The 72,089-nt window shown below is 43.1% G+C and overlaps 1 protein-coding gene and 2 long non-coding RNA genes across 6 annotated transcripts; 2 read left to right on the top strand and 1 right to left on the bottom strand.

The window, feature by feature from the left end:
- Positions 1-27,889: 27,889 nt before the first annotated feature.
- Positions 27,890-56,138, bottom strand: LOC128402425 (uncharacterized). 3 transcript variants are annotated; one of them, XR_008327685.1, is made up of 4 exons: positions 56,006-56,138; positions 53,032-53,137; positions 28,857-29,630; positions 27,890-28,253 (listed from the first exon to the last, which is right to left on the bottom strand). It is a non-coding gene; the product is annotated as an uncharacterized LOC128402425 (long non-coding RNA). The 3 variants fall into 3 exon arrangements; XR_008327687.1 differs by lacking the exon at positions 53,032-53,137; XR_008327686.1 differs by lacking the exons at positions 53,032-53,137; positions 56,006-56,138 and adding an exon at positions 47,015-47,111.
- On the top strand, positions 32,190-34,792 carry LOC128402424 (uncharacterized). Of its 2 annotated transcripts, none has more exons than XR_008327682.1 (3): positions 32,190-32,215; positions 32,435-34,024; positions 34,266-34,792. It is a non-coding gene; the product is annotated as an uncharacterized LOC128402424 (long non-coding RNA). The 2 variants fall into 2 exon arrangements; XR_008327683.1 differs by having other exon boundaries at positions 32,197-32,215; positions 32,435-34,335; positions 34,530-34,792.
- Positions 56,139-56,348: 210 nt separating the features above from the next.
- NEFM (neurofilament medium chain) lies at positions 56,349-67,068 on the top strand. The gene is made up of 3 exons (XM_053366508.1): positions 56,349-57,429; positions 62,218-62,342; positions 64,897-67,068. Exons 1-3 carry the CDS (start codon positions 56,353-56,355, stop codon positions 66,500-66,502), a joined length of 2,808 nt encoding a protein of 935 aa, XP_053222483.1. The 5' UTR covers positions 56,349-56,352; the 3' UTR covers positions 66,503-67,068.
- The last annotated feature ends 5,021 nt before the right edge of the window (positions 67,069-72,089 follow it).

Raw genomic sequence — 72,089 nt, 5'->3', positions numbered from 1 at the left:
TTACAACATAATTGGGTCACCAGAGAAACACTGAATAAATGAAAGTTCTATGATCAGTTTGAGTATTTGTGGGTGTACATTTTAAAATAATTTTCTTGTGCAATGGGGAGAAATAGGGATGCGAGAGAAATTTGGTTTGGTTTGCTTTTTAATACGAACCTGCCAAATTTTCATTTCCCAAACTAATGTGCAGACTGAAATCCAGCCAATCCTTCAAAATTTGCATTTCTCCAAGTGTTGTGATGCAGTCCTTCAACCAATAATAATTCTTACAAAAATGTTTATATTCAAGAAAATAGCATACAAAAATGAATAGTAGGGAAAATTTGCTTGCAAAAATGTGTATACTAGGCAAACCTTCGGGCAAATATGTGGAAAAAATAAATGAACACTGTAGTTAATTAAAATTCATATGCATTTTCCTAATATTCATGCATGCTTGTAAAAATGCAGACAAACTTCAATTTTTAAAACAAAAATGCAAATGGATATGGAAATAGGGTTGATGAAACATAAGAGTGGAAGCATGAGAAGCTGAGAAAAAAACTATCAAAGTTGACAGGTTTGCCCTGCCATCGGTGGAGCATGGGGAACAAGAATCTCAGGTGATGGTGGGCAAAGGAGATTTCTCCTTGCATAAGCTGATTTTCATTTCTTTCCCAGAAAGCTGCACTCCCGCCTCCCTTTCAGCCCTGACAGAGAGGAGTCTCTGCTTCCACCCACCAGTCCCAGGGATGATCTATACAAAATCAATAATCTGACTCCCCTTACATTAAAGCATCTCCCCCTCCTCTGCTTTGATTCTGTTGGGAGGAACAGCCAACGCTTGTCAAGAAGAGCCACTTTGGCTAATTGGACTTCTGCCCTAAAAGCATCTGAGGACTGAGATGCATTCAGACCTAATGGGAGGGCAAAGGTTAATGCATGATTAGATGAGAAATGCTCCATCTTTGAAAAGGGGGTGGGGAATGATTTCCCCTTCCCTTAACAGGGAAGAAATTGCCTCCAGGAGTGAACGGCACTAAATTAAGGAAGAGACACTCCTGATTCCAAGGCTCCTGCTTTATGGCTCTAAGCATATGCCTTTGTCCTTCCTGCAGTGTCCTTGGTGGAGTGCCATTAGGTTTGCTGTTGCTGACTCAGCCTGCCGGCAGCCCCAGCCTGCCGCTGTTCTGCCTTATATCCTATTCAAAGCATGCCAAGCAGCCCACGACCAAGCAGGTCTCTTAAGACTGGAGGATGATAATACAATTGCCTTGGGGAGGAAGATGCGGGAGAAGGCAAACAAAGCAAAGGATGATTAGTTCCCCCACCCACTGACCCCACCATCCTGTCTACAGGAGAAAAGGATACTGAATGGCATTGATTAATAGCAGTTGAACTGCACACAGCTCTTTTTCCCTGCTGAGTGAGGCACAAGCAAGAAAACACCCAGCCACTGACATATTAATGCAGGAGAGAGGGAGAGAGATGCATCAAATCAGCACCAGGATCAGGAAAAAGGGACCTGAAGTGAAAGCTGGTTAAGAGAGTCACAATTTGGGCATGCCCAAAAGTTCAAAACTCTGCATCAAGGAAAAGAATTCCGTGAAATGTGTTTTGCAAATTTGCACACAGTCCTTGATTGTGCATTCATCAGCATTTGCTTTTCGGCATGACAAATTGGGGCCCTGCAACTAAATACTGCAGTGTGAGGAAAGATTGTAGAACAGATAATTAAACAATATGTGAGCACTTGGAGTTGGAAGAGACACCCAAGGCTCATCTAGTCCACATCCCTTCTACGCAGGAATCTCAACCAAAGCATCCATGGCAGGTGACTATCCAACTTCTGCTTTAAAACCTACAATGAAGGAGAACCCACCACCTCCCGAGGGAGACCATCCCACTGTCAAACAGCTCTTATTGTCAGAAAGTTCTTTCTGAAGTTTAGTCAGAATCTCCTTTCTTGTAACTTGAAGAATTTACCAACTTAATTAATTATATAAACAGTTTCTCAGTGTGAACCAGGAAGTGACTTATCCTTGTTTGAAAATTATGAGAAATTAATTTCTGAAATGTATAGATTGCTGTTAGTATGGGAAACAAAGGATGAAATGGTTAAAACAACTATGGTTAAATGGACAAAGGATGTTGGGCGTAGTATAGATATTGCTGCAAATTCTCTCCACTTCCCAGTGGGGAGGACTTGCGGTGGACCACGTGGTCACCCACTCCCCTCCGGGGGCAGGGGACTGAGTCCCCCATTGCCTGGGGTATCCCGGCCATGTCAGAGCCTGGCCAGCCAATCTGCTGGCTGGGGTGTGTGGCCGGGTCCGTTTAAGCAGAGGTGTGAGTCGGAGGGCTTCCTCTTTGGCTCGCTTCTTCAATCACCCGCCCTCCCTCCCTATTTTGCAGGTTTTTAGGCACTCGCCTTGCTATGGACCTCGGTTGGTCACCGTTGAGGGGCCTGGTAGGAATTTTTCCACTTGGCAAATTGGCACTGGCCATTTGGTTTTTGCCTACCTCGTAGCAATCGTCACAATTTTGTTAGGGTTGCAGTTAGGCATTGTTTGACCTTGTGATGGGGGAGGGGAGGTGTGGCCATCACCTGCCCCTCCAAGCTTAAGGGTATTCCGTTAAAGGAATCCGGGGGTGTTGATCTTGTCCGAAGCCCGGGTCGGGGGCTAGGGCCATGACACGACCCCAATGGGAACACCAGGGGGAGCTCAAGTTGGTATGCATTGACAGGGCTCCCCCTTCCGGTGGTTTACCCTTACCGGACTTCCTGCACATCGGGCAGGAGTCAGATATAGTCGGGTCCAATCAATGCCTAAGCCAATACCGCTCACATTCTGTAATCAATAAAGTTGTGGCCAAATTTGCCCAGTAACATTAACCTAATATCCGTGTCCTTGTGTGAGTTATTTCCCAACGAGGGGTGGCTACGGAGTCTTGACATGCAAACCTCTGCCTTCTAGCTGACCTTCAAATGGGCATCAGCCACCACTGCCTGCAGCCCTTCCCAACCTCTCACTTGTTGGGGGATACTTTCCAGTACAGGGATACATTTATATTCATGAAGACCTAACTTGATTTCCTACCTGAAGACAAAGTATAAGGAAGAATTTTTGTGAGTTAGTAGGATTTGACACAGAGAATTCTCAAGATACTGTGGAAATCACAAGTCAGAGTTTTTAAAAAGAATTAGAAGAAAGGAAACTGAGGCACAGAGAATACACAAACCATACACAAATTTGGAGGTGAAAATAAAGAAAGAAACAGAAAAGTTCTTTCAGAACTGAGGGAGGAAACAATAGTATGGTAAAAGCCAGTAGGAAACCCTCAAGAAACAGAGAGGTCTGGACACTCCCTCCCACTTTCAGGAAAAAGGCTGGCATTAAAAACATAGTAATAAGAGGCATAAAGTGGACATTTTCCAGATGCAAACTTCCTACAGGTATATAAGAACATAGGAACTCTGCTTGATCAGGCCAGTGGCCCCTCTAGTCCCGCCAGATGCCTGTGGGAAACCAGCAAGCAGAACACAATCACAAGAGCCCTCTCCCCTCTGGAAGTTTCCTGTTCAGAATACCTCCAATGGTGGAAGCAGACAGAGCCATCACTGATAACCTTATCCTTCCTGAAAGGTACCATTTAAACTTCTCCCACTTGGTTTCTCTGTAAAAGACAGGAGAACAAGAATACTTGATCATTCTAGGACTATCCCCTAACTAAATATAAGCTTTAGGTAGGCAATATAAACTGCAATCCTTATTATTCTTGTCTCTGTAGTTTAATATATATTTTTGGTAAACTGGATAGTGTGAAACATTGTAGTCAATGGTTTTTCTTTTTTCAGAGAGGGTAAAGGACAGCTGGTCTGACTCAATAGAAGGCAGTTTCCTACATTCCTGCCTCTGCCAAACTGCTAAAGATGCAGTTTTGTGTAACATGCACTAAACATGTTTATTTCAAAGTAGTTTCCACTGAGTTCAGGGAGGCAGCCAGCTTGTTTCCTTGGAAATAAGTCCCAGGGAGTTCAATAAAACTTTCTCCTAAGTAAGTCTGGCAAAGATTGCAGCCTTCCGCTGCAAAATGCAATAGATGGGCTTTGTAAATGTTGCTGAAGGCACTCAGCTATATTCAAAGAGTAACCTCCAGTCTTACTGGTGTGTGTGTGTGTGTGTGTGTGTGTGTGTGTGTTGTTTTATAGCTAAAAGGCTTGAGGTCAAATCATCCTTGAAGGTCCTGGAAAGCCTCTTTCATTAGCACAGAAATATTTCTTTATGGTCCCCCTCCCCCGCTCCCTTTTCATTCTGGATACTCTGATCATTATTGCTGCCCTCTATTGATTATGCTGCAGGCAGAGGGCAGATGACCAGCTGCACTGATCTTCCCGTATGTAAGGCCACCTTCATTTTATTAGGATGCTGATAAGATACCATGGCCTTTGCTGACACACCATGTCATCAATAATATTGCATTATCAGCACAGCCAGGCTGCAGCTTGCAGTGCTGAACAAATTTTAGACACTTCTGGCACTGATGTACATTCAGAAAGGACAACAGAACTGCTAGCTGCTTTGTTACACTATCTGGGATATAATTAGAATCATTGGGATGATTCAGCTGCTAACACCTTCAGTCTCTGGATTTCGAGAAGGTCACAAATATGTATGTGTGTCAGGACTAGTGATGAGGGACAAATATGATTTTCTTTTCATTTTAATGAGAAACTACATAATTCACAAACCAATAGGTGAACCAAAACGCAGGCAACCTTCCAAACTTGCACTTCTCTGAATTTTGATATGCAGTTCTCTAACCAAACTACGAGAGGGGACAATCATTAAAGATTTCCCCTGATGTACTTCCCATGCACTGAGACAAATGAAACTGGGCACAGATATTAGTCCTTCTCTACATAGCTACCAGCAAGAATCAAACACTTTCCCCATTGCTTTATGTAGCTGTGGAAACCTTGTCTGTAGAAGTCAGCAGTTTGCGTCAGAAGCCACAACTTGACCTCAGAAATCAGCATTTCATCATCTGGAAAAATCTTGCCCTTCAAAAATAACTTCATCATTGGAAAAAGGTGGAAATCCGATGGTGCAAGGTCAGGACAATAAGGGGGCTGAGGAAGGATTTCATGGCCACAGGACCGTGCTTCTGTCTGAGCAACATGCGAGTTGTGAACTGGGGCATTATCCTGCAGGAGGCAGGCACCTTTGGTCAGCATACCACGCCTCTTGATTCTGATGGCCTTCTGCAATTTCTGCAGCAGTGAAGCATAGTATGTCCCGGTAATTGTGGTGTCCTTTGCCAGGAAATCCATCATCACTACTCCATGCTGGTCCCAAAAGACCATGAGCATGACCTTGCCCACTGACAGTTGGGCACGTGCCTACTTTGGAGGTGGTGAGGCAGAGATAGCAAAAATGAGAGGGCCATTTCAGACATTTGGGGGGTGCACAGAATGGGGCAAATATTTTTGGAACCTCGGTGCTGGCAACAGTTTCTCAGAAACCGCTAGATCATGGCTACCAATAGCATCTACCACTGTGCACTCTCAAACACAAGCCATTGGCTCCTGGGAACAAATGCTGTAGTGACACATAGTGTTGCTCATGTCTTAGGTGGTATTCTAAGAGGAACCACAAAATGTTTGGCAGTGTTGAAAACAGAGAAACTGATGAAAACATTGGGCTGCTTTCACCTCCCAAATTCAAGTTGAAAGTTCTCCTCACTAACTTTCAGACTAAGCTGTGCTTCATTCAGAGCAAACATTATTCAGATGTCTGCCTGGCGTCACCTCACCAGGATTTCAGACAGGGATCCATCCCAACCTTAGATGGAGAAGCCATTGGGGACTGAACCTGGGACCTTCTGCATGCAAAGCATGGGGCACAACCCCTGAGTTCTGGCCCTTCCCCCTAAGTTTCCTTTTCCTCAAAGTTTCTTTAATGCACAAATCCAATTCCTGCAGCACTGGAATCAAGTAAAACACCAAGCATTGCTATTAGGAAGGCAGAAATCTGCTTTATACCAAGGAAAACCACAGGTCTTTCTTCCAGGTTAGTATTATCCACTGGAACTGCTCTCTCCAGGATTTTAGGAAGGAGCCTTTTGAAACCTTCCTTGGAAATTCTGGGGGCTGAACTTCAAACCATCTGTATGCAATGCTTTCTCACTGATCTATTCTTTTCCTTGGGTAGCACTGCCCATAAAGGAGGCTACCTAATGCGAATATTTTTGCATCACTGCTAAAAGGTCTGGAATCAATCAATCCAATTAGCAATCTCTTGCCTACCCTCAAGCACAAAGGGTTAACTTACAAAGATAGCCTAGATCCTAAACCAGAAACCTAAAAGCTCTGCCCTTCCTTCTCCCAATACTGATCTCTGAAAGGAAAGCACATTTTTCTTTGGAGGAGACCAAGCAGGGTGACCTTTTTCTGGGGTCTATTTTTAGAAGAGAGATGGTGCCAAGTCAAGATGTAGGTTACTATAACATATGAATCACCCTGCTCTTTGGGAAGGAGCAGGAAGGAGGACATGGCCACACACAAAAGAAGCCTTGCCAACAGTCTTACAGATTGTAGTGAGGAGAGGAGAGCAGGCTCAGCATTAGTATTTAATAGCTGAAAAAGGATAAAGATTAACTACAAAGGCCACATTAGGCTGGAATTCTAAGGAACACAAGACTTTGATCCTTTTCTGTTACGAAGTCAAATAACATTGTCTCACTCTGCTTTAATATTGAACTAATACTTTCTATTCAGGAGATGGTGGCTATTCTCTGCAAATATTGTCTGGCTGGGCAAGTACTGGGTGGAGAGTCAATAAAGATTTGGTACCCTGTATTGAGATTGGATGGTCATCACAAGGAGAGCTCTGCTGGCTTGCACAAATGGCCCAAAAGAAAGAAACCTTTTCCAGCATTTCCCAAAGACCCCAATCCGGTGGTGGGTGTGGCCTTGAGCTGGTAGTAGGAAGGCCCTCAACACATTCTTATGGTGCACAATGCACACAATACACACAATACACAAGCATACACATAAACATACTGTTACAGGCCACCCCAGTGTCTGCCAAGTGGTAGCAAGATTCCAGGGGTCTTGCATTCCCCGGGAATGAGGCACAGTGGAAACTGTTAATGACTGCAATTGGACTTACAGGAAAAAGCTATCATGTATAATGTGATAAGAATCCAATATCCAGTTCAGAGCAGGTCTCTCCGTGGTTTTAAGTTTGGTAATAAGTTGCAATTCAGCAGATAGGTTTACCACACCTATCAGCCAATCACCCATTCCCACCACCCTTCTGAGTAATACCCCTCCCCACCTTCTCACTATATATAAGGGTCTGGTGACTTCTTTTTCAGTGTATCTGAAGAAGTGTGGATGCACATGAAAGCTCATGCCAATAACAAACTTAGTTGGCCTCTAAAGTGCTACTGGAAGGAATTTTTTATTTTGTTTCGACTATGGCAGACCAACACGGCTACCTACCTGTAATGGAAACTGTTGTGTCTTTATGAAATATGGTTCATTTTACACGTATTTACAACCTAAGGTTTGTTGGAGAGAGTGCAGAACATTACACCCCAAGGGCATCTCTCATAAATTATTATTACATTATAAATTATTATTACTGTATTACATTAATTATTGGTGTTGTTGTTGTTGTTGTTGTTGTTGTTGTTGCTGCTGCTGCTTATCTCATAACCTCAGCAAGCTTGGATCCAAAGCAACAGCCTACCAGGCCCCCTGGTTTATTGTGTGCAGCCTCCTTCACGCAGCACCGCTTGTCCTAAGCCCCTCTCTTCTTCTTCCCCAAACCCCCTGTTCCAAAACCTATGTTTTAAAAGGAGACATTTTTGCTGTAGTGATGTCACACCCTCTGTTACCCCTGGCAACCTCCCCCTCTCAATTCTTCTGTTTCTGTCCACTTCTCAGCCGGGGCTTGGACAGCATCTGCACGGTCAATTATTCTTAATGGACTGGCACTTGGCTCTTTTGTGTTCTTAATGGCATTACACCAAGCTGCAGAAGGCTAATCTAGTCCACCATCCCATTTTCAACAGTAACCAACCAGGTGCTTCCAGGAAGCCCCAAAAGCAGGGCCTAACTGGTACTTGGGAGGCCTACTGCTAATAGGCATCAATAGATATTTACATCGCCATAAATTTGTCTAATCCAGGGGTGGTGAACTTTTCTCTGCCTGAGGACCACATTGTCTCCTGGGCAACCTTCCAAGGACCACCTGCCAGTGGTTTGTGTGGTCGGGGGCAAATTACTGTAAGTGAAGCAATGAATATCATTTTACTTTTGTACAATAGGCTAGTTTCCACACACACACACACACACACACACACACACACACACACACCCTCCCTATCCTACATCTATTCAAGTAAGAGGCCATCAGTGGAGCCAGAATTCCTCTTTGGATCACATTTTAATTGAAGCCTGAGAGGAACTGAAGCTCATCACTCCTTTGAAGCATGTTTCCATGAGCACCTGAAGTTCATTCCCAGACCTAAGCTCAGAAAACTTCACTGTCAGCCTGATTACAAAAACAATCATCTTTCCTACTGCTTGCTGGTGTAATGCTTAGGTCAGGGCTGTGGAATTTTTGGTCCTCCAGATATTGTTGGACTACAACTCCCATCTTCCCTGACCATGGTAGCTGGGGCTGAATGGAGTTTGAGTCCAACAATCCCTGCAGTGTTTCCCATCTCAGAACTAGGTAATTGCTCCCTAAATGGTCACAACTAGTTTGTCATGCATTCAGCTTCCCTGTGTTCTTCTCCTAAACGTTTTATTTTCATGAAGTGATTTAGTGTTCTGAGAGTGACAAGAATGTTTGTTGTCTTATTAATTAGGCTGGAAGCTGGAACAGAAGAAGCCATTTCAGCAATATAGTCACAAAGTGCTTTTGAAGTGTTTCAAGGGTGGAATAAAGAAGCAGCATACTGAACAAAAGTGTTAATACTCAAAGGAATAAAAAAAGATTCAAACTGGGCATCATAAACCACATCCTCTGCAGTATTCTGAGAGTCTGGGTTAAGTGTACATAACTATGTCCTGTCTCCTCTAGTCCTCAAGATAAACCATTTCATATGATATTAGTAATAATGGCATTTGTATCCCACCCTTCCTCCCAAGTTACCGAGGACAACAAATGTGGAAGTGATGAAACAATGCCATTAAAAAATAAAATAAAAACATATTTAAAGCATCTAAAAACAATTAATTTAATTTTAAAAAATAAAATAAAAACATATTTAAAGCATCTAAAAACAATTAATTTAATTTTAAATAGGTTTAGGCTGTCTGCTGGGGAAAGGTCCTCCTGAGGCAGCTTAAAACAGATAGACCACCACATTGTGTTCTTCCATTTTGTTTTTTTGTTTTTTAAATAATATTTTATTAAGTTTAACAATAGAAAAATAGAACAATAAAAACACAGTAAAAATATAAAACACCACAGTACATAAAATACAAACATTCAACAAGGGAAAAAAAGAACAATCGACACACAAAGAATAAAATAGGAAAAACACATATCACTCTTTTCTAGTTATTCATCTTCAATTAACTTATTTTCCTGACTTCCTCACGCCTCCCTTTTTTATATCCCTTTTTAACAATTAGTTCAGCAAATTCATATCCTACTACTTTGTCCTTATATATTTTACTTCCCAAATTTATAATTTATAATTTTTATCTCTTATTACTAGAACCCCTTCATTTTATTTCAATGTCATCAGCATTCGTACATTTTACAATACTTCTGTAAATAAATTTTAAATTTCCTCCAATCTTCTTCCACCAACTCTTCTCCCTGGTCTCGGATTCTGCCAGTCATCTCAGCCATTTCCATACAGTCGATTACTTGCATCTGCCATTCTTCCAAGGTGGGTAATTCTTGTGTCTTCCAATGCTTTGCAATGAGTATTCTTGCTGCTGCTGTAGCGTACATAAAGAAAGTTCTATCCTTCTTTAACACCAATTGGCCAACTATGCCCAGGAGAAAGGCCTCTGGTTTCTTCACAAAAGTGTATTTAAATACCTTTTTTATTTTATTATAGATCATTTCCCAGAAAGCCTTAATCCTCGGGCACGTCCACCAAAGGTGAAAGAATGTACCTTCAATTTCTTTACATTTCCAACATTTATTATCGGGCAAATGGTATATTTTTGCAAGCTTGACTGGGGTCATGTACCACCCATACATCATTTTCATAATATTCTCTCTTAGGGCATTGCATGCCGTAAATTTAATCCCAGTGGTCCACAACTGCTCCCAGTCAGCAAACCTAATATTATGACCAATATCTTGTGCCCATTTAATCATAGCAGATTTTACCGTTTCTTCCTCAGTACTCCATTTCAACAGCAAATTATACATTCTTGATAATATCTTAGCATTGGGTTCTAACAATTCTGTTTCCAACTTTGATTTTTCCACCTGAAAACCAATTTTTTATCTTGATTATAAACCTCTCTTATTTGGAAATAATGTAACCAGTCCCGCACCTTCCCTTTAAGCTTCTCATAACTCTGCAATTTCAGCTTGTCACCTTCCTGTTCCAAAATTTCACAATACTTTGGCCATTTTGCCTCCATGTTAAGTTTTTTCATAGCTTTCGCTTCCATAGGTGATAACCACCTTGGGGTTTTATTCTCCAAAAAATCTTTATATCTTGTCCAAACATTAAATAGTGCTTTCCTGACAATATGGTTTTTGAATGCTTTATGCGCTTTAACCTTGCCATACCACAAATAAGCATGCCACCCAAATACATTATCATAACCTTCAAGATCTAGGATGTCAGTGTTTTCAAGAAGTAGCCATTCCTTCAACCAGCAAAAAGCTGCTGATTCATAATAAAGTTTAAAGTCCGGCAGGGCAAACCCCCCTCTGTCTTTAGCATCAGTAAGTATTTTAAATTTTATTCTGGGCTTTTTGCCCTGCCAGACAAATCTAGAGATATCTCTTTGCCACTTCTTGAAACAGTCCATCTTGTCAATGACTTGTAATGATTGAAACAAAAACAACATTCTCGGCAGCACATTCATCTTAATAACAGCAATCCGACCCAGCAAGGAAAGCTTCAAATTCGACCAAATCTCTAAATCCTTCTTCACTTCTGACCAACATTTTTCATAATTATCTTTAAATAAATTTACATTCTTAGCAGTCATATTCACCCCCAAGTATTTTACCTTCTTTACTAATGTCAGATCTGTCTCTTTCTGAAACCTCTCTCTCTCCATCGGCGTCAAGTTTTTCTCCGAAACCTTAGTTTTTAACTTGTTTAACTTAAAGCCTGCCACATGACCAAACTCCTGGATTAATTCTAAAGCCCTCTTGGTACTAGGTACTGGCTCTTGTAATGTCAATACAAGATCATCTGCGAAGGCTTTAAGTTTATATTGTTTTGCTCCGACCTGAATACCATGGATCAGCTGGTCCCTTCTTATCATGTTTAGCAAAACCTCCAGGACCGAAATAAAAAGCAGTGGGGAAATTGGGCAGCCTTGTCGTGTCCCTTTCTCAATTTTAAATTCTTCTGTCACTATGTTATTAACTATAAGTTTAGCCTTTTGTTCAGAATAAATCGCACCTATACCATTTTCAAAATTTTGTCCAACCCCCATCCCCTGCAGATTTTTCTTCATAAAAATCCAAGAGATGTTGTCAAAGGCTTTCTCCGCATCTACAAATATCAAAACCGCTTTTGTATTAATATTCACTTGTAACTTTTCCAAAGTGTTAATTACATTTCTCATGTTATCAGACAAATGCCTACCAGGGAGAAAGCCAGCCTGGTCTTTATGTATCATTTCTGCTAAAACTTTTTAAAGTCTTTTAGCCAAAATATCCGCAAAAATTTTGTAATCCACATTAAGCAGGGATATGGGGCGGTAGTTCTTGAGTTGTGTCTTCTCAGACTCAGTTTTAGGTATAAGTGTGATGAAGGCTTCTTTCCACGACTCCGGCGCCTTTTTCCCCTCCATAATTTCGTTGCAGTGTTCTTCCATTTTGGAAGGGTTTTAGGTGTTTCTAAATTTTAATTATTTTTATCTGTTTTAAAAAATGTATTTTCTGTTGAATGTAATCTACCATACGTCAAATGGTGAAGAATGGAAAATATGCATTAACAAATAATTATATATATAAGAACATAAGAGGATCCTGCTGGTTCAGGCCAAGGGACCATCCAGTCCAGCATCTAGTCCAGCTCCTGTTCTCACAGTGGCCAAGCAGATGCCTGTGGGAAACTAGCAAGAAGGATTCAAGCACAAGAGCCCTCTTCTCCCCTCCTGCGGTTTCCAGCGACTGGGATTCAGAATCATTGCTGCCTCCAGCTGCGGCAGCAGAGCACAGCCCTCATGGCTCGTAACCCTGGATAGCCCTCTCTTTCATGAATTGGTCTCTTCATCTTTTAAAGCCATCCAAGTTGGTGGATGAATCCCTAGCCGGAATTAAGATTGCCGGAAGAAATATCAACAACCTCAGATATGCAGATGACACAACCTTGATGGCAGAAAGTGAGGAGGAATTAAAGAACCTTTTAATGAGGGTGAAATAGGAGGGTGAAATAGGAGAGTGCAAAATATGGTCTGAAGCTCAAAAAAACGAAGATCATGGCCACTGGGCCCATCACCTCCTGGCAAATAGAAGGGGAAGAAATGGAGGCAGTGAGAGATTTTACCTTCTTGGGCTCCATGATCACTGCAGATGGTGACAGCAGTCACGAAATTAAAAGACGCCTGCTTCTTGGGAGAAAAGCAATGACAAACCTAGACAGCATCTTAAAAAGCAGAGACATCACCTTGCCAACAAAGGTCCGTATAGTAAAAGCTATGGTTTTCCCAGTAGTGATGTATGGAAGTGAGAGCTGGACCATAAAGAAGGCTGATCGCCGAAGAATTGATGCTTTTGAATTATGGTGCTGGAGGAGACTCTTGAGAGTCCCATGGACTGCAAGAAGATCAAACCTCTCCATTCTTACGGAAATCAGCCCTGAGTGCTCACTGGAAGGACAGGTCCTGAAGCTGAGGCTCCAATACTTTGGCGACCTTATGAGAAGAGAATACTCCCTGGAAAAGACCCTGATGTTGGGAAAGATGGAGGGCACAAGGAGAAGGGGACGACAGAGGACGAGCAGTGGAAGACAGAAGTGCCTGGCGTGCTCTGGTCCATGGGGTCACGAAGAGTCAGGCACGACTAAACGACTAAACAACAACAAAGTTGATGGCCATTACGGCCTCCTGTGAAAGTGAGTTCTATAGTGTAACTATGCGCTGTGTAAAAAAGGACTTTCTTTTCCATCCCAAATCTTTAGCTTCCTTGGGTGTTCTAGTGTTTTGAGAGATGGAGAAAAAGTTTTCTCTATCCACGTTCTCCATGCCATGCATAATTTTATAAACGTCTGTCATGTCACCTCTTACTCAACTTTTTGCTAAACTGAAAAGTCCCAAACATTGCTACATTTCTTCAAAGGGGAGGCTGCCCTTCTCTGAATTTTCCCCAACTCTACAACATTCTTTTTGAGGTGAGGCAACCGGAACTGCACACAATATTCAAAGTGTGGTTGCACCATAGATTTGCATAATGACATTATGATACAGTGGACGTTCGGGTTGCGAACGTGATCTGTACGGGAGGCACATTCACAACCCACAGCAGCACGTCTGTGAATGCGCGGGTTGCAATTCAGTGCTTCTGCGCATGCGCAAAGTGCAATTTAGCACTTCTGCACATGCTTGACCGCCAAAACCCAGAAGTAACCCGTTCCAGTACTTCCGGGTTTTGGCAAGTCCGTAACCTGAAAAAACGCAACCTGAAGCGTCTGTAAACCGAGGTATGACTGTACTGGCAATCTTATTTTAAATTTCTTCTGAAATAGTGGTGGTGGTGATAATTGTTGTTCTTGTTCTTGTGTTTATATGCTGCCCAACTGGCTGGGTTGCAAATTCTATATCAGGGTTGCCATATTTCAAAATAATCCAGGACAAAGTGCCACCTTTCGGAAATTCCTCCCAGACACCAATTCCACCTTTGAAATCCTGGTAATGTCCAGGTAAATCCAAACGTATGGCAGCCCTACCTATATCTACTTCAGATAGATGTCAATGCCACATCAGATATCTATCTATATCTACCATATATCTATATCTATATCATCTATATCTATCTGGAATGCACAGCTCAGTGAACATTCTAAATATTAACTGCCATTCTGAGGTCATTTTGAGATCTAATCACAAGAAGGCAGTGATAGAAGGCCTAGTCCCGGAACCATTAAGTCCCTGGCTTTAAATTTTATGATCATGATTATTCACAGTGCATGCTTCTGCTGGGTTCCTCTGCCCATATATTATCTGCTTTGTGAACAAGTCACCATGCATATTAACAGCAGCTCCCAGAATTAGTTTGACCTTCCTATTTGGAGATTTTTGATGAGTCAGCAGATCACATTAAATAAGCCACATCAGTTTATATATAAAGATGAAACGTGATCTCATGCTTTGTGGTGCTCCAAAATATAAGCAGGCCTTTCCAAAAGCAGCATATCAGTAGCTAGCTATTATTATGTTTTAACATCACAGCTTCTCAAGGATAGAGACAAGATCAATGGGTTCATTAAAGGACAAATGGTGGAAAGGTTGCATTTTGCATGCTCTGTGTATCATTTGCCAAAAACTAATAATAATGAAAAATCTGTGCAGAAATTCCAAATGTAGGGTATTTAAAGGTTTCCCTTCCTTTTAATTAACTAATTAACAGCCCTGCCCTGCTCACAGTGGTGCAGTTATTTCCACAGTTTCCCATCCAATGCAGTGGCAGGTTAGAGAAACATATCAGGCAAGTCAGTTGCAGATCAGGACAATGCTGGAAACAGAACTATGATTGAACCCAGGTCTGCAATAAAGAAATGTATACCATTTTAACTGCAGGGCAGTTTCCCCACCTATTACAACTTCATCATCTCAGAACTGCATCAACATTTTGGTTTTGTTTCTTTGCTGAAATGTTTAAATAAAACTGTTGCAAGGTCAGATACCAAAATGGATGAAAAGCCAGCTAAATATCCCAGGGAAGGCCAGGCTGATACTAGTTCACTCACTCATAAGACAGAAGCCACATCCCAAAGAGAAAGGTCACAGCAAAGCAAATCTGGTCAAATCCAGTAGGCACAGCCATACCCCAAAGAGAGCAAAAAGGCAGCTTTTCAGCACCCTGGAGAGTTCATGGCAGCCAGTAGTTGCTACTAAGACTCACTAGCTGGTTACTTAGAGCAACAGCTTTTTCAGCCCAAGAGCCACATTCCAATGGTGGGTGGGGACAGAAGCAAAAGTACCTGAGGGGCAGGTAGAGGGGCTTGGAGCCCGAGGTTCCCCACCTCTGCCTTAGAACAAGCTGCAACTTTCTGAAGGCTGACTGGCCAGAACCTCCTCTTAGCCCCACCTCCTCCTGAGCAGCTGTCTGCTCTTGTAGAGACTATTCTGTATCTGCCAGCTTCCATGGCATGGAGCCTGTGAGCATGAATGGGAGGAGAGTCCAGAGCTGGAGGGGTCCTGTAAGGCCGTATTTTCTGGCCTGGATGCTCTGTGTGTGTCATGAAGTGTTCTCTAAATTAGTCTGCTCCCCTCATGTGCATTGTCCTATATCCAGTGTTGAAAAGAACTTAAGAAGAGTCAGCTGGATCATGTCCAGCATCCCGTTCTGACTGTGACCAACCAAATGCCTATGGGCAACGTGAAGGTAGGAACTGCACACAAGAGCACTATCTCCTCCTGTGGTTCATAGCAACTGGAATTCAGAAGCATAATGCCTCCAACAGGAGAGGGAGAACATTGCCATAATAGCTAGCTGCCAAGTTTTTGTCTAAACCCCTAAAGTTGGCGGCTAACACTGCCTCTTGTGAGAGCAAAGTTCACAGTTTAACGATGCTCTGTCTGAAGTTCTTACTTTTGTCTGTCCTGAATCTTCTAATATTCAGCTTCATCGAATGTCTCTGAGTGTTATTGGGGGGGGGGGCTCTTCTCTATCCACTTTCCCCCTACCACTTCGTTTTTCCTAGAAACTTTAATATTGTTTTTGAGAAAGATAATGTGAACAGTTATAGACTTTAAACTCAGGCTCCTATGTTTTTCTTCAGCAATCATTAACCAGCAGGGTTCTACTGCTTCTGTGTATCCATCACTGAAAAATTGCAGACTTTTGATCAAAGCAAATGCAGCAGTGTAGACAAATCAAAGTTTTGTCTTTGCATGTGTTTCAGAAGGCTACAAAAATGAATTATTTTGAGATGGTAGTTGGATGCCAATGAATACTTCAAGCTCCGTTATTTTCTTTATTCATCAAAAGATGTTGGCGTTTTATGACAGCAGAGGCACAGCGCTCATCTTGCTGATTCATTCTCTTGCACAGACCTAGATGAAGTCCTTAGGGTAGCAACTGCACAGGCAAAACAGGAGAGGTTAGTTTTGCTGGCACAGACACAAACCAGCAGTGCTATGCTGAAATTTTCTTCCATTCTCTCCCCTCCCCACCCACACCCTGGCAGTCATTCTCTATCTATTCATGAGGGGGGAAATGCAATTGAGAGCTTGAATTTGAGAGTTATCAAAGTGAAGAAAACACTTTTAATGAAATTCTCATGGGCAGGGATCAGGAGTTTTGTCATTCTTGCTTTATGTTTGAGGTAGCCAAGAATTTCATTCTGAAATTCATCTCACCTCGGTGGGCTGCATTCTGCAGCCTTCCCAGATGCTGCTACTTCAATCAAACCCCACATCCTGATTTGGTTTGGGATCCAGGATTTGGCACAGCCCAAGTGCACAATTGTTACAAAGGGAAAGCAGAAGGCAAGAGGCTGATTTTCCCAAGACCATGCTGTCTTTCAGGGACTTAAACTACCCATGTCCATGACAAATTTGCCCTCTGCTGTGTTGGCTTTTTGCAGTTTAGTAGCGCAGAGAGCTTGCTGGGGAGACCATGCATTAAAAAGGGACTCAAAAATAACTTAAACAAGCTTTTAATTACAAAAACAAAAACTCCTTTTACACTAAATACATCAACAAACAAACATGACCCAACCACCAACCCATCCCCCAGGGTAATGGGAGAGCTAGGTGCTGCTCCTTATATACTACACCCAATTGCTCACACAACCCAATCAATACAACTCAGCAGCACCTGCTATGTTTCACAGCTGTAAATCTGGGTCTCGTTATTTTGCTCTGGCCCTTGCTCTGGCCCCTTAAAGACATACACATCGAGTGGAACAATGATGAACCTTTACATTTAAAGAAACCATTCAACATGCTGAACCTCACTGACTTTTATGACATTTCGCCTTCATCAGTTTGGGAGGGGGTGTTGTATTCTCTCTTTTGTCTGCTTGAGTGCCTGAAGGGAACTTCTGATAGCCCCAGTGAAACCCCACTGAAATGAAAGGTGGTCTTTCAGCTGCAGACCCCATTGACTTTCTTCCCTAATCAATTATCTCTTAAACTATGAGTTGCACAGATAACCCAATACAGTATAATATCTTGTGTAAAAAGCAAAATAATTATTTTCTCTGAATTTTTCAGGAAGGAGTTATAAGCCCAGGAGACTTTCAGGCGTGATGCAGTACCAGGGAAGCAGAATAACAGAACAGCAGATTTGCCAAGCTAGCTTGCAGCTACCAAGAAGAAAAAGAAAACCCTATTCTTTAAAAAGAATGATAAGATGGTTCTTCCATCTTGGGTCTATGGAAACTTCAGGGGAGGATTGCACAATGATGTTATAAAAATGCAAAGCAGAACAATGGGAAAAGGCCAAAAAAAATTTTTAATTTTGGAAGTGTAGTTAACTGATCCTGGCACAGGCAAACAAAGATTTCTTTTCCCTTTTCCCAACAGAAAGTTCATGCAATTCTTTTGTCAGCCAAGTTTCCTTTGGCAAGTTATTTTTTAAAGTGGTGATATACAAATGTATTGGTTGGAAAAGAAATGATGAGGAACAGTGATGGGTTAGTGTGTGCGTGGAATCGATTCAGTTCATATTTAAAGGTCAATCTAACACTTCTCCAAATTTAACAGGGCAGTTCTCCAGCCAAGCAATGTGTTCAGAAACACATATGCTAATGTAAATTGTGCACAGAAATGCAAATGTTAGGGAAAAAATCACACACCAAATGCATTGTATTGGGAGAAAAATAAATATTAGGGAAAATATGTTTTGCAAATATTTGTATATTAGGCAAAACTGCATGCAAAAATGTGTATGTTAGGAGAAATGCACACTTATCTACATTTTTAGCAGTTCTTACTTGTATCTGTCGTGGGTGGCACTGTGAGTTACACCACAGAGCCTTGGACTTGCTGATCAGAAGGTCGGCGGTTCGAATCCCCACAATGGGGTGAGCTCCTGTTGCTCGGTCCCTGCTTCTGCCAACCTAGCAGTTTGAAAGTGCAAGTAGATAAATATGTACCACTCCGGCGGGAAGGTAAACGGCATTTCTGTGCGCTGCTCTGGTTCGCCAGAAGCGGCTTAGTCATGCTGGCCACATGACCCGGAAACTGTACACTGGCTCCCTCAGCCAATAAAGCGAGATGAGCATCACAACCCCAGAGTCAGCCATGACTGGATCTAATGGTCAGGGGTCCCTGTACCTTTACTTGTATCTGTAAGCCACCTTGAGTCATATCAGGGAAAAAGACATTGTATTTTGCATGTGTGTGTGTAATAATTATTTTAAAATGCTGGTGGATTTTCATGAGGACTTTTTAAAAACAATCATAGCTAATGTGGAAATGTGGATAAATGAACTTTAGATTCAAAAATATGAGAAACTGAGAGAAACCTAAATCAATAGATTAGGTGTGGTGTAGTGGTTAAGAGCAGAGGACTTGTAATCTCGGGAACCGGGTTCGCTTCCCTGCTCCTCCACATGCAGGGTGGAGTGGACCTTGGGCCAGTCACACTTCTCTGAAGTCTCTCAGCCCCACTCACCTCACAGAGTGTTTGTTGTGGGGGAGGAAGGGAAAGGAGAATGTTAGCCACTTTGAGACTCCTTCGGGAAGTGATAAAGCGGGATATCAAATCCAAACTCTTCTTCTTCTCCCTGTTGGGGAAGCAGATGCTTGAGGTGTGGCAGCTGGTGTGTTGGAGGGCAAAGTAACTGACAGCAGACGGAGCCAGGGATCAAGACAGCTGGAGCCAACTAATTCTGGTTATCTCCCCATCCCCAGGAAAGATTCTAAAGATACCTTACTTAAGCAATACAGTGAAACCAGCCTGCGCCAGAGGCATAGGCCAGGAGGAGCACAAAAATCACTATTGGAGATTGACTGGTAGAGATAGTGGCAATAGACCCCTTTTGGATCCTGCAGCACCTCGCAGGACAGGGGAGAGAAGAGATTGCTGGGAGGCTGGAAGTGCCATTGCTCTCTTCCCATCCCTCCCTCCCCAGAGAGAGAGGGGGCAGGGGCAGGTGGGGGGCACCCTCACTTACAGCCCACACCATTGGAGGCTGGCACTCTCAATGCAAGAAGCACAGAGCCCGGCAGACAGGAAGCAAGCAAGAACAGAAGCCCCCAAGAGGGCTTCCCTCTGCCTGCTCAGATAAGAGGATCTCCTTCCCGCCATGTTTGTTAAATGATCATTTAAACCACTAATTACATTACAGCAACATTTTTTGTTAAATTATATTTCCCAGGCAATATATCCCTGTATATCTATCTATAGTGAAAGAGCTAATTGGGAGATCTTGCACATTTCCTAAGGCGCTCTGAGGCTGTAACCCTGTGCACACTTTGGCATGAGTAAAGGCCACAGAGTGCAACCAGGACTTCCTAAATCAAGGCTCAGAGACAGCAAGGAGCTATCCCACAAGCTTTGCTCCTTTGGAGGTTGAGGCATCTTGTGGCAGGACTTAGTCAGCAGGACTTAGGCCTGAGTAGAGTTGCACAGTTACACAACAATCCTATACACTCAACCTGAGAATAAACTCTATTCAATTCCATGGGACTTCTTTTGTAAGTAGGCCTGCAGAGGATTGCACTGTTGGCTGATTTATTTGGCATAACTGGTGGAACCCTTTACAAGCTTTGTCATATATGTGCATTGACAACATGCCCAATATATAAAATGGGGAGTGTGGAAGGTATTACTTTGTAAGAATTTTGGACTGGCACTCACTGGAGCATTTGCTTTTTTAAAAATAAATAAACCTCACCTCAAAATAGTTCAGTTACAAACGACCTGGCCTGTGCTCCAGTCTATGAGGCTTGAGAGTGTTTCAAGTACTTGGGCCGTGTAAAATGTAACAATTTCTCATGTCATTATTGTGGCAGTGATTTTTTTTCTGAGAGGGGCGCACCAATATAGCTCCCTCCCAAGGATAAACCTCACAATGCAGTACAACTGCTCCCATTTCCCCCTCTACTGCAAATCTGTCTGTGCTAACTGGCATTGACCCTACAGGATCTCAGGCCCAGGGCCCTTTCCAGTCTTACTACCTGTATCAGATGCTATTCCCAATGTTAAGTGTGATGGCTGTGGCTGGTGGGAGCCACCAGTCAACACTCCAGGGTAATCAAGGGCTGAAAGGAGAATTCTCACTCCTACTGGTAGCAGTCAGGGGCGGGGGGGGGGGACTGATGTCAGTAGCCCAGCCACTGCACTCTCCCAGGGCTGACTGCAATGTCTTCTACCTTAGCTCCCAGTGGTTACCATTTAAGGTAGAAATTCCACGCCCCTTTTGCTCATGCAACAGTGGTGGCAAGCAGTTCCCACTATTGAACTGCTTCACTAACTGGCATTGTGTGTAGTCCAACTCTTAGCTAACATAGCACAGAACTGACTACCTTGGAGGGTGATGGAGATTTTAAAGAAGATGCTGGTTGTACAGAGATGCTGTGGTTGTGGGTTTCTTGCACAGGTTGGCTTAATTGACCTTTCTGGTCCTTCCCATTCTATAGGTTATAGCAGGCATAGGCAAACTTGGCCCTCCAGATGTTTTGGGACTACAACTCCCATCATACCTAGTTAACAGGACCAGTGGTCAGGGATGATGGGAATTGCAATCCCAAAGCATCTGGAGGGCTGAGTTTGCCTATGCCTGGTTTTTAGCCAACTGACTTCTATTCAGAGTAGACCTCTTGAAATGAATCAAGTTAGCCATGTCTGTTAACTTTATTGGGTCAACTCTGAGTGGGGGTAGCATTGTATTCCCCCCTACATTTCTTTCTATGGAAGAAGAGAAAGTTATTACTGCTTAACTCTTCACAATTATTTAGTTCAACGTTAGCATTAGTGCTATTGCCATGATGGGAACCTTGACAGTGTGATTCCTAGGAGTTTTTGCTCTCAAAATTCTTTCCACACTAGAAAAAAATTTGTTACATTACTTATCTAGATGCATTGCACAGTTGGGTAAATAAATGCAGTTTCTAAAAGTTTCTGAACTGTGAGTGACTAAAGAACTCCCACTGCAGGATATATACCATATAGATACCTTTCTTGCCCACCTCTGTTCCTACAAAGCATAATGATGCTCTCACTAGGTGAGTCAAGCCTTTCAGCACCCAGTTAAATGCAGGAGTATATTGAGCTGTGAGCAGGAGTGGGTGGCAAATCAATTGATTTAATCCATAGTGGGAATGTCATAAGTGGAAAATGTGCAGAAAACTGGTGATGGTGGTTAGAATAAGTGAATAAGAAGACATGAGGAAGATGGTGTGTGTCCAACATTTGACTGAGAATGCACAAAGGTGATAAGGAGAACAGTGTCCTATCCCCAATGTGGAAGTGAGATTCAGTTGCCAATCAGGTCAGTTTCTGTATATGGAAGGTGAAGGAGGCACCATCTTGCCCTTTGCCACAGGCAGCAGAATGTCTTGGACTGGCTTGTAAGCTTGTGCACCTCCAAATGTTGGACTACAGTTCACATTGTCTATGACTATTAGTTATGTTGGCTGGGGCTGATGGGACTGAAGATTCACAACATCTGGGGGTCTACAGTTTACCTACCACTACATTACAGAAACACTTCAGTTGAGTTACCTGCGCTCTCGCTCTCTCTCTCTCTCTCTCTCTCTCTCTGTGTGTGTGTGTGTTATTTTATATGAAAAACGTTTTTAAGCACAATTGTGCACTAAGGATTGGGGGGGGGGGGGTTATATGGACGCTAGCTGATTGGTGCCATCCACAGGTGGCTTGTGCTACAAACTTTCAAGATGGTTGTTTTCCAGTGCTTAGGATTACATCCACACTATACATTTAAACTACATGGCTTTCTCCCAAAGAATCCTAGAAACTTTGTAGAACTACACTTCCCAACACTCTTAACAAACTACAGCTCCCATGATTGTTTGGGGAAGCCATGCTGTGGATCTGACCTAATTTTGGAGAGTAAGAGTTCAGTTGAGCTTCACAAGGGCATGCCAAGCTGCAGCCTGTCTTCTTGACCCCTTCCTTTCACTCTACCACTTGAAGATCTTTTGATTAAAGCCTGTTTTTACAAGTCATGCAAAGGAAAACTTAATAGCTCTACAAAATCCACTTTGCCCTTTTCATGTCTGAAACTGATAAAGAATTGGAATGCCAAGTGCAACTGAACTGATATTAATATAACACATGAGGCTATGCCAAGAAATGCATTACTGTGGTGATAACTCATTAACTCAGCACAAAGAGATACTACATTGTAAAAAAAAGACATTTGCTGAGTTACCCATACAAATTACATTAATATCCTGCCTTTTCCCCAAAGCACATGTATACTCTGCTCATTTTATCCTCACAACAGCTCTTTGACTCAAAGGGAGGGAGGGAGATATATGGGATAAATTTGATTCAGTTCACATTTAGGCCAGCTTATATAATTTGCACTTTTTGAAATAATATGAGAACCAAAACACAACATCCTTTGAAATCAGCACATCTCCATTTTTGAAATGCATTACTTCCACCAAGCAATGTGTGGGAAAATGCATATTCTTAGGTGAAGTGTGTATATAAATGAATGTATTAGTGAAACTAACATAAAAAATGCATTATATTGTGGGAGATTGCATCACATTTGCACTAAAATGCTGGTGAATTTTCAGATCTATTTATTTTTTAATGCAAACTGATATGGAATTGTGAAGAATTGAACTTAAGACTGGAAAAGTGAGAAACTGAAATTGAAATATTCACCCATATTCATTGGTTACCAAGATTAACCAGTGAGCTTCATGGCTGATTTGAACCCAGGTCTGCCCAGTCCCACTACGCCATGCCGAGCAATTGCCGCTGAGGACAAAGTAGGGGAGATTAGAGACTCCATGGGAGGATGGAAGCTTCATCACCCTGCATAGATGATTCAGGAATTCTGTCACCAGGTCTTCCAAAACCTGGAAATACTCCAAGATGTTTATGATATGACGTTTTAGAGAGCTTCCTTTCATTAATGAAAATCTATTTAGGACATTGGGGATTAGGCTTTTGGAAGAGAGCTTAGTATAGACTCCTAGATCACAAGCATTAAATGAGCAAGACGCCTGCATTAAGCAATTTTGCTCAGTGTCGAACAAAGATAAGAGAGCTATTTAAGAAAGAGTGGTTTGTCCCCACTATTGAATGAAAAAGAAACAATGTTGAAACAACTCAATTTATCAACAAAGAACACATGCCACATCCATTATGAGACCCTGAACACTAAACAAAGGACTGTGGTTTCCCCATCCCCCTGAAGAACCAGTTGATCTGCCTGGCAGGAAATGGATATTAGTACCTTTTAATTGGATAAATAAAAATGCTCCTTCTTTCTGTGGGAGCAGTCAAGTCCAACATTTCCTGTTTGCTAGAATGGACACAGAGAGGAAGGCACTCAAGGGGAGGTGGCTCCAAACAAGGAAGACTTCCTGTGGCCAGGTAGAAGGCGTGGCCCTAGCTGACCCAAATAAAAGGGCTGGACACACAGCCATCTTCCCCTTTGGGGATCAACAAATGTACCTGCAACTAAAGCCTGCCTTCAGATTGCTACTGAATGTGAGTAAACTTTATTCTTACTTTTCAAGAATACTGTATTGTTGTTTTTATTTTAAGAGGGAAGTAAAGGAGAAATTATCAGGAAGAATCCAGTGTGCACAAAGGGCATCCTGAATTGCTTAATTAAAAGACTGAAACCAGCTATTCAAGACGTTTCCTATTTATCTGCAAGATCTGTGCTCTGCTCTGTGCTAGTGTGAGTAAGGAAGGATTATATGTAATTAGAAGGGATGATAGAAGCTGGACTCCTCCATTGTGGTGATGATGACATAGGGGGACTTGGGGTGAGGATATCAAAGCCAAAGGGAGGACTCTTGCTATTGAATTAGTTCTTATGCACAGGTGAAGCTCAGAAAATTAGAATATCGTGGAAAAGTTCATTTATTTCAGTAATTCAACTTAAAGGGTGAAACTAACATATGAGATAGACGCATGACATGCAAAGCAAGATATATCAAGCCTTTATTTGTTATAATTGTGATGATCATGGCGTACAGCTGATGAAAACCCCAAATTAATAATCTCAGAAAATTAGAATATTAAATGAAATCAGCAAAACAAGGACTGCAAATAGAGCAAATAAAGGCTTGACATATCTTGCTTTGCATGTCATGAGTCTATCTCATATTAGTTTCACCTTTTAAGTTGAATTACTGAAATAAATGAACTTTTCCACCATATTCTAATTTTCCGAGTTTCACCTGTATATTGTATTATTGTTTTGACATAAATGTGGTTCTGACTTGTTTTATATTTTGATACATGCTATGTTTTGTTATGCTGAAGATTCCAAAATGTGCTCACTGGGGCATTTTCTGTTAGTTCCCCTTGGGAAGTTAAAACAGGATATAAGCAATTCATTAAAGGAAATCTGGAGAACCACTGGAACCTAGGAAGCTGCTTTACACTGAGTCAGGCCCAGGGAAATCGCTCACCTGTAACAAGGATGCAGCAGAAAAAACTGCTTTTGTTTCCTGACTCGTCTGGAAAATTTGACGCTAAGGAGTAACAGAGCGACGGGTGGGGGGGGACTTTCACTCCATTGCTTTTCACTGCCACCAATCGAGAGGAATCGGTATACCGTAGTATACATTTGGCACCCCCCAGAATTCGGCACCCAGGTCCCCACACCCCTTGCATCCCTAATAAAGACGGCCCTGGTCAGGCAACTGGTCCATCCAGCAGGGGGTCTGCAGGGTTTCAGGCAGGGCACATCCCTGGCCCTCGTTGGAGCTGAACCTGGGACCTTCTGTATGCAAGCAGGTGCCCTATCCCTGACCTATGACCCTTGCCCATCTCTGGTATACATATGGGTTGTACCTTCAAATCCTATGATTCTACTGAGTGAGATCTGCTGGTTGAACCAGTAGATTACTGGAGATTATCCTGAAGACCTGGCAAAATGCCCAAATATCTTTCATTTTGATTGTGGAACTGTATTCTACTTATTTATTGCATTTTTACACTGTCCATCAAACAAAGTGAGTGGTTTACAAATTTACTTTCAAAACACAAAATAGAACCAGCGGGGGAGGGGGGGAATCAGAAATAGTAGAAATCAGCTAAATGCAATTCAAAGTGCTGGTTTTGACCTATACAGCCTTATGCAACTCAGGACCCCAATATCTCAAGGACCATTTCTCACCACAAGAACCAGTCCAGCCCCTTTTTCATGTGCCTCACCTGAGAGGTGGAGACAGTGACCACATGAGAATTGGTATTTTCAGTGGTGCTTCCCTCCCCCCCCCCCATTTTATAGAATCTTCTCTCCAGTGATAAATTTCACAAAATAAAAGTTAATTTGAGGAGACAAGGTTGAAGTTATATTGGAATACAGTACAAAGAAAAGGAAATAAAGAGAGAAGATGAAGATGTTAAGAGGTAGAGGGAAGTGAAGAAGAAGAAGAAGAAGAGTAGTAGTAGTAGTAGTAGTAGTAGTAGTTTGGATTTGATATCCCGCCTTTCACTCCCTTTAAGGAGTCTCAAAGCGGCTAACATCCAGCATTTGGATTTGGCAGCAAATTCCACTGTCGAACAGCTCTTACTGTCAGGAAGTTCTTCCTAAAGTTTAGGTGGAATCTTCTTTCTTCCAAACTACAAGAAAGAAGATTCCACCTAAACATTAGGAAGAACTTCCTGACAGTAAGAGCTGTTCGACAGTGGAATTTGCTGCCAAGGAGTGTGGTGGAGTCTCCTTCTTTGGAGGTCTTTAAGCAGAGGCTTGACAACCATATGTCAGGAGTGCTCTGATGGTGTTTCCTGCTTGGCAGGGGGTTGGACTCGATGGCCCTTGTGGTCTCTTCCAACTCTATGATTCTATGAACATTCTCCTTTCCTTTCCTCCCCCACAACAAACACTCTGTGAGGTGAGTGGGGCTGAGAGACTTCAGAGAAGTGTGACTAGCCCAAGGTCACCCAGCAGCTGCACGTGGAGGAGCGGAGACGCAAACCCTGTTCCCCAGATTACGAGACTACCGCTCTTAACCACTACACCAGATGATGTACACGTAGATGAATACGAATATGTATAGAAAGAAAAATAGATTATGTGTGTGACGTAAAGGAAAAAGACACTGTAAGATCTGTAATTTTTAAAATTGCAATAATTTTTTTTTTAAAAAAAAGAATCTTCTCTCCAGGGAAATGTGTCCTGGCACCACTGTTTTCAGTTTTTATGTGTTCAAGACCTTTTCATTTACCCAGCCCTTGGGTGGTGAGGCTGGGTTCTACTGTGCTATTGTTTGTATGCCCACTAACCAATGCAATAAATCATTGTCATCAAAATCTCTGAACAATGACTACATTAAATAAATAAATCAAATCAACACATTCCTGCAACCCAGAAGCCCTTAAAAGCAACCACTGGCATCTGCAGTTGGCTTTGGCATAACGGGGAGCTGTTGTACAAGGGGATTTACTTCCCCCCTTCCCCTTGCAGGGAAGATGTGATTCAAGCTGGCTGTGTGTGAAGAAACAGCAGTTGGGGAGAAAGCTGCAGAACGGAAGTGGGCAGACTTCAGGCCCGGCAGATTTACTCTGATTGTCTACTAGAACGTCAGGATCAACCAAGCAGAGCCAGGTGCAGTCCCGGATTTACGTATAAGCTAAACAAGCTATATCTTAGGGCCCCACTCTCTTGGGGGCCCCAAAAAAAATTAAAGTGAAAAAACTAGATGTACATTTCCAAAATATAAGATAAAAAATAAAATAAAACCTACATACAGCAGCAGTGTTTTGTGTTGTGCAGGCTCCTATGATGTAAGTAGTGGGCATATATAGCATATATTCAACACAAAAAACAGCAACAATTTGTTGTTGACAAAGGACAGCTGGACATATAAAGGGCCCCATTACCTTCAGTAGCTTAGGGCCTCATCAAACCTATATCCGGCCCTGGCCAGGTGGAAAAGACATTAAATTAGAATGAAAGGATGGGGTACCTCTAAGCTAGGGGTGGCATGTACCATTTCACTGCCTGAGGTGAAATGGAAAAGTGCTGCCTACACACACACCACTGAAGCCATATGCAGGAATACTCCCCCCCCCCAAAAAAAAAATCATCACATGAACAGCAATCCATGTGTTATGTACTGAAGTTCTCACCCTGGGCCAGCAGGGGGATACTGTAGATAGTTATGCAAATAAGGGATCAAAAGTGACATTCAGTGATTGGATAGTTTTAGAAAATTGTTACAGTTATGTTGTACTGGAGCTCTATATAAGCAGGCTGACTGAACCCTTCAGTTTAGTTCTGTTCTGTGAATAAACAAGAGCTGTTTGAAGAATCGCTGTGTCGTCTGATATGTTCACCCACAACACCATGCAAACCATAGGAAAATTATAGCACACAACCAAGTAAACAGGGTTGCAAACCTCTTTTAAAAAGGTAAGTAATTAACATGGAAATGAACATTAGACTTCTACTACATTGTGTTAGATTTCCAGAAGTGTATTTTACATTATGTGAAACATCAAAAAAATGTGAAAATTAACAGAGAAGAAAATGGAATAAAGTGCTGTCTGAATATAGTCACTAGGTGGAACTTTTAAAGGTGCAAGTTACGCAGATCATAGAATCATAGAATTGTAGAGCTGGAAGGGATCACGAGGGTCCTCTAGCCCAACGCCCTGCAATGCAGGATCAAAGTGATCAAATAAGTATGTATATGTTAAATAATTGGGAGTCAGGAACTCTTGCAGATCTTTGGCAAATCACTCAGAGGTCTACTAGTAGATTTGTGGGAATGTTCAGGGGTGCAGGAGAGGATATATTGTGAGATTATATCCTAATCCAACTTGTGCTAACAAGTTCCCAAAAATATCAGCAGAGTTTATAGACATTCCCCTTTAAGTTCGCAACGGTAACGCTTGCACAGGTTCACTAGAACCTCTATAATAATTACTCTGGTAATTTCCCCTTTTGTTCCCTCTTAAAATACAAGACACCACACAGTCTTCATAAAAGTATAAAAGAGTTTACTCACGTTCTGTTCACAATATGATCCCAGAAGGCAGACAGGCTTAAAAAGGTAAAATACATTTAGAATCTATCTTGTAGCAAGATAGTCCTTATCTCCTCTCTTGGCTGGGAGCCAAGAGAGCATCCTTAGATGTTTCCTCATGGAAGGAAGATGGCAGAGAGAGAGAGATGGCTGCCTGCCCTGTGCTTTTGTCATTTACCTGCACAGCTGAGGCCACACCCACCTCTGGTCACATGCGGAGGAAGTCCGTCCCCAGGAAGTTTACCTGCTTGCTAGACAGACATCCCTCCCCATGTTCTAACATGTACACTCTAGGAATGTTGTCATTGACTGCTCCTGTGTTTACATCCCACAAGATTGTGGTCTACCTTCTGCCCACCCCGGCATAGAGAGACAGGGTGACATTTTTGTTTGGGCTCTGGAAATAGGTTGTTTCCCTAGAGATCTGATTTGAAAGCAGTGGCATGTTTATAGCTGTGAACCTTCCCCTATGTTCAACCTCAATGCTAGTTCCAAGGACTGAAGGGAGAAGGGGCAAGAACCCTCCATGGGCCCCTGTTTCCTCAGTGAGTCTATACCCTCCATGCTATTATTGCCAGCTGCTTCTCTTCTCCATTTGCTGTGTGCTTTTCAGGCAAAAAATCAATGAGCAAACAGTCCGTGGCTCCTGCTTCTACAGCCCTTCCTTCAAACCACCTGGCCAGAGTGAGAGTCGGATGAACAAGTACATTGCAGTGGTGAAAAGGAAGAGCGGGTCCAGGGGGCCCTTGTCAGTAGACCTGGATGGCGCATGGGATCACAGCAATTGCCCACCTACCCCAGCTGTTGACACAGACCCTGCTCTGCCTGCACATTTGCAAATAAGTGCAACTATTACAAAGCACAGAGAAAATGCAGAGAAAATAAGGAATCAAATGTGATTGATAAAAGGACTGGACAATCCAGAAACTTTTATGCAGTGTGGCAAAACATTATTACATTAAAAAATCAAACAATATTAGATTATTCTCCATCGCAAGCTAGTCTCCAGGTATGGACCTTTTAAGCAACATCACTGGTAGGAATCTTTCATTTTTTGTAGGTCGATATTGTCATGAGATTTCCTCTTTGATTGATCTTCCTGTAAAAGACAGACAGACAAATTTAACTTGATTAGCGGGAGAATGCTGGTAGATAAATACCCTTTAACATTTGATGAACATGCTTGAGAATTCCATGTCATGTGTTTTGTGCTCTGTTGTTTTCAAGACAATCTTGGTGCGGCAGAAACTATTTCAAAATGCCATATGAGTGATCTCCTTCCAAAGAAGCATACCTCTTTTTAATACCATTTTAAATACTGAATTTTAAATTGTAGCCCTGGGACTTACTGGTGAAGTACAGGCAATAAATGTAACAACCACAAAAAGCATGCTGCACCCCTGGAATTCTTGGTATTCAGAGAACTGGGATGAATATAACAATATTTGAGGTTCTTTTCTATTTCCAAACACAGTTCTTTCACTTTTAATGTATGTTGTCAACTGCAGATGTTGAAGCTCATAGGAGAAAATAGTTACTGAATAGTCACGCAAACAAACTATCATCTCAAGCGAAAACCTTATATGTAGTTAGGATATCAAGCTAGACAAGTCAAGTGTGGTCTTATTTGGAATACTACCAGTCAGCCCCCATTTTCAAATGGGCCAGTGGCTGCTAAAATGTTAAAGGAAAATACCAGTTTACCATCTTCTAACAGATCAGCCTTCTACTCTCTCTCAGTGGCAATGTTTTCCTTGCCCAGTGCAAGAAAGAAGTGCACCAAACAAGGCAGATTCCTTTAAAAATGAATGCTGATTAGGAGAGTTTTGAATCTATTGGCAATGGCAAATGGATGAATGACATCATGCATTACACAACTGTGGTGAATAGCAGGATAAAACCATATCCAAAGCAATTTCACATGGTCTCTCACCTCTGACTACTTTCCTGTAAAATAAGTCTAACTTCAGTGATGATTATCTGGAAAGTGCCTTTACACATTGTGCTAAGATTCACCCGGTTTTGCAAGCTACAATAATTATGCAATCATGTCATGGCAGTTAAAGTTAAGACAGAGATAGAACAGAGAAAAGAGCACTTAACTTTAAACCTCACAAGGCATTCTTAAGCATCAAACACTGAGGTTTTTAATCGTCATAGTGAAATGAATTTTCTTCTGTAATTAGTGGAGCTGCACATCTATTTCAGTCACTCCAAACCCTTCCCATCCACCAACCAGGTATTATATTTCAACAAAGCAATTTTCAAGGGAAAGATGGCCAGTATGCTAAAAACAAGAGCAATGATTTAAAATTACCCCCCCACACACACACTTTCTTTCTTTGTAAGCCATTTTTAAAAAAACAAGCAGCACCCAGTCTTCATTCATTCTATCATAGAATGTTGTGTATACACAGCATAAGTATCAGGAGTGAGAAGCAACTGCTGTCCTTTCCAGCTGTGCCCCAGATTGCATATAATTCAATGGGGGCCACTGAGATCCAAGCCAGCCCCTCTTCCCATAGTCTTTCCCTTATTTTCCTGTACAGGTCATGTTCCTGTAGTTTGTAATCCATGAGATTTGGGTGGATTACAAATTCAATTCCCTTGTATTTCCAGAATGTATTAATTTGGAAAGAAAATACTCATTTCCCATCAAAGCCCTGAAGTGACCCCATGTAAAAAATAAAGACATTTGCACCCACTGTATTAATGCTGCAAGGGACTTTTTTATGTGTGGTTATGACCTCCTGGTGGCGGAAGGAGCGAGCGGCATTCCGGTGAGTGAGCCTGTCCTTGGCTGTGATGCTGGTTTTAGCCCTCTCACTGGTCGGAGCTGAAGGAGCTTATGGCAGAGGGATTAGGAGAGGGAGGCTGGGGAAGATGAAACAGGTTTGAAAAGGCAACTGAAACCAGTTTAGGTTAGATTGCTTTTCAAAACCATTGGGAATTTTTTTTAGAGTATATGAAGGGATTTCACTCTGCTGAAATTCATTGTTTACAACTTTAAAAAGGGACACAGGTAATTTTCATCTGTGATCTCTGCTGTGGTTGATTTCAAATACTGCGCGCATATATCTTAGTCAGGTATTTGTCCCTGAAAAGTGTTAGGAGAGGCATTAAATTTTAAACTAAAAGGAAACTGAAGAAAAATAGAAGATCAAAAAAGACTTAATCCTAATAACACAGGAACAGTAAATTGTAGACTGATGAGGGACTTTGAGAAAGTTCCCCAAAAAGAGTTTAGCCAAGCAAAATTTAAACTGAAAACTGAGAAAAATACCAAGATGGAGATTTTAAAGAGAACCAGGAGAATTAAAAATACTGGACTGGAAAAGCCAAGAGAAAATAAAGATAAATGAAGGTATGTAAAGGGGGGAATCAAGTTTTATTTACCTTTCAAACTAATGAGTATTTGGATGAAAAGAAGGAGCACATGAAAGGGTACATGGGTATGAAGTCTGCTTAAAGCAGTGGGAGAATGAGTAGGGAAAATAGAAGGCTTTTCTTTTAAAAGCCAACTAGACAAGTTGTTTCATGAATGGAAAGTTTGGGTTTTTGGTTGCTGAAGCTAGAAATGTGCATGTGGAGAAAAAAAAGAGAGCAAAGAAGACAGGGAGAGGACAAAACCGTTCCTTCTAATTTCATTTGGGCTCAGGTTGCCTTGGAAGGAGAGAAAGACAGGTAAGTTAAAAACTTGCTGAAAAGGCAAATAAAGCATTTTGAGGATGAACCTGCTGATGGTGACTGGAGAGGGACTGCTCAGGGACATGGCAAGTCCAGGATCCTGTGGGAAAGTGCTTTCTCTGAGGGAAGTTGCTGAGAGAGGCTAGAGTGGTGGATTAGGACCTGGGAGACCAGAGTTCAAATCCTCCCTCTGCCATGAAGCTCTCTGTCTCTCAGCCTAACCTACCTCACAGGGTTCTTGTGAGGATCAAATGGGGAAGCAGACGAGAACATCAACTCCACTAAGCCTTTCCAGCAGAACCTGCAAGATTACAAAAAGGGAAATGGAGCTCAAAAGGTAACTATGGAACAGGCCAGGCAAAATTACCCCTGATGTGTAACGTGATTATCTAGTGGTAATAACCATGGATTTTGGATTTTATTTTATTTTTGCTAAGCATCTTCTAGGAACAGCTATTTAGCTCATTGCTGAGACAACACAAAGCGTTGACTCTATACAAAAAACTTGGATCCTCTAGCACTGAAGGTAATATATTTAAAATACCAATTTAAAAACCAGATCTAGCAGTCAGCTTCCTTTGCCAGTAACTTCCCATCTGGAAACTAGCGCTGCAGTTGAAGGAAGGTAACTTTTAAATACTCTTGATTTGTCAGAAGTGGCGACAAGTGCAAACACCTAACAAGTAAACTTGAAATGCTACATCATAATTAAAGTAACAGTGCAGTTGCATGTATTCTGACTGAAGGGCTTCTAGGTGAGTATTTTGTGCTTGGCTGGAGAAAAAATCTCTTTTCCACCTGCAATTCTTGTGCTAAGACACTTTAAAGTCTTAACGTTTTATTTACCTTACAAACTAATTAGTCTTTGGATGAAGACTACTCAGTGATCTTTTTCAATGCAATGCTTTTGTATCAGTCTCTCCTTTCTGTATATTCCCATCTCAAAATGGAGCCTTAAACTCTGGAATATGTCTCCAGTGTGTCTTGCAAGTGGAGGATTCCAGTGGAGGGAGAACGAATGCTTGAGGAGCATTGTAGTGAGTAGAGCTGTACTGAAAGGACTGGCCTTTCCAGCAGCAATGACAAGATTACATAATCAATGGGAAACGGACAAACTATACAACAGGGCAGGCAAAACTATCACCAATAGGTAAGGTGGCTGTAGTAGTAATAACTCTAAAATAATGGCCTATGATTTCACTGACAAATGCGTTAAGGGGGTGGATTATGCTGTATCCCTCACCGCTCCATGTGCATCCCTCCCGAAGCGGCGCACTCGGTGGAAGAGGACGACCATCCCAGATTGGAGGAGTGTACCTTTCTTCGGTCAAGGGTATACGAGAGCTGTGCTCCCCTGCTATTGTGTTCCATCTGCAACTCTTTGTGCTAAGACTCTTTCAGGTTGCGGTGACTGAGACGTCAGAAGAGGCCCTATTCTGTGTCACCACAATGAGGCTCACCTGCAGGTAAGAGAGCACTTATTTTGCTCCAGCTCCTCCTTTCTTCAGGCTTCCCAGAATTCACTGAAGCAGATCTGTTCAGTTGATGAGAAAGATGCAATGTGTGTAAGAGCTCTTGATACATCAAGAAAAACCCTGCAGTGAGAGTCACCAGCACTAGGACAGTGCTGATTTAGGTAAATTCACGTTGCACCATTCAGTATTTTTTTCCAGGGTAATGTTTTTTGTATGGGTCTCTCCTTTTACTCATTTTCTTTTCTGATGGTCTCTTCGCAGTTCTCTCCAAAAGATCCTGCAACACTCAGATGAAGCCAGCTCTTCCGGCTAAGTCCCAGAAGTCACAGTGGTAAGAAAAGCTTTTTTTAAAAAAACACAAAACTTATTTTCTGCAGGATTGGTGGAAGGTGGCTGGGGACAAACTAGTGACTCTAGATTGTAACCCAACTGAAGGAGCTGCCAGACACATGAAGTCACACCTCAAATGGACAAACGAAAGGGTGAGCATTGAGCAATCTTTCCTCTTTCCACACCAAGCTTAATGGCAGAGATTTAAATCTGACTTTCATCTCTCTGTTCTGCCCCTCTAGATTAATGGCTTATCTAGCTTCAATCAAAAATGGCGGTCAAAATGGTATTCCAGGATTGAAGGACATTTGGGTGAGTATCCCTTGCTTGGCTAGGGAGAAAATCTCTGTCGTGTTCTGTCTACAATTCCTTGTGCTAAGACTCTTTCAGGTTGCGGTGACTGAGTCGTCAGAAGAGGCTCTATTCTGTGTCACCACAATGAGGCTCACCTGCAGGTAGGAGAACACTTCTTCTTTTGTTCCAGCCCTTCTTTCCTTTTGTTCCAGCTCCTCCTTTCTTCAGGCTTCCCAGAGCTCACTGTACCTGAAGCAAATCTGTTCAGTTGACGAGAAAGACGCAGTGTGAGTAAGAGCTCTTGATACTTCAAGAAAAACCCTGCAGTGAGAGTCACCAGCACTAGGACAGTGCTGCTTTAGTTGAAATGGTATTCCATGATTGACATGCATTTAGGTGAGTATTCCTTGCTTGGCTAGGGAGGAAATCTGTATTGTGTTCTGTATGAAACTGTTTGTGCTATGGCTCTTTCAGGTTGCAGAAGTGGAAGCCTTTTGCAGCAGATTTCTTCGTAACTCTTAAGTTTGTTTTTTCCCTGAGAGAACATTCTATTTTGTATGACTCAGTAGGGTAGCAATCATTTTTAAATGTGTGTATGTATACAGCATTTGCAAATTAGTCTCCTCCTTTTTTTGTTTTTAAAGCCATGTGTCAGTGGTCACTATAAGCAAAGAGGCCAATTTCTGCAATTTGGACATTGAGGGGAGGTCAGAGGGAGAAGATGGAGAGGAAGATCTGGATGCTGAAGGGGCAACAAAGTATCCGGAGCAGGAAGAACCTGTGAAAGGGAGCAGTTCAGACTCCAAGGCTGAAGCAGAGGAGAAGTGACAAGAGACTGCTGAGGAATCCAGGGAGTCTCCCTCTCCTGCTGTGACAAGCTCCCCTCCAGCCTTGTATCCAAGAACACACAGAATAAGGAGGAGAGTGGAACAGAGGCCTAAGATGCTCAGATGCTGTTTGAGACTGCTGGGGAGAGGAGGAGCCCTAGAAGGCAGGGACCGTCAGTCCTGACAACTGCTGCACAGGGGCAAGACCTACTGGGAACTGTTGCTGAGTTGTATGTTCATTTCCTTGAATAAAAAGTTGACTGAGCACTGAAAACTGCCTTTGCTTCTTCATGCTGACCTGCATCCCTGACAGCCTGGCCCTTTGTGTTTCCCCTGATCATGGGAAGTGCAATTTGACCCTAACTTTACTAGGAAGGAGGGAGGTCAAGGGCGTCCTGGTAGTTGCCCCCCCCCCTTAAAGGCTGTAGCTCAGTGGCAGAGCACATGCTTAGCATTTAGAAGGACCCGGGTTCAATTTCTGGCATCTCCAGGTACGGGTGGGCCCAACTCACAATCCCCTTTGATATGATCTCCTGATCAAAATCTTGGCATATTGCAGAGATGGCAAAATGGATGGAACTGTTAAAAGATACAAATTTAGAATATTTTAAAGAAGACTGGAAACCCTTTCTTGTCTAAGTAAAAGGTTATTATTTTCCCTATGCGAAGATCACAGTGGATCATCAGTGGATGATCATAGACATATCTCAGCCTGACTTAACCTCACAAGGCTGCTGGGGTGAGGTAGAATGTGAGCTCCTTGGAGGAAGGGCACGATAAAAGCGAAATGTAAACCTTGGTCTCTAATCGTTAACTGCCATCTTTTCTTCCTCCACAAGGAAGTGGGAATAGAACCAAGAGAACTCAAGAGGCTTGGGTTGGGCAGTGCAGAGAGGGACAAGGAGACGAGGCCATTGTCTCACTGCAGTAGTGATTCCAGGGTGCTCCCATTTATTTCAGTAGTGTTGGTGTCGGGAACCTTTGGGCTGCCAGATGTTGCTAAACTTCAGTCGCCATCATCAGTGGTCACTGCACATACTGGGGCTGATGGGAGCTGTACTTCAGCAACACCAAGCAGGTCGAGGCAGGAGATGTTTAGGATCAGAGTTTTCCTTCTCTTAGGTGGGCGACCTTCCCAGGTGGATGAGCCCCTCCTGCCTCTCACTGCCCTCTATAGCACATGCAGAAACCGCCTTTTTGATGGTTGGACCCACTCTCGGTCTCGTCTGCTCAATCAGCCAGCCAGAGCCTACCTTCACGTGCAGGGGAAGTCCCTAACTGACAGAGGGTTTGGTTTAGCTAGCCAGTCAAAGCCGTTCCTGGGATGTGGTCACTGTCACATGCTGGCAGCTTCTAGGAGCCACAGGTAGGTGGACAAAATACCCCAGAAGGAGCACAATGTGTTCCCCACTAGAGGGACAACCCAGTGGTGTAGCAAGGTCAAGTGGTACCCAGTGCGGAAAATTCTTGTCACACACACACACAGAGAGAGAGAGAGAGGGAGAGATTTTATTCTATTTTTGCCTGCAAAAATGGTTTGACTTTATTTCTTATTTTCTTACAAAGGAATGTGGATTCTGGGCCTCTGCTAACAAGTAGGTGACTGATACTTAAATCTACAGGCTGGATTGTGTTTTGGCTTGTATTATTTTATTTATATTTATTGTTTATTAAAAACTTCAAAGTGGTTTACCAAAACAAAAAACCAAAAAACACCACAGCAGTAAAATCAAGAAAAATTAACAACCCTAATTTAAAACATATAAAAGCTAAAATATTAAAACAGATTAAATTTACTTCAACTTCCTAAGCATCTGGGTATACTTGCCTAAAGAATAATGCTTTTAGCAAGTGCCCGAAAAGAGTCTAGCAAAGGCACGTGCTTTGTTGCAAGAGGCGGGGAGTTCCAAAGTGCAGGTGCTGTCGCAGTAAACAATGCAGTACAGATATTATGTGGAACCTGTAGTAGTGCTTGAAACTACTGAAGGGGAGGTTTTATTTTATTGTGATTTCACCTCACTCTGTATTATCTGAAAAGGAAAACATTTATTTAAAAAGCAGGACTGCACAGCAGCAATCTAGTCGCATCATGATCAGCAGGACTTATTCCCAAGCCGGCAGTGCATAAGATGGGCTGCAATCCCATGCACCCCTTGCATCCAACTTGTACCTAAAACTCTGCACAAGCCTGCACCAGAGAATTGTAGAGTAGGAGGGGACCCCTGAGGGTCATCTAGCTGACCCCCTGGGGTAATGTAGGAATCTCAACTAGACCATCCCTGACCGATGGCCATCTGTTTTCCCCCTCAGCCAGGACACCCAACAATGGAGACTGGAGGTGGGGGAAAAGATAAATTTTGACAATGGGGTGGATTTGTCAGGCGTGCGCAGGAACAGCTTGAAGACTTTACACAGAGAAGAACTCCACACGGGTTTCCCCACATGTAACGTAACAGGCAGGGAGCCAGCTCAGAAAGAGGGAAAGACATTGGGGGAGGGGAGGAGAAAAGAGTGCCAAAGTCTGCCCATTTGATCCTCTTTGGGATGGTGGCACTACGGCTCTGGGACCACCCTCCCCAAAATATTTACTTGTCTTCAATGTATTGTTACCACTGTTATTCTATAGTATGGATCCTTTTTCAATTAAACACTTTCTTTAAAATTAAAATGGCAGAAGTAATCAGTAGCATAGATATCAAAGGAAAGGTGAGAGGATGGTCCCTACTAGATACAAGGGAGACCCAGATACACTGCAAGCACACAGAAGTCAATAACCCAAGAGTGGCTTCTAAGTGGAGGGTTGACTGAGGACAGGGTTGGATGGAAACGTGGAGCTTTGCAGAGGTGAGACAGGAAGGGTTTGTCAGAGGGAAACTCACTTTCCCTTTTTAAGCACCAGCCAAAATCCCTTCCACATTTGCAGCGCCACCCCTGAAGTGACCCTTTGAATCCACTTGATAGTCCAGCTGTAGGCACTTGTCTTCCAGGCACACCCACTGATCCTGCTTCCTTCCTCTCCCCTTCCCACCCCCTCCGTTGTTTCCTCGCCTGCCTCCTTCCCGTCCTCTCCCCTGCCTGCCTGCCTGCCTGCCTGCCTGCCTCCTCCAGCCAGGAGTGTGCTCCCAACTTCCCAAGCCTGCGGCAAATGTCAGCCCCCCCCAGAATGACACCCGGGGCGGACTGCCCCCACCGCCCCCACCTTGCTCTGCCTTAGAGATGCGGGGGGTTGAACCTGGGATCTTCTGCATGCCTGGCAGGTGTTCTGCCATTGAGCTATGGCCCTTCCCAAGCCCTTCAGCCCTTGGCAATCCTCTCATCTACAGGCTGCGGATGGGCTCTGTCTTTTCTGCCCCAGCAGAAAGAGAGATTCAGTTCTGCAGCATCATTGCCAAGTGGCAGACAGTTAGTCCTCTCTCCACAAATCAATTAGACACATCCCCGGGAAGTGCAATTAACCCAGATACAAATGAGACTCGAAGCAGCAAATGTTTCCTCTTCCCTGTGTCTTCCTTGCAGAAACTCTATCTTTCTACAGGGATCTGCACTCCAGTTTTATCTCTCTGGCAAAGGCAAGTCGATAAAAGGAAAAGTCAAGTGCTCCAAGGAAGACACAGATTTGTGGGTGGCTGGGTGGGGGTCACATTACCTACTGAATAATGAATATAGCAGAGCAAAGCAAACAAAAAAGTTTGGTACTGAATGTTTCATTGATCACTTGAGTAGCATATGCTGCTTAAATTATCTGTCGCCACCTCCTGTCAAATCTGGCAAGTTGAGTACAAAAAAAGAAGGAGGCTGTGCTGAAATTAGAGTTGAGACCAATTTGGGGAAAGAAGGGGGTTTCCCAAGCAAATTCAGATTTGCTCAGAAAATTTCACACCTACCCACCCAATGTTATATATTTGTTAGAGATGGACATGCTTTCCAAGGCTTCGCTTGGATTGTCTTGGAAATTACACAATTTCCCCAAGGAGGGGGGGAATAGAGAAATCATACAATTTTTCACAGAATCAGCTAATCCAAAGGGCTCTCCCTGACTGCTTCCTTGACCCATGACACTCCCCCTTAGCAACACAGGAAGCTGCCTTATACTGAGCAAAATCATTGATCTATCCAGGTCAGTACTGTCCACAATGGGGGCGCCTTTTGCGTGGTTGCGTGCAGCCCCCCAGAGTTTCCCCTGGTAGTTTGGGCTGGCTTCATCCTCCCCAGGCTGGATACCTGGAGGTCTCCACCTACCTCTGCCAATCGCCCAATCCCACCTGGGGAGGCGTTGCCAGGGGATTGGCCAGGTAAGGGAAGGGACTGTCCTGCCCACATGACAGAAGATGAATCTTACCTGTGAAGTGGCAGCTGGCTCCAGAGCTTCTCACACCCTCCCCTCCCTCCACAGGTACGCAGGCACTGCTATGTCAGGGTCGCTGTTGAAGGGCTGGAAATGAATTTTTCTGCATTGGCAGCTTTTGCCTTTCCCGTAGCAAAATGTCACAACTTTGGAGGTTTCAGGCCTTGGGCGGAATCCTTTAGTCTATCTTCCTAAATGGGGGGGGGCATGAAGCAGTGACCCACGCCCCCCCTTGCAGCGGTGATACCAGGGTTCCCCGTTAAAGGGGTCTTGAGGGGAGGCATTGGCCATATGTCACTGCTCTCCCCTCCAACGGTGGTGAAACGGGGGGCAGGCTCTCTGCTTGAACATATGTTCTCCAAAGTCAACCCAATCCCCACACATTCTAGATAACCCTGAAGTCTCCCAGATCCACGGCTGGGGACTGGGAAGGATAAACACCTAATGCCTGAGCCAAGGTCTCCCTACATCTGAAACTTAATAAAGTTGTGGCCAATATCCCATAGCACATTGTCTTGACTCATTATTCCGCTCGGGAGTCGCCTGGGGTTGGGGGGACTCCACCTGTCCATGCAATGTCTGGCAGCAGCTCTCCAGGGTTTCTGATGGAGAACATTCCCATCTGAATATTGAGTTCTAGCTGGAGGTGGGAACCTGGAGTCTTCTGCATGGAAAGCCGATGCTCTACCACTGACCTTTCGCCTTCCTCTTCCTCTTCCTCTTCTCATGAGACCAAAGGCAACTGTGAAAGCCCGCAGGAGAACATTGTTTTCCATGACGATGCACACCACTGCTGTCTGCCACATCCCAGTGTGCTCTAATCAGCACACTGGAATTTTAGAGACGGAATGAGGGAGGCCTATTCAAAGGGAAGGGAAGTGTGATTGTATTCTAGGGTTTGGAAATGGCAAAGAGTGCTTCTGGGCATGGAGGGAGATATTTGGGGTGCATCTGTGGGGGGGGGGGACCTCTCTGGCTAGGATTTGTTCCAGGATGGAATAGAATCTGAGGGACTAAAATTATTGCTTCTCCTTAGAGTTAGGCTTTTTGAACCCCAGATTAGTTTCCAAGCCTGGCTTGGGTAAACTTTATCTAGATTCCCTAGAACGGTTGCATTTTTTCTTATCTCTATTTTATACCAGTTATCTTCCAAGGAGATCAGTGCACAACACAAATCCCTAACCCTCTGATATATATATTTTTAAAAAAATAAATCTAGAAATTCCCCATGGACAGTTTTCTTTTTCTTTTTCTTTTAAAGATATTTATTGAGATTTTACAAAAACATAAGTTTACGAAATAGAAAAAGGTCATATAAAAAGAAAAAGATACAAAAAAGAAAACATAGAAAAATACATAAAAATGAAAAGAAGGAAAAAAATACAAAATACAAAAGACAGATAGCTAGAAAAGAATTAAAAACAAATCCGTTTTTTGTAACTTTAAACTCATTAGCTTATTTCCTTGGCCTCCTCACACCTCCCCTTTTTGTATTCCCATTTAAATAATCAAATCAGCAAATCCTTCCCCTCTTTCGTTTATCTTAACTCTATATCTTAACATATTATAACTCTATATTTTCATCCATTATCAATTCATTTTTGCATATTCTTATTAACTTTGTTGCTAATGCCACTTGTTTTCAATCCAACATCATTTTAACATTCATTAATTTTACAGTGTTTCTGAAGATAGTCTTTAAATTTCTTCCAGTCTTCTTCCACCAACTCTTCTCCCAGGTCTCGGATTCTGACAGTCATTTCCGCCAATTCCATATAATCCATCACCTTCATCTGCCACTCTTCCAGGGTGGGTAACTCTTGTGTCTTCCAATACTTTGCAATAAGTATTCTTGCTGCTGTTGTTGCATACATGAAAAAAGTTCTATCCTTCTTTGGCACCAATTGGCCGACTATGCCCAGGAGAAAGGCCTCTGGTTTCTTCAGGAAGGTATATTTAAATACCTTTTTCATTTCATTATATATCATCTCCCAGAAAGCCTTAATCTTTGGGCACGTCCACCAAAGGTGAAAGAATGTACCTTCATTTTCTTTACATTTCCAACATTTATTATCGGGCAAATGATATATTTTTGCAAGCTTGACTGGTGTCATGTACCACCTGTAAATCATTCTCATAATATTCTCTCTTAAGGCATTACATGCCGTAAATTTCATACCGGTGGTCCACAACTGTTCCCAGTCAGCAAACATAATGTTGTGACCAATATCTTGTGCCCATTTGATTATAGCAGATTTAACCGTTTCATCCTGCGTATTCCATTTTAACAGCAAGTTATACATTCTTGAAAGTATCTTAGTTTGGGGATCTAACAGTTCTGTTTCCAATTTTGATTTTTCTACCTGGAAGCCAATTTTTTTATCCAAATTATAGGCCTCTCTTATTTGATAATAATGAAGCCAGTCTCGCACTTTATCTTTTAATTTCTCAAAACTCTGCAATTTCAATTTGTCTCCTTCTTGTTCCAATATTTCCCAATATTTCGGCCATTTGGCCTCCATATTGAGCTTTTTCTGAGCCTTCGCTTGCATTGGTGACAACCACCTTGGGGTTTTATTTTCCAGTAAATCTTTGTATCTTATCCAGACATTAAACAATGCTTTCCTGACAATATGGTTTTTAAATGCTTTATGTGCTTTAACCTTGTCGTACCACAAATATGCATGCCATCCAAAAACGTTGTTAAAACCTTCTAGGTCCAAAATGTCTGTGTTCTCAAGAAGCAGCCAGTCTTTCAACCAGCAGAATGCTGCTGATTCATAGTAAAGTTTAAGGTCTGGCAGGGCAAATCCACCTCTTTCCTTTGCGTCAGTTAATATTTTAAATTTTATTCTAGGCTTCTTGCCCTGCCAGACAAATCTGGAAATGTCTCTCTGCCACTTCTTGAAACAGTCCATCTTGTCCAAGATTTGCAATGATTGAAACAGAAATAACATTTTTGGCGATACATTCATCTTTATAGCTGCAATTCGACCCAACAAGGAAAGCTTCAAATTTGACCATATTTCCAAATCTTTTTTCACTTCTATCCAATATTTCTCATAGTTATCTTTAAATAAATTTAAATTCTTAGCAGTCATATTAACCCCCAAATATTTTACTTTCTTAACTAATGTTAAACCTATCTCCTTCTGAAACCTCTCTTTCTCAATTGGTGTAAAAATTTTCTCAAGCACTTTAGTTTTTGACTTGTTCAGCTTAAATCCTGCCACATGACCAAATTCTTGAATCAATTCTAATACTCTTTTCGTACTAGATTCTGGCTCCTGTAACGTCAAAACTAGGTCATCTGCAAAAGCTTTCAATTTATATTGTTTGGCTCCGACCTGAATACCTTTAATCAGACGGTCCCTTCTAATCATATTCAGCAAAACCTCCAGAACCGAAATAAAAAGCAATGGGGAAATTGGGCAGCCTTGTCGTATCCCTTTCTCTATCTTGAATTCCTCTGTCATCACATTATTAACTATTAACACAGCCTTTTGTTCTGAGTAAATTGCACTTATACCATTTTCAAACCCTTGGCCCACCCCCATTCCCTGAAGATTTTTCTTCATAAAATTCCAAGAAATATTATCAAAAGCTTTTTCCACATCTATAAAAATTAAAACTGCTTTGGTATTGATGTTCACTTGCAGCTTCTCCAAAATGTTAATTATATTCCTCGTATTGTCAGACAAATGTCTACCTGGGAGAAAGCCGGCTTGATCTTTATGTATCTCTTCAACTAATACCTTTTTTAATCTATTAGCCAAGATATCAGCAAAAATTTTGTAATCCACATTAAGCAGGGATATGGGGCAGTAGTTCTTAAGTTGTGTCTTTTCAGACTCAGTTTTCAGTATAAGTGTAATGTAAGCTTCCTTCCACGACTCTGGCGCCTTTTTCCCCTCCAAAATTTCATTACAGACCTCCTTTAGTGGCTGAATTAACCAGTCTTTCAGAGATCTATAGTATTTGGAGGTTAGACCATCCGGCCCTGGAGATTTACCCAACTGCATGTTCTGAATGGCACCTTCAACCTCCTGTTCTGTAATTTTGTGATTCAACATTATCTTATTTTCTTGAGAGATTTTTTGTAATCCATTTGTTCTTAAAAATTGGTCTAAATCAGTCTCTTTCTGTGGCCCTTGTGTATATAGTTGTTTAAAATATCTCTGGAAGCACTTTCTAATCTCCAATGGATTCTGTATGTTCTTTCCTTCCACATCCAAATTTGTGATGGTGTTTAATTTTTGTCTTTTTTTCATCTGCCAGGCTAGCAGTTTCCCGCATTTATTAGCCGATTCAAATGTCTTTTGTCTCATCTGCTTAATTTTCCATTCTACTTCCTGATTTATCATTTTCATGTATTGTACTTGATATAGCTTTATTTCTCTCAGAATCTCTTGCGACTTTGGTTTCGCTCTTAATTTCTTCTCTCCTTCTTTTATTTTTTCCAAGATTTTATCTTTTTTCTCATTTTGAATTCTCTTCTTTATTGCGTTCTGTTGAATCAGAAACCCTCTCATGACTGCTTTGCTTGCGTCCCAGATTACTCTTTTTTCAACCGTGGTATTCAAATTTATCTCAAAATAATCTCTCAAGATTTTTTGGGCCTTCTTGGTAACCTCTTGGTAACCTCTAAATAAGGTGTCATTCATCCTCCATCTGAAGGAACCGATTGGTGTTAGTTTCATCTCCATCTTCACCGCATTATGGTCGGAGCAGGTTTTGGGGCAAATTTCCACTTTTCGAGTCTTAGGTGCCAGTCCTCTAGTTATCCATATTTGGTCAATTCTTGTCCATGTCATTTTGGCTTCAGAGAAGAATGTTCCCTCTCTTCCAAGGGGGTTCTTAGTTCTCCAGATGTCAATCAAGTCCATATTGTCAGTCAGTTCAAAAAAGGTTTTTGGTAGTCTGCCATCTTTAGTTACAACCTGTCTCTGCGACTTATCCATATTTGTAGATACCACTCCATTCATATCTCCCATCATAATAATGTTGTAGTCCATGTAGTCAAGCAATGTCTCATGCAATTTCTTGAAGAATTCATATTTCCCCTCATTTGGTGCATAAACTCCTACAATCAGAAATTTTTCTCCTTGTGATTGAATCTCAATTGCCACAAATCTTCCTTGTTCATCTTTAAAAACAAATTTCGGTGATAGGCTCTCTTTGGCATAAATAACAACTCCTCTCTTTTTAACCTTGTCCGATGAAATAAACTCTTGACCCAATATTTTATTAATCAGTACTTTCCTGTGAAACCTCATCACATGAGTTTCCTGTAAACAAATTAAGTCCAATTGTTCCTTTTTCAATAAATGAAAGAGTTTCTTCCTCTTCTCCGGGGAATTAAATCCATGAACGTTCCAACTTAATAATTGCAGAGACATGGTGTGGTTATTCTATTTTCCTCCAACTGCTCCCAAAAGTTCTTCTTGTTCTGATGGTGGTATCGCTTTTTTTAGTTTGTCCAGTCCCAAAGGTGGTGGTACTATGTCTAGTACTCCTGATCTTAAAGCTCTTAGCTCTTCTAGTACTTCTTTTTGCAGGTCTTCTTCGTGGTCTCTCAAAAAAAATTCCTTATCTTCCACTGATCTTATTTTGAACTTTTTCCCTTTAAAGGTAAAAGATAGTCCCTGGGGGAATTCCCACCTAAAAACAATTCTGTTTCTTCTCAGTAGGGCCACCAGATCTCCGTAGTTGGTTCTAAGATCCAATAGATGTTTCGGTATATCCTTAAAAATCTCCACTCTCGAGTCCTTGATCTCCAAAGTCTTCTGGAAGTGAGCACTCAGTATTTTTTCTCTCTCTTCTTTCGTTCGGAGGGTAACCAAACAGTCTCTCACCCTGTTTTTTCTCCTTCCTCTTCCAAGTCTGAACGCACTTACTATCTTAAAGTCTTTCTCCAGCTCCAAATTCCAAAATTTTCCAAATTCCTGTGTAAGGTAGTCACTTAGGTTATCTTTTTCAAGTTCCGGTACTGCCCTGATCCTCAGATTGGTCTGTTTCTCCCTCAGCTCAATCACGGACAGAAGTGACTGATGATCCCCAATCTGTTTGCGCATAGGTTTTATTTCTTCCTCTACAGCCACTGCTTTTTCTTTTGCTTCCTCAGCTATTTTTCGATTAAACGCAGATTCTTCCAGCAATTTTTCAATAGATTCTGTATTGGAGTTCACCTTCTGTCCCAGATTATTAATGCTGGCAGTATTCCTGTCTATTTTAGTTGATTGTTCCGTAACTTGTTTGCTTAGGCCTTCCAATTTTTCATAAATTTTATTTAACACAGAAGTAAAATCCCCTTCTGAAGCCATTCCTTTTGACCCAGCTTGTGCAAAATCTTCCTCCTGTGTCACAGGAGGGCCGGGAACAGATGCTCTACGTTGCTGGGAAACTGTACTGGGCTGCTGCACTCTGGCCTTGCCCGATCTTGTTGTCCTATCAGTCATCACACTTTTGTCTATGAATCAAAGTCGGTCCCACGGTCAAGTCTTCCCGTGGAAAATCCCCGAAGTCCAGAGTGGAAAAATCCCCCAGCTGGGTGTACAGCTTCAATGTTCCTCTAGGGGGACACTGTAGCAGTCATTAAAGTTACAATAAAGAATCTTTTCCAACTTTCCTAAGTCCCCTCAAAAAAACAAGCAACAGTTTCAAGTCCAGAGAAGACCTTCAACAAGTATCTCCTTTGCAGAGTTAACCATTAAAAAGTTACATTGTCTATAAATAGTGCGACTCTCAATGCAACAGTTCTAGTGAACCTGGCAGTCCGTTCCCAGGAGTTAGATAATTGTCTCTATTTTTCCCAGAAGAAAAAAAGTCACTTTTCCCTCTTCCCCCCCCCTCCACTAACCTGGGGGGGGGGAGTTCTTTCACTTTGACGTTCGAATTTAGAACTTTAAAAGCACCGCTCTCCAGGTCTTAGCTTAAAAACGTCTTTGCTTTGATCTGTGTACAGAAACGGAAGGCGGACTTCCTGTTTACACTTTCCCACTTCAGTGCCAAATTAATCCCTTTTTTCTTCCTTTAGTCCCAATTTCTTAAACTTCACCTACTCACGGGTAGTTGTTTAGCAGCCGAATTGTCACAGGAGAAACGTCAGCGCTCTCCGGCAACAGCTGTGCGGCTTCACCCCACGGAAAGAGCAATTGACTCTCAGCACCGCACCAAGCTCCCGTTACGCTCCGGAGCCCCTTGCGGGGTTCCTTCGCAAATTCGGGGGGCGCTAAGGGTGCCCGCCGACTCCCACGTTCACAGGCTTCTCCTGCCTGTGATTTTCAAATGGGTCTCCACTTCGCCGTAGCGGACAGACCCACTTTCCGCGGAGCTTCTCCCTGCAGATTAGAAGGAGACCGCCATTGCCGTTGGCGCCGCCTCCAGAAGCCTTCCCCCATGGACAGTTTTCATGCTTTTAATATACCCCCATCCCCAATGACTAATAACACTGAAGTCAACTCTTCTTGTAGACAGACACTTGTAAGTTAAGATGTTGAACTTAGAAATTTTATGCAGTACATACCTAGTTCATTGAAAAGCTTGATGCAAGCTGTCTTGCTGACGCATCCCTTGGCTGCTCCTGGGATTATTGATAGGGAAAGAAACTCTAGATTTGTAACTGCAGAGATAGTTTCAGCCTGAGGGCTGCACTTCCTTCTGGGCAGCGTTCTGGAGGCCACCTGATGGTGCTGGCTGGGCCTGAGGCAAAAGTGGGAGGAGCAATAGATGTAAATTCTACATCTGTACAGTGGACTGGTTTCTCTCTGTCCTCCACCTAGACAAGCAAGAGGCCTCATCAGAGTTCAAGGACACATGCCAACCAGGCAAAAACACTCAAGAGCAGGGCCTGTGAAGGATGTGGCCTTAGGAAATGGAGTGTGAGCTGGGGTGAGTCCTGAAAAGAGCCTTCTCAGGCTTGAGGTTCCCTTCCCTGCCATAGGAGGCACACATATCACCTCCATATTTAAAAGCAGTCTGACAAAGAGGCCGGTGAAAACACTGTTTCCTGTTAGAATGCTGGATCTTCTTCCAATGCTTACATTGTAAAATAATGGTTTTGGGACTGCAGAGCTGATGGGAAGCTAACTCTCTCTGGCCGCTGCTGTAGGAGAAGAGACATGGGACCCCTGGGAGGCTGCACTGCCTGCCTCACCTGAAGAACAGCTTGGAAAGCGTGAGACCATCCTGGCTCCATGTATCACCAGTCAGAGAAAGGAGAAGCTGCTCCACTGCTTACTTCCTCTTCCCTTCCCCATTATTTTATTTTTATTAGATTGTCAGCCTGTGGGCAAGGATTGTTTTACAATTTAATATCTGTATGGCACTTAGGAAAAAAATAGGTACCTTAAAAGATTGTGAGGGTGAGGGTAGTTTTTATCCAACTAAGTTCTACAATGATTAGACCCATTGTAATTACTGAACTTAAGTGAGTCATGTCCATTAACTTCAATAGGTCTGTTCTGGGTAGAACTTGCATTGGATACACTGACGGAGGAAGAGGAGTGGGGGGGAGCGCACTGCCCCTGGCAGCACGATCCCAGTGGGATGCCATTGTGGCTGCCCCCCACCTGTGCTTGGCACCACGCCCCTGCAGGTGGCATGCCACGCCCCCCAGGACACACACCACACCCTGCGGGTGGTGTGCCATGCTCCCGGGATGCGTGCCAGCCCCGCCCCTACCTGCTCTCTGCCCCCCAGTGCCAGAGCATGAAGCCCTGCCACTGTTTGGATACAATCCATTGAAATTAATGGACATGTAGGTCCAGTAATGTCAACATGTCTCCTCTGAGTTGGATACAACCCCATCCTCAGCATCAGCACTTGTGCTTGGAGGTTCTTGTGGCCAATGGCTGTTGTTAGCCCTTTTGTAATGAATTTTTCTTTTGTGTCACCTAGGTAATGGAAATTGCTATGGTTTATGCTCACACCCAGGCTTCAAATATCCCAGGAATAATTAAGTATAGCACCACCATCCTTCACTGGAAGAACATCAAATCAGGAAGAAGACCAGCCTTGGAGAGGGGGAGACCATTGGCCAGAGAAGGATCAGCTATGGGAAACTTGGTTCTCCCCTCCCCACCAGAAAAAAATGCTTGGCCCCAGCTTCCCATTTCCCTCAGATGGCAAAACCAAAGAGAAGTCCAGTCTGTCCTTATCCATCGGAGCTTTTGCATTGTGCAAAAATCTGGGGAGCAAGAGGTTGTATTAAGTCAAGCCTTTGCTTGTAAACCACCTTGAGAATCATTCAGGTTTTTTTGAGGGGGGGATAGAAATCACCCAAGTTTGAATTTGTCATCGAGGGGGAGCCAGGACACCCAGAAAGGTATAAGGTCATGACATATAACTCACATGTATGCAATATACTAAGTTTTCCAAGCATAGTGCAACCCAGGTGAGGGGTCTTGCTTTTCCAGGAGCCCCCTGAAACTGAGATGAGGAACTTAGAGGCAAGACCCAGAGCTGACAGTGATGCTGTGCTCAGGCACTGAGGGGCCATGTCCATTGTTGTCTAAGAGATGAAAGGGACATAAAGCAGTAGGGTCTTGCTCTTAAGCTTATCTATGCTGATCTTTTTAGGATTGTGCTCTCTTGTGCTGTTTCGTGCCTTGATATGCTTTGTAGAAGGCAGTTCTAGGAACTGGACTTCCTAAAGGCCAGCTTTGCTGACATCCAATGAGTTGGGATTGGTCCCACACTGGTGGGACCATGGCACTCCAGCTGGAGTGCTTAGTTATGCCCTATTAGAACCACAGAATCATAGAACTGCAGAGTTGGAAGGGATCCCTAGGGTCATCTACTCCAATCCCCTAAAATACCAGAATTTCATCACACAGTCTCCCATCCAATTTGAAACCATACCTGAACCTGCTTAGCTTTGCAAATGTGCTAGCAGTTCTATTGCTGCACCACAGTCTTTATGTTTATTGCTGCATTGGTATGTATACATATCTGCAAACGGTATATCTGATAATTAGGCTGTACTTAGACTGTCTTTAGGCTTATTGTGCAACTTATGCTTTAATATGCTTTGTGCAGACTCATTCCATGTTTTATGCTCAGAAGCAAGCTAGCTATGTGTGCTGTACACTGATTCTTACTGTACATGAATATCAATCAATCTTTGCTACAGTCAAAGATCAGACAGCAAAATTAACAACACCAACATACGCTTCATCAGCATCAAGAGGTGGACGTAATTAGAAATTCCCTATAAACTTATTTACATTAAAAGTAACACTCCTTCAACTAAAATCAGTGTTGTACATGAATAACATGTACACCTGCAGCCTTCATCCAAAAGTGTGCTCAATACCTCCAAATCATAAAAATAAAAAAATCACATACAAGGGCACAGGTCTATAGAGCAACCACAACAAAGTGACTGTTACAACAGTACATTGATAATGCGAAGAAGTTTACAACAAAATAGACAAAATGTGCAAAGGGCACATTTCATCAAGTCTTACAAAGAACCACATAGCACAAAAATAATTAAGAGGGTCCCTATGATTTTGGACCCTTGCAGTGGTTATTATCCTCTTGGAATCGAGTAACTTCTCTGGAGGGATAAACATTCCCAGAGTCCTCCCTGTTGTGAAAACTGCAATCAGAGCCTTGAAACGTTTGTGAGGTATTGTCATCTGAACAAGATCTTTGAAACAGGACCTTATCCGGAAGCTGAAACATAAAGAACAGCTGCCCTTTAGCAGAACACTGCCCCATCAAAGAAGTGAGTTGTGCCAGTACAGGATCTTATGGTGCTCCAGCAATAATTTCCAGAGTATTAAATTGGCATTGTCCAATGGCATAGCACTGGGAAGGGTGAGAACAGTCAAGAAGTGGCAATTCACCTGCAAAATGTCTTCAAATAGCTGAAGGGCTGACACAACGAAGATGGCAGGGACTAGGCAGGATTAGACACAATGGGTAAAAAAATGCAAGGAAACAGATTACAGCTCTACTTTCAGGAAAGCATCTTGTTGGTAAGAGGTGTTTGACACTGAGAAAGACTGCTTCAGAAAGCAGTGGGCTCCCCTTTGCTGCAGGTATCCTAAGCAGAGGATGGACAGGGATTTATCAGGGATGCTGTAGTTGTACTAACACTGGGTGAGGGGTCGGACTAGATGACCTCAAAGGTACTGTCCAATTTTGATATTCTATTACCACCTGTCTCATGCAGGCAACTAAACCAGCAGAAGCACATTTTCAGGTGTTTTCAAATGACACCTCTCCACTAAACTTGAGGCAGCAAAACTGTCATATTCTAGCCAGAGAATAGCACAAAAATAAATTGCAGTTGCAAGTGATAGGCAGACCCTATTGTGCAGGCACATCCAACAGGTAGATCACTGCCAGTCTTTAACTCTGTGAGTGGATCGTAGTCTCTTGGGAGTTGGCCATGCCTGCTATTGTGGAACCATAAGAATAATCCTGGAGCCAATCCAGGCAGCAACCAGATCCAGAATGGCTTAGCTTCAGGAAGGTGGCTCCATCACATGCATTCAACAGACATGTGGCATCCTTGGACAGCTGCCAGGCCTCCAGCACACCTGCCCTGGAGCTCCTGCCCTGAGTGGCTAGGTTTAAATTTCCACAACGCCCCTCATTTAGTGTTGCATCAGGGCATTGTGGGAAATTCAAATGGGAGCACAGCTGTCAGGCAGTGGTGGGTGGTGCATATTGGTGGGACAGGCTGAGGGGCCAACAGTAAGCAGAGCCAGAGCCAATGACAGGCAGATCCAACTAATTCTAGTCTTCTCTCCTTCCTCCCTGCTAAGATCTACAAGGACAAGATGGACAGGCAGTGGTTGTAAGGAAGAAGGCGAGAAGGTGGGGGGATTGGCTGAGGGTAGATATTCTCATCACCATTTCCACCACCTGCTCCTCCTCTTCATCATGGTTGCTACCAGCTGCTTGCTTGCCGGTAGTGGCCAGAACAAGCGCTTGTGGTTGAAGCAAGCAGGTCACAAGTGGCTCTTATCACTGTCTCTCACCCCTGCCCTGCTGGTGTGTGGGCCCTCGGAAGAGACCCAACCAAGTCCACCACTGATACCAGCCCAGCCCTTGGGTCAGACTATTTGTCCATTTGGTCAGTACTGTCTGCTCTGACTGGTAGCGACTCTCCAAGTTCTCCGGAAGAGATCTTTCACATCACCTGCTGCGTTCTTTTGACTGCAGATGCTTGGGATTTACTTGGGAACTTCTGTATGCAAAGCATAGGTTACTTCTCTGCATTATGTTCTCTTCCTTCCTCTTTCTCAGCTTAAACAAGTGCCAATAAAAATGACATTGGTTTTCTACTGCCTCCTCATTAAGAAGTTTTGTTGGTGAAGCAGAATGAAAACTATGCAACCCATTTTCTCGGCATAGCTGACCTTTTTCAAAGCAAACCTTTATTTTAGAGAGGTGGGAATGGGGTGGGGGATCTGTAGACCTGAACTCCTGGACTCTGCTGCTGGACTCCAGCTCCCATCAGCCCCATCCAGCTTTGTCAGGAATGATGGGAGCTTTGGAATGTAAGGGATTCTTCTGCTTGGAATTGTGTTTTTTGATGGGAAGGGGATCCTCTTAAAAATAAGCTTTAGGGTTAAAAACCTATGAAGGCATGGTAAGCAGTTCCAATAAAATAACAGTCATCTTCCAAATATGTGTATTTTGCCTTAAGTAGAAGTTGTGCCTGAACTGCAAGATAGTTGGGTATATGCAGTCAAATTGAATGCAGAATTGCAGCCACTGATGTTGCAGCTGAACTGGCTTCTTTAAAAGTTTTTGCAAACAGCCCACCAATTTATTTAACCTTCATATGACCTTCATAAAAATATTTGGAAAGTAATATTGTCCAGCCACACATTTATGGTCTGGAGTTCATGTTATAAGAGCAATAAATCATTGGAAATGAAAATCTTGCATTAAAAAATATCTGAAATAGATATAGAAATTTTTGCATAAATATACACTCATTTCTCCAGTATGCTATAATTCACTTAATCTGAAGCAACCTTATTGCCTTTAATGACACCACTCTGAAGAATGTGGGTTGGAAATAGCAGCCACAGATCCTTTCAAATAATGACAATATCAGAAGAATTGTATGGGCTATGAAAATAACTGCACTGAAATCATTAGACAAGTAGAGTTTTCAGAATTTTAAAAATTCAATAAATATGCCAAGCTGAGTAAGCATTCATTGTGTTAGATGGACTTACAAGTAATCCATACATCAGAAGGAAGGAAGGAAGGAAGGAAGGAAGGAAGGAAGGAAGGAATAGTTGGTTGTGAAATCAAGCTACAGCTTAGGTACTTTTTTGCAGTGTCATCTTGCATCATAGCATTGGATTGTAGCCAACTAAGTCCTACTCAGAGAAGAACCATTGAAAACCATGAACCTAAGTAACTTATGTCCATTAACTTCAGTGTAAGACAAGTCTGGGATACAACCAACCTCCTTACAAAGTATAAGATTATTCTTTTCTTTTCAAATTGTATCAAATTGTTTGATATATTGGATATATATGGGGCTTTTTAAAAGATGGAACTCACCAGAACTCAGTTCCACCCCCTCTCAGGTGGGTGCCATTGCCATTATTAGAGAACAAGGGAGGGGTTCATGGTGAGTTCTGGCACCTCTTTTTCTAGAAAAATAGCACTGGAGATGATAGAGATAGATAGATAGATGATAGATAGATAGATGATAGATAGATAGATAGATAGAACATAACCTTAAGCCAGCTTGGCACATACCGGTATTATTTTGCCTTTGCAGACACTTAAGAGCCTCATTCACAGTCTAGCTAATCTGAACTATTTGGATTCATGCCAGTTTAGCCTACCATGATCAAGAACACATCATCAGAAGTTGCACTGAAATCCTTGTCACTTACTTCCAAGTAAATTCCATGCAGAAGCCACATTATGTCTCTTCATTCCCTTAAATGGTTTGACATTCTTATAGCCCCTCCCACCACCATGCTCCCAAGCATGCTTATTTAGAAGGAAGGCTACTGACTTCAGGAATGCTTTCCCCTAAATAAATGTGCAGATGTCCAGTTCCCCCCCCCTACCCCCACCCCCACCCCCACCCAGAAGTCCTCCTGCATTCAATGGAAACAGGATTGCAAATGTTCACAATGCCTAGTGTTGTGTGCCTTGCAAAGAGTAAATATTGGTTTTGCTGTAAAGTGAATTTCTTCTTGTACAGCCCAAAGAATTATATCCTGCCCACATGCTGTCTTCCTTCCCCATCCCCCACTAGGACTAGCACTTTAAAAAGCTTTGCTGCACCATTCAGACATTGATTTCTGCCTTCATCTACTACCCCTTCTCTTCCCAGTGCTAACTAAGCAGATTGCTTCACACTTCAGCATTTTGAGAATCTTGGGAAATATCTCAGTATTACAATGATTCAAGCAGCACAGTCCTACCCATCTCTACTCAGGAGTCAGTCCCATTATTTCAATGGGGCTTGTTCCCAAGCATGTTTGCAGTCTTAATATACACAGGATGCAAGCTGTGATAAAAATGGCACCTTTGGGTGACATATGGTCGGAAGAATATTAAAAAGAGTCCGTCTAACAAGCTGTCTGTGCAAATGCAACTCTGCAAATGTCCCAGAGAAGCCTGCTTCAGTCTCCTTTCTCTGCTGACTGCAGTGCTGCAGTTCTATGACAACACCATATTAATGAGCCAGCAGCAGCGTGGACTTCCGGATGGCTTTCAAAGTTGATCTTCCAACTTTGGGTAATAGTGGCACCATGAATAACCTCTCTTACACAAACAAGAATACAAGAATAACCTCTCTTTCTATCTATCTCTCACAAACACACACACACAGGACTTATAGTTAGCCAAGCTTAGAATCATTTCGCAGGTGCCTCCTTAGAAATCTGAATGCATGTTCTGAACTCTGCAAAGGCAAGAGCTGTAAAACAAGTCTGAATGAGGCTCCACACCTACATGGAAGGAGCTCCATTTCATGAAGTAGGACTTACTTCTGAGAAAAAGTCCTTCAGGCATGCCTGTGTTTCATCATTTGCCATGGGATACACACAGAGAAGTCTTCCCTCGGTTTAGAAATGAATTCTCACTCACTTATTCAATTCTTTTTTTTAAAAAAAACACCATTTTTAAACTGCTTGTTTTGTTTTGTTTTGTTTTAAAAACACCATGCCACACCAATTCCACTGAGTGTGGAATGATCCAGTTCATGAACAACTTACTCTAGAGTTGTTCCACTAGACTCAGTGGGGCCGTTGTGAAATAAGTGGAGTGTGGGATGAGCACCTGCTGCTGCAATGAAATTGCAAGCTGTGCAGCCCAATTTTATGAATGTCTTCAGTACAGTAAATCCCACTTAGTTCCATGGAAACTCACTTTCTTCAGATGTGAAGAGCCTCATAGGTTTCAGAAATGAAACATGGGAGTTGCCATGTAAGTCTATTGCAGCAAACAATATGTGTATTTTTAATATATAAAATAATAGCTCATTGCGGGTGTGTAATGAATAGAAGGATAGATAGACAGATGGGACAGCTATTAAGAATGTGACAATGCCGATTTTAAAAAGGATAGACTCAGTGAATGCAATATCACTCATACAATGGTTAAAGGCTGGACTGTAAGGTAGCCTTCCCAGCTCTTAACTACTTTAGACATCTCTTCCTTTTAAATCTCTCTTCCCGCCCCAATCAGCCACCGCCCTGGGCTGTCTGACCTTTCAATGTCAAGCCCTTGATAGGTACTTTAACTACAGATCCTTTGATTACCGCGATTCTTTTTAATGAGGCTCTGTCATATTTTAATAGAAAAGTCTTGCTTGTTTTTCAGGAAAGAGAAATTCTTTGCTGGGAAATCGAAAGGGTTAGGAAGGGGCTCTTCCTGCCGCTCTGCATTGCAGATGGGGAATCAGCTCCACTTTTAGATCTTTGCAGAAAAGCGGCAGAACGGCCGAGCTTTGCTATGTCAGTTTAGAAGCAAAAATTCAGGCACCAAACACACACACGCACGCCTGTACTGGGGAGGTTTATTCAGCAGCGAAACTCTTCCTCCTTAGGCCGTCCACGGCCCGTTTTTCCCTGCGGCTCTGGCCTTGGTGCTGAAGCCGCCATGACTGACACAGACAAGACACGCGCCCGCGCCTTACCTGAAAACCCACCGCTGCAGATCGCCCCACCCCCACAAACCCAGAGCACGATGCTTGCCTGGATCTCCTAGAAAGGGATCCAGTAGCCACTCACGCCGCCCCCCTGCCACTGTCACCACCCTGCCCGATGTGGGCCAGGCGGCGGCTCGTTGGGTGACTGCTCCACAGGGGGCCGCTGCAGCGACGTCTGGAGCCGGGGCAGGAAATGAGGGGGGGGGACTTGGGGGGAGACGGGGGGGAGGGGAGGATTGGATGAAACAAGAATAAGGAGGTAGAAATGTGGGTGAGGAGCGGGTTGCCATGGGGTGGGGGAGAATGTGCACCATTGCACTCCTATATGCACACTTAAGCCCCACTGAACATTGTGAGACTCACCTCGCAGAAAAAAGTGCACCAGAACCGTAAGTGAACGTTCAAATTCCGTTCAGAAGGCGCGCAGTGGGGTGTGGAGGGGGGAAGTAGCCAAGGAAGGAAGGAGTTTATGAAAGGACAGTCTGGCATTCGGGTGCCTCTTTCCAGGGGAGAATCTGAAGGAAAGGGTGTGGCTTACTCTCAAAGGGCGGGGCTTCTGTCCCTTGGCCACGCCTCTCCTCGCTACCTCATACCGGCCGGCATGTCCCCTTCAGAGGCAACGTGCGTCTCCGGTATATAAGGCGCTGCCTTCTGCCGAGTCCCCGCTGCCCTGAACTCAGCGCCGAGCGCCTCTCACCAAGTCTTCCAAGATGAGCTACACGCTGGAGCCTCTAAGCAACCCGTCTTACCGGCGGGTGGCCGACAGCCGGACCACCTTCAGCCGGGCCAGCATGTCGCCTTCCAGCGGCTTCAGGTCCCAGTCCTGGTCGCGGAGCTCCCCCAGCACCGTCTCTTCGTCCTACAAGCGCAACCTGGGCGCGGCGCGGGCTTCCTACGGCTCGACGGTGCTGAGCTCTTCCGAGAGCCTGGAGCTGAGCCAGTCGTCGCTCTTCAACGGCGGCGGCGGCGGCGGAGGCAGCGGCGAGCTGAAGCTGAGCCGCTCCAACGAGAAGGAGCAGCTGCAGGGCCTCAACGACCGCTTCGCCGGCTACATCGAGAAAGTGCACTCGCTGGAGCAGCAGAACAAGGAGCTGGAGAACGAGATCGCGGCGCTGCGGCAGAAGCAGGCGGGCCGCTCTCAGCTGGGCGACGCCTTCGAGCAGGAGCTGCGGGAGCTGCGCTGCGCCCTCGAGCAAGTCAACCACGAGAAGGCGGCGCTGCAGCTCGACTCGGAGCACCTGGAGGAGGACATCCAGCGCCTCAAGGAACGCTTCGAGGACGAGGCGCGCCTCCGGGACGACACCGAGGCCATCATCCGCGCTCTGCGCAAGGACATCGAGGAGTCGTCCATGGTCAAGGTCGAGCTGGACAAGAAGGTGCAGTCCTTGCAGGACGAAGTGGCTTTCCTCCGCGGCAACCACGAGGAGGAGGTGGCCGACCTCCTAGCCCAGATCCAGGCCTCGCACGTCACCGTCGAGCGCAAGGACTACCTGAAGACAGACCTGTCGTCCGCCCTGAAGGAGATCCGCTCCCAGCTCGAGTGCCACTCCGACCAGAACATGGTCCAGGCCGAGGAGTGGTTCAAGTGCCGCTACGCCAAGCTCACCGAGGCCGCCGAGCAGAACAAGGAAGCCATCCGCTCGGCCAAGGAGGAGATCTCCGAGTACCGACGGCAGCTCCAGGCTAAGAGCATCGAGCTCGAATCCGTCCGCGGCACCAAGGAGTCCCTGGAGCGCCAACTCACCGACATCGAGGAGCGCCATAACCACGATCTTTCCACCTACCAGGTAGGCGCGGGGAGGGGGGGGTCTGGTGGTGGGCGTGGCTTGGGGAGGGGGCAGTGATGCTCTCCACCTGCCATCTGCGGCTGCCTACATTTGTTTCCATGCAAAATGCAATGGGGGCGGTCAGGAGACGGTGCGCCTCAAGGGGCGGGGCAAGCCCCCCCGCCCGTAAGTAGCTCTACCCCGCCCCTCCCAGCTGCAGGATCCCTGCAGTTACTTGAAGGAAGGGCACTTTCCAAGGAAATTCCAACTGAAGCAAAAACTGAGCTTCAAAATAAGACTTGCTCAAAACTTAACTCCATTGGAATCGATAACTTCGGGGAAAGGCATTCATGATCGGCACCTTGATGTGAAAAAATACTCATTGCTCTTTCAGAAATGTGAAATGTGATTTGACCCTTCTGTGCCCCAATACGTGCCATTGAAAGTGAAAAGGGGAGTCTTTTAACATCTGAGCCAAACCACACCCTCAAAATGAAGCAGATTTCAGAGAGTGGGGGATCCATGGACGTAGCCAGGATTCATGTTAGGGGGCAAGCTTCATGTTAGGGGGGCAAAATACCCCATGGGGGCATCCCAACTGACTCTATGCAAAATGAATGGAAGGGCCAGGAAATGTTCTTCAGCTTCTTGTCTTTTACCAAAGGGGGAGGGCCATAGCTCAGGGATAAAGCTTCACCTTTGCCTCATCTTCAATCTCCAGGGTGGGAATGCCCCCTTGTTTCAAACCCTGGAGTGTCACCCCTAGTCAGTGAGACAGTGCTAAGCAAGATGAATCCAGTGGTCTGACTCAGCATAAGGCAGCTTCCTGTGTACTTCAGTCCTAAGGGATACCTTGATTGCACTGGCGAATTTGTGTTAGTTGGGATGGGGAAATGATGCTACAAAATACATAATGGAAATATTTATTTTGGTTTTGTTTTTTTAAAGTGGATAATAAGTGTTTTTTCTTGACAGCAAAGTGCAACTCCGAGAAGAGGAAGGGATGGGGGGGGAGCCATCCCACAATTTGCTCTAAGCTCCACTCCTCTAAATGGCAGAGCAGAGTGGGGAAAGATTCTGCCTGCCTAGTCCCATACAAAATGCAGCTCCCCAAATGAGAAAGGAGGGGTCCTACTTGCTTCCATGCAGGATGGAATCATCCACTTCCAAACAGCTCTCTGGTAAAAAATAAAACAAAGCGTTTTCTAGGAGTGTAGGAAAGTATTGTGCCCTAAGGCAAGAATGACTTTGGAATGAAGGATGCTAAACTTAGCCTGAAAGAAGTGTCACTTTGGAAGTTCTTGTGATAGCTCTGGAACTCCATTCACCAATCATAAGCATCCCTGATGCAGAACATCCCATAACTGATGCACTGCAGAACTACCACGGGAAGAACTGCTGGCTGTTATTATTACAGTATTAGCATTTCTGAACATTTAAATAAACTGCAACTCACAATAAAGTGTGTATGAAGAAATTCAATAAAGAATAGGAATTCTGATCAACAGCATTGTGTAAAATCAAACCAGGCTCACATAACTTCTGCAACAAAAACCCAATGTATTTGAAATAATGTTTTATTGGTATTTATTTTTATTAATAATCATTATTTGACAAGGAACCTTTTCTCATAGCATGGGGAATCTGTGGGAATCAGGATGGACTTTTGCAGAATGATTCATCATAAAATTTAGAGAAGGCTCACACAGCAGTGGGGTGCTGTGTTTTGTATGCCGATAATTAAAGGTTATATTTGCTGCAAAATGCAAGCACCACTGCAGCCACCATCCTGCATCAGTGTCTACTGAACTTCAGCAATGCAGAAGCTAAAAGTGCTGAGCAGATTTTCTGATAGAGCTGATCAGTGCAAAAGGCAAATCCCAGAGTGCCTGCTTTGGGATAGGAAGATGGATTCTGAGCTTGAATTCTATACTCTATAGACTATATGTGAACACAATTCCATTGCCCCCACCTGGGCAAATCACAAAGCTTAAAGTGGCTTTGGCTAACATGATTGCAGTGAGGACCAGTGCTTGCATTGAATTAACTGCCATGGAGGTGACTATGGATAAAAATAAGATGAGCAAGCAACAAAAAGCAATCTGAGATGGATCTCTCTGCCAAGTGCACCCCAAACTTCTGCAATGCAGAACTTGATGGCACCAGGGAAGTCATAAAACCACCCTTCCAGTGCAAGAGGCAGCCCTCAAAGATTTCCACTGATAAAGGAACTTGCGCACTGCAGAATGACATTGGACAGAGCATCTGAAAAATACTTGAATCCCTCTAAAATAAAAATAGTTAGGGAAAAAGCACATCAATAAACAGACCAAGTAAACCTTATTTTTATGGTGCAGAATGAGGCAATGCAGAATTGCATAATGTGATCAAAGTCCAAACATGAAAGCGAGCTTGTACTGCCTTTTATCTCAGCCTATTTCTAATGCTCCACATATAGCAAAAGCTCTGGTGACTTATCCATTTGATTGCAATGTGCTTTTTGTTCAGTATAGGATTTAGATATGTAAATAACATAGCAAAAATGTATCTTGCAGTGCAAACTTGAAACCAACATTGAATTTGATGAGACCGCTCAAGGGTATTATCCCAAGACAACAGAGTGGTTTTTGTTTCCAGATATTTAACCATTTATCCACCAAATACTTATTGCTATGAAAAATGTTGTAGAAAATATGACCTTAGGCTGCACATCCCTCATCCGTAAAAAATAATGCTTTTGGTGCGACAAAACTGCACTGAACTCCATTGGATTTCATTCTAATGCAATTGTTTGGATGGAAACAGCCATTGCCACCCATGCCTGAGTCAAAGGAACCCTTCTCCACCCATACAAGGGAGGGGGTTGCATGAGGTTCTCCCCTCTCCAGCTGCAGACCCGAGAAACACCCTGAAAAACTGCTTCAGACCCCTAGAAGTGACTTTGTAGGAGGGCTGCAGGAACTTCCACCACAAGGGGAATAGAACAGTTTCTCACATAAGCAACCTTACTGCTTGCTAAAGTCAATAGGCTTAGAAGTGAGCTAGTGATGTGCCGTTTTAGTCTTAAGAGACAAATACTGGCAACATTTCCCATCAATTTTCCTATTGATATTGCTTTTTAAGTAGAGTAGTATCTAGAGCAATCGACCCACGTAAGCGTTTTGGCATCAGATTGCTGCAGATCTAGTTAACTCAATGGATTTAGACTCTGAGCTTTTAAAAATCAATTGCATAGTTAGGCTAAAGTAAATTACTATATTTTGCTGCTGGCCTCAAATATTGGAGCTGAGCCCAAATTTCTCAAATGATTTTTTTATTGAGAAAACTTTTGAGAGTTTACTTTTTCTCATTTCTCCACTAGAAAAAGATCACTTGACATAATTTTCTCTACTTGAACACCATCCTTTAATTTACTTATTTATTGCCCTGAAAATTAATAAATAAACTGTCCTAATGGTGAGCCCCAGCCCTAATAAATTGTTGTGATCTTTTATTCTTCCTCTAGAGAAATTGAGAGAACTGCCTGCCCTCACCATTTCTCATCCCACAAATAAAGTGAAGAATTTCAAGTTGCCATTTCTACACAGCCTTAACAAATACACAATTTTACCTAAACTTTTAAATAATTATATTGTTCTGTTTAACAAAGGTGTGGAGAGTAAAGAACACTAGAGTAGGCTGCTAGGCTGCAGTGTTCCTACCACTAACTTTGGAGCTAATTTCCATAATACAGAAGTTGCATTTTGAAGCACAAGGATTGCATGTTTTTTGTGGGAACTACAGCAATTTGGGAAATCAATTTTTTCTTCTCATAGGTCAGTGTGATTCACAGCTTGGTGAAGCAAAATAGAGAAATACAAATTGATGAAGTCCAATTTCCAAAACTGACTTACATTTAAGTATATTGTCTTAACCAGGTTCCAATTTTTACCTAGTAATTTTAAGAGGCAATCTTAAATAAATGATAACAATAGCAAACTGAAATATTGATGTTGTGTAGAATGTGCTTCTGGTTTTCAGATTGTAAGCAAGAATAGGCTACTGTTGTCCTTCAGGTCTTTGCTCCAGATTTCTCTCTTAGAAGTTAATCCAAAACAGAATTTCTCACAGCATAGACATTTCTAGTTTTGATTACTTTATAGGAATGGTTGATATGGAGATTGAGGGGGAGAATTTTCATCAACTTTTCAGTAATCCCACAAAGTTCAGTAATCCCATAAGGTTCCTCTCAGTATTTCACACAAGAATAGCAATTTACTACCATCCTTCCCAGACCAGTGGTCTCTGGGACTTAGTTTTCTGGGGGCTCACAACCTATGAGCTTTTTATTGCTGTAAGAAAAGAGATATTTAGGTCATTGGATCTCATCTAGTATTGGCTGGTCAAGTTGAGGAGATAGAGACCCTCACAACCTAGGCCACTTCTTCAGGAGTTGAGGAGCCCAATTCAAGCTTCACTTATCCCATCTCTCACAGTTCAATCACTCTTCCATCCATGTCCTCCTCATAAATATTGAAAACTTTTGTATGCTGTCAGGTATATGCTGGTAATTAAGAAAATACTCTTCTATAACAGTTTCTCTCTCTCTCTCTCTCTCTCTCTCTCTCTCTCTCTCTCTCACACACACACACACACACACACACACTGTATGGCTTTATGTATTCTTATTGTGAACTGCTCTAATATTTCTTTCTGAATAGCAGTAGATATATAGTTTAATAAATAAATAAAGTGCTTTATTCACCACTGCACTCCTATTTACATTTTGCTTGTAACTATCCTAAATAACTGCCTGTGTCTTGGTTGCAGGATACGATTCAACAACTGGAAAATGAATTGAGAGGCACAAAATGGGAGATGGCTCGTCATTTGAGGGAATACCAGGATCTCCTCAATGTCAAGATGGCTCTTGATATTGAAATTGCCGCATACAGGTATAGTGAACAGAATGCCGACGTGGCTGATTTAGGAATTGCACTGCAGATGTTTTTAGTTCCAGTAGCAGCAGCAACAACAACAAAATCCCACAGGGCTAATCTTTGAATCCCACAAGGCATTGTTGACAAATAAGCAAGGCATTTTGCCAGATTCTTAGCACAATTTGAAACCTGGGCAATAACGTTCTGCTTTGTGCTGTAGAGTTTCAGCAGAAAAGACGTTAGCAGGGTAACATACCAAAGATCAGTGGACAAATTGATAGGGGAATTGATGGTGATTATTATGGTTAGTAATGGTGGTGATAAATAAACAAACCACTTAATGCCAAACAAAAAACAAAAAAACCTGGTCTTCACCTGGTGCTGATAAGACTATGGTATGGGTACTGGACACACCTTTTCATGGAGAAGATTCCATAACTGGGGTGCTGCCATGGAGGTGAGGGGTCCTTTATCCTTTTCTTCTTCAGCATTTCCCCCCTTAAAATTTACAGTCAATAATACAAGCAAGAATGTGAAATTAAGCTGAAAATGCAAAGCTTTCCCTATCCATTATAATTTTCCATTTAATTTCTAATTTCTTAATACACCATCATATTTGCATTGCTTTTGTAACATGGCGAAGAGAGAGATAATTTAAGATTATGAAATACTCCAAAAGGAAATGCTAAAGTACAAATCTTTTTCAGTGGGAGATTAGCAGACTAGAAATGACTACCAATAAAATCATTGCAGGGACATTGTTGTCCCTGTACATTTTAGTTGGTAGACTATGCAAGTGTCATCCAACCCTGATCCACAGTAAAAGTATAATAAGCAATCAGTGACAACTTCCTGCCTTTCTCATCCAAATTCTACTTCCTGAAATCATGAGATGCCTTGGCCTGCATATATTGTTTCATACATTTACCAAGAAGCAAAATTCGGAACATAGGAAACTGCCTTATGTTCAAAGCAATGGTCCATTAGCCTAGAATTGTCTGCACTGGCTAGCTGCATCACAGCCACAATAGTACTCCTCATCCAGAACACTGCATAGATTTGGAAGCAGAATGCTGTGTTCATAGGGACATAGAAAGCTGTCAAACCATCAGACCATCTAACTCAGTACTGTCTGCACTGACTGGCAGAGGCTCTCCAGGGTTCCAGGCAGGGTCCTCTCCCAGCCCTACCTGGAGATTGAACCCGGGACCTTCTGCATACAAGGTGGATGTTCTACCACTGAGCTATGTTCCTTCCCCAGAGGACACTTCAGATTTAATATTGATATGCAAAAATGCTAAATATTGAAACAACACAATTTAGATTGACGGAGTATAGTTCTTCTATACTTGCCCATATCTCTTACAAATATTTTATTGCTATGTGCAGTCCTGGATTTAAATAATGCTAGGGGGGGGGAACAATACGTTCAAACAAAGTAAATATTAGTCCTGAGATTTAAACACTCACTTGAATTTTTTCTGTTGTTGTTTTTCCTTTGTTTCACTGTCCAGGAACGTGTGTGTGTGTGTGTGTGTGCGCGCGCACGCGCACTAGTTGTCCACAGGACAGAAAGCAGCTATCTAAAGGCAGTATTAATTCGTCCTTAGGTTATATACTGAAATATATATATATAAGATAAACTTTAAGCACTCACTCACTGAAATCAATGAAATATGAAAGTTAAGCCCATCGTTAAATTTCTCTCATTGAAATTAATGGAGCTTAAATTTGGCAGTATCATGTCCCATGTATGTGAACAACCCTTTGAAGTAAATATAGAGAATTTGTAATCTTATATGCAATGGCCCTTTAAAAAGCAGCACAAATATTTATCCCTCAGTAGGCAATCGTAGAATCTTAGAAAGAGAGCACTATTTGTGGACAATGCTCTACAAGTTATGCATAGCTAGAAAAATGTCCATCTAATGATGGAATGTGTATGAAGAAGCTTAGCTGATCATTGTTCACATTGATGCTTTCCTTCCAAATTTGCTAGTCTTGTCCCTTAGCTGCTAGGCAGGCGATTGGTCTGAGAGGAGAGAGAGTATTCGTGTGGCAGTTGATGATGTTACAGATGCATTGATAGGCCCCTAAAGAAGGCCCAATATGAAAGGGGCATTTTCTCCTAAATGAAAGTCTGCAATTTCCCCCAAATACAATGTATTTTCTCCCCATTCCTCTAGGTCAGGGTTGGGGAACCTTTGACTCTCCAGATGTTTCTGAACCACAACTCCCATAAGCTCCAGTAAGCATAGCCAATGGCCAAGGATGATAGGAGCTGTAGTTCAATACCATTTGATAACCGCAGGTTCCCCATCCCTTATCTGGGTTTTGTGTTGGTACCTTTTCCATTTATGTCAGCAATTTAGTTAGAAGGAGAAGATGGGCTGACAGGTTTGCAGGGTGTGGGATGCTATTTGATAGTTTAACAAGCTAGAAGCAATTTGCAGTTACTCAAAATAGTTTTTAAAATCTATCATAGCTACTTACAGAGGTGCTTGTTCATTCAAAAAATCATCTTGAAATGTTAGAGATGGATGTTAATTCCTCCCTCTTCTTTCCCTAGGAAACTTCTTGAGGGTGAAGAAACAAGATTCAGTGCCTTCTCTGGAAGCATCACTGGTCCAACATTTACACATAGGCAACCTTCAGTAACAATATCATCTTCCAAAATACAAAAATCCAAAGTTGAACCTCCAAAGCTAAAGGTCCAGCACAAATTTGTAGAAGAAATTATTGAAGAGACAAAAGTTGAGGATGAGAAGTCTGAACTGGATGAGGCCCTTGCAGCTATGGCTGAAGAACTGGCTGCTGGAACAGCACCAGAAGAACAGGAAGAGGAGGAGGAAGCTGTAGAGGAAGAAATTATCGCCAAGGAAGAGGCCAGAGTTGAAGCAGCAGCTCCAGAAGCTGAAGAAGAAGGAGAAGGAGAAGAGGAGGGTGAGGAGGAGGGCGGTGAGGAAGATGAAGGTGCAAAGTCTGATGAGGCAGAAGAAGGAGGCTCTGAAAAAGAAGAAGAAAAGAGTGAAAAGGAAGAGGGTGAGGAAGAAGCAGAGGAGGAGGAAGAAGCAGGGGAGGGAGAAGCTGGAGCTGAAAGCAAGGAAGAAAAAGAAGCAGAGGAAGAAGGTGAAGAGGTGGAAGAAACCATTGCACCAGAGAAAGTAGAAAAGACCAAAGCATCTCCGCCTAAATCTCCTGCAGGAGAAGAAGCAGAGGATGATAAAGAAGCTGAAAGTGAAGAGCAAAAGGAGGAGGAGCAGGAAGGTGAAGAAGAGGAGAAGTCCACCTCCCCAGCAAAGGCAGGTTCTCCTGAGAAAGCAGGGACACCAGAGAAAGCATCTCCAGAGAAAGCTGGGACACCTGAGAAAGGGTCTCCTGAAAAACCAGCAACTCCAGAGAAAGCAGGGACTCCAGAAAAAGGGTCTCCTGAAAAACCAGCAACTCCAGAAAAAGCAGGGACTCCGGAGAAAGCCTCTCCAGAAAAAGCAGGGACTCCGGAGAAAGCAGCATCTCCAGAAAAAGCAGGGACTCCGGAGAAAGCAGCCTCTCCAGAGAAAGCAGGGACTCCGGAGAAAGCAGCCTCTCCAGAAAAAGCAGGGACTCCAGAGAAAGCAGCCTCTCCAGAAAAAACAGGGACTCCAGAAAAAGCTGGGACTCCAGAAAAAGCTTCATCTCCAGAAAAGGCAGGGTCCCCTGTGAAGGAAGTGGAAGAGACCATCTCAGTCACTAAGGCAGCAAAAGTCGGTACAGAGAAGGATTCCAAAGAAGAGAAGACAGAAACAAGTGAGAAAGCATCAAAAGAGTCCACCAAAGAAGACATAGCAGTGAATGGAGAGGTTGAAGAGAAGAGTGAAGAAAAAGAAGACTCCAAGGCAAAGCAAGTAGAGGAGGAAGACAAAGGGGTGGTGACCAATGGCCTAGACATAAGCCCCTCTGAGGAAGAGGAGAAGAAAGGGAAGAGTGAAGAGAAAGTCATGGTAACCAAAAAAGTTGAGAAATTCACTAGTGAAGGGGATGATGGGACGACCACATACATCACAAAGTCTGTGACTGTCACCAAGAAGACAGAAGAGCATGAGGGGACGGTTGCAGAGAAGTTGGTGTCCACTAAGAAGGTAGAGAAGGTCACTTCTTCACATGCCGTATTGAAAGAAGTTAAGGAGAGTGACTAAAATAATCATTTTCTCCCCCTTCTTGGGTCGGTGCAAAAGGTTAAGCCATATGACAGCTGCAAAATGCATGTAAGTGACGGCTTCGAAGCAGAACGGGTTCTCTCGTGGAGTCTCCAGATCCACTCTTTCATTTCTGATTTTATTTTTGTGCAATACCCAGGGATGTCAGGGGGAATGCATGCAAGCCCAATGTGCTCCCTCTGCAGAAATTAGAGAATTTTTAAAAAATGCATGAGCTGTTATTCTTACAGAGGAAGTTGCTGAATTTCCTAAGCTGCTGATGGGACGCTTCTGAGGAACGTCTTAAGATGTATTATGCAAAGAATCAACTGAGCCAAATACAAACAAACAATAACAAACGAATGAATGAGTAATAATAATATTAATCATACCCAGAACTCTCCTAGCCTTAAGCTATTTAATCATTATGTTTACCTCACTGGTGCAATTAAGATGGACTTTTGTTCATGGGAGAACCTACCTTGACATGCACAGTATGCAACCTTTTGTTGTTTGATGTAAGCAGTCACAGCAATTTGTGCTCAATAAAGGTCATATTGGAAATGTGCCTGGCTTTGCCTGGATTTCTCATATAGCTCCACAGTTTTATAAATTATTCAGTCTTTGCAGCAAACTAGGAACATGCTTCTGTTAGAAGGTATATGCTGGGCTGCATTAAAATCTAATAAACATTATTGCTTGTAGCCATAGGCTATTGCAAATATAGTAAAATGCCTTATAGCAGAGACATAAACCAGGATAAATATGCACTCTATTTAAAATGCAATCAAAATTACATTAAACCTTGCATGCTCAAACTAATGAGTCAGCTTTGCAAACCACTGGCATTTGGTTCAAGATCCTCATTTGGATTGCCTTTGTTGCAGCTGCAAACAGTGCAAGTTGATAGGAGATCAAGTAAATGACTTTATTCTGCATTGGTCACCTAGTACAATGTGACACAGGATAAGGTAACAATTCCTGTGCTGTTTTCCAACTTCCACTTCTGACCCTTTGATTCCAGAAAGTATTGAGTTTCATACAACCATGTCATGGTGACCTCTGGTGTTAGGCCTGCAAGGGCACACTCAGTCCAATTATCACATGAGTTCCCACTGGGCACACATGAGTGAGCCAGCTCGGAATCTGTAATTCAGAAGGAATGGAACAAAGTCAACAATGAAATATAGACAACATAATGCAAGCTTTGAACACAATTCCTAAGGACTATGAATCACTGATGAGTTTCCTTGTTTTACCTTCTGTGAGAAGAGTCCATGAAGCCTAAGGGGGATTTCATAATAGTCCTTTGTCTGCTAATGTTGGCTGGCATCCAGATAAGCTTAAGAACTTGTTTCTGTGAGTATGCCCTGGAATTTCCTTTCCAGGGAAATGTGCTTAGAATTACAGCCCTGGACAGCTCCTGATCTCGATTTTGACATCAATGGTTTAAAAGTTAACTGCTCGTTCTACTTCAGTGGTTTTAAACTTTCTACATAAAGGGAAATCATTCTAAGGTGAAGCTGTGTGCAACTGGCCTCTCAAAATTCTCCATCCCATTTGCAGCAGTTCTCTAGGGCAGGGGTAAGCAAACTTTTCCAGCAGGGGGCTGGTCCACTGTCCCTCAGACCTTGTGGGGGGCCGGACTATATTTTGGGGGGGAAATATGAACAAATTCCTATGCCTCACAAATAATCCAGAGATGCGTTTTAAATAAAAGGACACAGTCTACTCATGTAAAAATACACTGATTCCCAGACCGTCTGCAGGCCGGATCTGGCCCCCAGGCCTTAGTTTGCCTACCCAAGCTCTAGGGCTTCAGCCCGAGTTTTTCTCCATCACTCAATACATGACACTTTAAATGGAGATAATAATGACCCTCAAACATTCTGCAGGCAAATAATGAGATCTACCACTGGGAAGAACCATAGCTCAGTTATACAGCAACTGCTTTTCAACCATGCATGTAGAAGGCCTCAGGTTTAGTCCCTGTTGTCCCCAGCTAGGGCTGGGAAAGATGCTTGTGTGGACTCTTGGAAAGCTTCTGCCAGCCAGAGTAGGCGATACTGAGCTAGATGGAGCAATTGTCTGTTTTTATGGACCCTGCCCAAAGTTAGGTTACAATCCTATGCATGTTTACCCACAGCAAAGACAGTGGGAATTGCTTCTCAGCAAACATGCCCACTAAGTTCTACTCAGAATACAGTGGTACCTCTAGTTATGAACTTGATTCGTTCCGGAGGTCCGTTCTTAACCTGAAGCTGTTCTTAACTAGAGGTGTGCTTTCACCAATGGGGCCTCTTGCTGCCACTGCGCCACTGGCACACGATTTCTGTTCTCATCCTGGGGCAAAGTTCTCAACTCGAGGTAACTCTTCCAGGTTAGCGGAGCTTGTAACATGAAGTATTTGTAACCTGAGGCGTTTGTAACTCAAGGTACCACTGTAGACCGATTGAAATGAGTGCCCCTGTTAGTCATGTATTTTTACTTCAGTGGGTCAACTTTGAGCAGTATTAGCATGTGATACAACCCATAAGACTGTGCTCTGCAAGTAGATCCCTAATTCAGACTGGGAGTAAAGCTGCAGCCCAAGGCTGAAGAGGTTCTAGAACAGAGGTAGGCAGATTTCAGGACTGCTTGATGTCCATCGGTCACAATCGGAAGCAAAACGATGCCTCAGCGTATGGAGCCAGTTACTGGTAGCAGCCCATAAGTCATTCACTGATTAACCTGCATATATCCACAAACATAAACACAAATCACATCTAATACAAAACTTGAAAACAGACCACCCATGCTGAGAAAACTTGGTTAATCAATTGATATTGATCTTTTACAGGTGAGGGACGCGGGTGGCGCTGTGGGATAAACCACAGAGCCTAGGGCTTGCCAATCAGAAGGTCGGCATTTCGAATCCCCGCGACGGGGTGAGCTCCCATTGCTCAGTCCCTGCTCCTGCCAACCTAGCAGTTTGAAAGCACGTCAAAGTGCAAGTAGATAAATAGGTACCGCTTCAGCGGGAAGGTAAATGGCGTTTCCGTGTGCTGCTCTGGTTCGCCAAAAGCGACTTAGTTATGCTGGCCACATGACCTGTATGCTGGCTCCCTCAGCCAATAAAGTGAGATGAGAGCCACAACCCCAGAGTCGGTCACGACTGGATCTAATGGTCAGGGGTCCCTTTACCTTTAATACTGAAGTTGAGAGATAAGCATAATATTTTGATTTTTTTTTAAAAAAATGATTAATTGTACACGATTAACTATTAGAAATCCTTGCTGATCTACTACACATCTTTTTCAGTAGATTCTGATCTAAGTTGCCCCCCCCACACCCTCATACATTTATGTGCTGCTTCCATACATTGGAATCAAAAGGCTGCAGAGCACCTGAAGACAAGATACATACCCCTTATGAAGTATATGGTTCTGCAAAAGAAACTACCAAACTCCACACTATTATGCAGTCAGTTATCTCAATTTAAAGAGGAAATAAATAAATGTAAAACCACATCATCCCAATTTGCTATCTGTCTGCAGGCAATTTAATGCCCCAAACTCTAGCTTTCATAGATGTGAATGCAAAAACAGCCACTCTCTGGGTTACATTTCTACCTCCATTAAGAAGACCTGTCCATTGTGCAACTTCTTCAATACAGTGAAGGGTCTCTTTTGCACTCACTCTTGATCTTGCTCTCATGAAGGCTATACCTGTGGAGGAGACCATACATACTGGATCTGCCCCTGATATTGCCTGCCTGCTCCATACATCTGTATGTCCAGTGCAACTTTGGTAACAGCTGCTTATGTGCATACAGTTGTACACATAGCACCTAACACACAGCTGGTAAGGAAGGCAGGGAGGCTGGTTGTTGAACAAAGGGCCTTCAGACATGGTCCTCCTCCTCTGCCATGTATTTGGTCTATGCATGGAAGTAAATATGAATGTGTGTGTGTGTGTGTGCGTGTGTGTCTATCCTTCTCTCCCACTCATGCATACAAGCACAAAGGACTAAATTGCTAAGGGCCCCAAGTTACCCAGTTGGCTTTGTGGCTGGGCAGGATTTGTATTCACTGCCAGGGTCTCTATGGTATAAGTCCTCTACCTAGGCCTGTGGTCTCCAAATATATAGCTGGATGTCAAGTCTCATGAGCCACAGACAGCATGCCCAGTGGTCAGGAATGATGGGAGCTGGAGACTTCTGGAGGACAAGTTACCCATCCCTGATTTAGCCATTATGCTATGCTGGATCTTGGTTATCAAGATCTGTCATTGAATTCCAGGGAACAAGGTCTTGCATATTCTTCTGCATGTGGAGACCCTCCCTTTCCATCCATGGGTCTAAGCTGTATCTCCAGCATCCTTTTGTAGATTCAGCATTAGTACTTTTTTATCTACAGCTGAAGTGTGTGAATGTGCAGAACAAGCCAATTTGAGTGTTTCCCCCAAATACATTTATGCATCTAAAATGCCCAGTGGAGTTGCCATTTCAAAATATTTATAAATAGGAGAGTTTAATTCTGATGAATATTTCATTTTGCCATGAGGTTTCATCTGCTGACATATAACATCATACAGAGAAGTGCAAGCATTTTCTCTTTTGTCCAATCTGCACTAATGCTTCTCTCCCCCCGCTCTCTCTCTGTGTGTGTGTTAAACACAGTGTAAACTTCTGACGGGAATAATTGATTCAGAAACCCTCAGAAGATTGTTAATCCTTCACAAAGCCTGTGCAGATTCTGTTTAATTGTGGGGGAGAATTTAAGGCAGATGCATAGATATAGATCAGATCTACCGATGGAGGGTGGTCCTTTAGGGCTAGTGGGGCACTGCCCCACCAACCTCAATTTGCCCTCAGCCAACCCCTGCCTGCCTGCCTTTTTACTTACGACCAGTTATGGGGTGGCTCTTGCTGTCAGCTTCCTCCTCCTCCTTAGTCTCAGTGTTGCCCTTGTGGAACTCAGCAGGGATGAGGATGGGGACAAACCTAGAATGAGTCAGGCTCTGCCTGTCATTGTCTCTGACGCTACCTGCTGTTGGGCTCCCTGCTTTCCATCCCATCAGTCCCAACGGACACCAGCCATCACTGAGATAGAGATGAAGACATCATGCCATGACTACCCAAAGAGCCCTGACATTTCACAACCAGAAAAAGATGTCAATTGTTACACTAAAGAGCCACTTTGTTTCAACAGAATTTATCATTTTGCGGAAATTTTCCTGCAAGGCCACTTAGTCCAAGGTTATACACACCCTTAATTGTGCCCTGTCTCCCCCCACAAAGTATTCCTTAGTATTTGAACTGTCTGGGGATGAAGGCAGTGCCTGGATATAATAAAAATCAGTCATGGAATATGATTTAATGCAAAGGCTAAGCCTCAACGGGCGTGAAGTAATTCTACAAATAAGGGCATCGCTACACATGAGCAGAGTGCATTGCTTTCTGTTGCCCTGGAAAAACTAGTCTGCCCCTAGAAAATATCTCCACAATTTGGAAAACCTACTAAAGGGGTCCTCGCTGGGTAAAAGGATACCTATTTCTGCTCTGGCTGCAAGGCTCCAACAAAAACAAGCCCCCTTTAATTGAGCT

Source organism: Podarcis raffonei, chromosome 15, assembly GCF_027172205.1.
Source record: "Podarcis raffonei isolate rPodRaf1 chromosome 15, rPodRaf1.pri, whole genome shotgun sequence".
Lineage (NCBI taxonomy): Eukaryota > Metazoa > Chordata > Lepidosauria > Squamata > Lacertidae > Podarcis > Podarcis raffonei.
Note: the sequence above shows the minus strand (reverse complement) of the source record. Positions and strands in the feature narration are given on the sequence as shown.

Excerpts from the sequence above, each read along its gene's own strand:
- NEFM (XM_053366508.1), top strand. The coding sequence starts at position 56,353 with ATGAGCTACACGCTGGAGCCTCTAAGCAACCCGTCTTACCGGCGGGTG. Across the intron at positions 57,430-62,217 it reads ACGATCTTTCCACCTACCAG|GATACGATTCAACAACTGGA; the intron begins GTAGGCGCGGGG and ends TCTTGGTTGCAG. Across the intron at positions 62,343-64,896 it reads ATTGAAATTGCCGCATACAG|GAAACTTCTTGAGGGTGAAG; the intron begins GTATAGTGAACA and ends TTCTTTCCCTAG.